The sequence below is a fragment of the Pristiophorus japonicus genome, chromosome 23 (genome assembly GCF_044704955.1).
Source record: "Pristiophorus japonicus isolate sPriJap1 chromosome 23, sPriJap1.hap1, whole genome shotgun sequence".
In the NCBI taxonomy this organism is placed as follows: Eukaryota; Metazoa; Chordata; class Chondrichthyes; family Pristiophoridae; genus Pristiophorus; species Pristiophorus japonicus.
In genome coordinates, this window is record NC_091999.1 from 39,296,935 (window position 1) to 39,360,732 (window position 63,798).

At 43.9% G+C, this 63,798-nt stretch overlaps 20 non-coding genes across 20 annotated transcripts; all 20 read right to left on the reverse strand.

Moving 5' to 3' along the window:
* Positions 1-3,936: 3,936 nt before the first annotated feature.
* trnal-uaa (transfer RNA leucine (anticodon UAA)) lies at positions 3,937-4,019 on the reverse strand. The gene has a single exon. It is a non-coding gene; the product is annotated as a tRNA-Leu (tRNA).
* Positions 4,020-10,965: 6,946 nt separating this feature from the next.
* trnal-uaa (transfer RNA leucine (anticodon UAA)) lies at positions 10,966-11,048 on the reverse strand. Its single transcript has one exon. It is a non-coding gene; the product is annotated as a tRNA-Leu (tRNA).
* A 6,862-nt stretch (positions 11,049-17,910) lies between these two features.
* On the reverse strand, positions 17,911-17,982 carry trnad-guc (transfer RNA aspartic acid (anticodon GUC)). Its single transcript has one exon. It is a non-coding gene; the product is annotated as a tRNA-Asp (tRNA).
* A 1,584-nt stretch (positions 17,983-19,566) lies between these two features.
* On the reverse strand, positions 19,567-19,647 carry trnas-aga (transfer RNA serine (anticodon AGA)). The gene has a single exon. It is a non-coding gene; the product is annotated as a tRNA-Ser (tRNA).
* A 3,825-nt stretch (positions 19,648-23,472) lies between these two features.
* trnay-aua (transfer RNA tyrosine (anticodon AUA)) lies at positions 23,473-23,553 on the reverse strand. The gene has a single exon. It is a non-coding gene; the product is annotated as a tRNA-Tyr (tRNA).
* Positions 23,554-23,772: 219 nt separating this feature from the next.
* On the reverse strand, positions 23,773-23,844 carry trnad-guc (transfer RNA aspartic acid (anticodon GUC)). The gene has a single exon. It is a non-coding gene; the product is annotated as a tRNA-Asp (tRNA).
* Positions 23,845-28,313: 4,469 nt separating this feature from the next.
* Positions 28,314-28,396, reverse strand: trnal-uaa (transfer RNA leucine (anticodon UAA)). Its single transcript has one exon. It is a non-coding gene; the product is annotated as a tRNA-Leu (tRNA).
* Positions 28,397-31,601: 3,205 nt separating this feature from the next.
* On the reverse strand, positions 31,602-31,684 carry trnal-uaa (transfer RNA leucine (anticodon UAA)). The gene has a single exon. It is a non-coding gene; the product is annotated as a tRNA-Leu (tRNA).
* Positions 31,685-41,123: 9,439 nt separating this feature from the next.
* On the reverse strand, positions 41,124-41,204 carry trnas-aga (transfer RNA serine (anticodon AGA)). Its single transcript has one exon. It is a non-coding gene; the product is annotated as a tRNA-Ser (tRNA).
* Positions 41,205-43,075: 1,871 nt separating this feature from the next.
* On the reverse strand, positions 43,076-43,156 carry trnas-aga (transfer RNA serine (anticodon AGA)). The gene has a single exon. It is a non-coding gene; the product is annotated as a tRNA-Ser (tRNA).
* A 1,869-nt stretch (positions 43,157-45,025) lies between these two features.
* On the reverse strand, positions 45,026-45,106 carry trnas-aga (transfer RNA serine (anticodon AGA)). Its single transcript has one exon. It is a non-coding gene; the product is annotated as a tRNA-Ser (tRNA).
* A 217-nt stretch (positions 45,107-45,323) lies between these two features.
* Positions 45,324-45,395, reverse strand: trnad-guc (transfer RNA aspartic acid (anticodon GUC)). The gene has a single exon. It is a non-coding gene; the product is annotated as a tRNA-Asp (tRNA).
* Positions 45,396-46,975: 1,580 nt separating this feature from the next.
* Positions 46,976-47,056, reverse strand: trnas-aga (transfer RNA serine (anticodon AGA)). The gene has a single exon. It is a non-coding gene; the product is annotated as a tRNA-Ser (tRNA).
* A 219-nt stretch (positions 47,057-47,275) lies between these two features.
* Positions 47,276-47,347, reverse strand: trnad-guc (transfer RNA aspartic acid (anticodon GUC)). Its single transcript has one exon. It is a non-coding gene; the product is annotated as a tRNA-Asp (tRNA).
* Positions 47,348-48,927: 1,580 nt separating this feature from the next.
* Positions 48,928-49,008, reverse strand: trnas-aga (transfer RNA serine (anticodon AGA)). The gene has a single exon. It is a non-coding gene; the product is annotated as a tRNA-Ser (tRNA).
* Positions 49,009-52,820: 3,812 nt separating this feature from the next.
* Positions 52,821-52,901, reverse strand: trnas-aga (transfer RNA serine (anticodon AGA)). The gene has a single exon. It is a non-coding gene; the product is annotated as a tRNA-Ser (tRNA).
* Positions 52,902-53,118: 217 nt separating this feature from the next.
* On the reverse strand, positions 53,119-53,190 carry trnad-guc (transfer RNA aspartic acid (anticodon GUC)). Its single transcript has one exon. It is a non-coding gene; the product is annotated as a tRNA-Asp (tRNA).
* Positions 53,191-56,711: 3,521 nt separating this feature from the next.
* Positions 56,712-56,792, reverse strand: trnas-aga (transfer RNA serine (anticodon AGA)). Its single transcript has one exon. It is a non-coding gene; the product is annotated as a tRNA-Ser (tRNA).
* A 217-nt stretch (positions 56,793-57,009) lies between these two features.
* trnad-guc (transfer RNA aspartic acid (anticodon GUC)) lies at positions 57,010-57,081 on the reverse strand. The gene has a single exon. It is a non-coding gene; the product is annotated as a tRNA-Asp (tRNA).
* Positions 57,082-58,661: 1,580 nt separating this feature from the next.
* trnas-aga (transfer RNA serine (anticodon AGA)) lies at positions 58,662-58,742 on the reverse strand. The gene has a single exon. It is a non-coding gene; the product is annotated as a tRNA-Ser (tRNA).
* Positions 58,743-63,798: the final 5,056 nt, after the last annotated feature.

Here is a 63,798-nt window from a genome sequence, read left to right on the forward strand (position 1 = left end):
CAGGAGCAAGGGTGTAACACAAGAAGCTGAGACACAAAGAAGGAAGACAGAGGAGATTTACAGCGAATGATGTATTAACTTTACATGGACATCTCTAGTAGATGTACCAGATATACAGGCGATCCAGGCAGGTGTAGATAGTTTGAGGGGAACAACGGAGGTACTTATCAGGAAACATCCCAGAATTGGGATAGAATCTTCAGAGTTAGATCTAAAACATCCAAAAAAATACATTTGAGATAACGAGCAAAATAAGCAGGAATTGAGAGGACGATGCCGAGGACAGGAAATGAGACACATGTCATGCCTATGGGAGATGGATGATTGGTCAGGTGAGACACAATATGGATCAGATACAAACCGGGCGAGTTACAGGTTCAATAAATAGTACCCAGTTGAAAGAAATGGCACAGCACATTGGGCCATTAGATGCATGCACCCTGAAAAATAGAAACGTAGAAACATAGAAAAAGGTTGCAGGAATAGGCTATTCGCCCCTTCAAGCCTGCACCAACTTTCAATAAGATCATGGCTGATCATTCACCTCAGTACCCTTTTCCTGCTTTCGCTCAATACCCCTTGATCCCTTTACCTTAAGGGCCATATCCAACTCCCTCTTGAATATATCTGATGAACTGGCATCAACAACGTTCTGCGGAAGAGAATTCCACAGGTTAACAACTCTCTGAGTGAAGACGTTTCTCCTCATCTTGGTCCTAAATGGCTTATTCCTTGTCCTTAGACTATAACCACTGGTTCTGGACTTCCCCAACATCGGGAACATTCTTCCTGCATCTAACTTGCCCAGTCCCGTCAGAATGTTTCTGAGGTCCCCTCTCATTCTTCTAAACTCCAGTGAATACAGGCCCAGATGATCCTATCTCTCCTCATATGTCAGTCCTGCCATCCCGGAAATCAGTCTGGTGAACCTTCGCTGCACTCCCTCAATAGAAAGAACGTCCTTCCTCAGATTAGAACAAAACTGAACACAGTATTGCAGATGAGGCCTCACCAGGGCCCTGTACAGCTGCAGCAAGACCGCCCTGCTGCTATATTCAAATCCCCAAGATATGGGAACAACATGCTATTTGCCTTCTTTCTGTCTGCTGCACCTGCATGCCAACCTTCAATGACTGATGTACCATGACACCCGGATCTCGTTGCACTTCCCCTTTGCCTAATCTGCCGCCATTCAGATAATATTCTGCCTTCGTGTTTTTGCCACCAAAGTGCATAACCTCACATTTATCGTTATTACACGACATCTGCCACGCAATTGCCCACTCACCTGACCTGTCCACGTCACCCTGCAGCCTCTTAGCATTCTCCTCACATATCACACCGCCATCCAGCAAAATGTCACCTGCAAAATTGGAGATATTATACAGAACTCCTTCATCTAAGTCATTGATGTATATTGTAAATTGCTGGGGTCCCAGCACTGAGCCCTGCGGCACCCAACTAGTCACTGCCTGCCATTGTGAAAAGGATCCGTTTATCCCGACTCTGTCAACCAGTTCTCTATCCACATCAATATATTACCTCCAATGCCATGTGCTTTAATTTTGCACACCAACCTCTTGTGTGGGACCTTGTCAAAAGTCTTTTGAAAGTCCCACTACACCACATCCATTGGTTCTCCCTTGTCCACTCTACTAGTTACATCCTCACAAAATTTTCAAAGATTTGTCAAGCATGATTTCCTTTTCATAAATCCATGCTGATTTGGACCGATCCTGCTAGTGCTTTCCAAATGTGCTGCTATATCATCTTTAATAATTGATTCCAACATTTTCCCCACCACTGATGTCAGGCTAACTGGTCTGTAATTACCTGTTTTCTCTCTCCCTCATTTTTCAAAATGTGGTGTTACATTCGCTACCTTCCAGTCCATACGAACTGATCTAGAGTCGATGGACTGTTAGAAAATGATAACTAATGCATCCACTATTTCTAGGGCCACTTCCTTAAGTAGTCTGGGATGCAGACCATCAGGCCCCGGGGATTGATCGGCCTTTAGTCCCATCAATTTCCCTAACACAATTTCCCACAAATAAGGATTTCCTTCAGTTCCTCCTTCTCACTAGCCCCTCGGTCACATACTATTTCCAGAAGGTTATGCATGTCTCCCTTCGTGAATGCAGAGCCAACGTATTTGTTCAACTGGTCTACCATTTCTTTGTTCCCCATTATAACTTCACCTGTTTCTGACTGCAAGGGACCTACGTTTGCCTTCACTAATCTTTTTCTCTTCACATATCTATAGAAGTTTTTATGTGCCCAGCAAGCTTCCTCTCATACTCTATTTTCACCCTCCGAATTAAACCCTTTATCCTCCCCTGCTGAATTCTAAATTTCTCCCCGTCCTCGGGTTGATGCTTTTTCTGACCAATTTATATGCCTCTTCCTTGGATTTAACGCTATTCTTAATTTCCCTTGTTAGTCACGGTTGAGCCACCTTTCCCGTTTTATTTTTACTCCAGACAGGGATGTCCAATTGTTGAAGTTCATCCATGTGATTTTAAATGTTTTCCATTGCCTATCTGCCGTCAACCAATTAAGTATAATTTCCCAGTCCATTCTAGCCAATTCATGTCTCATACCATCGAAGTTACCTTTCCTTAAGTTCAGGACCCCAGTCTCAGAAATAATTGTTTCACTCCCACCTTAATAAAGAATTCAACCTTATTGTGGTTACTCTTCCCCAAGTGGGCCTCGCACAACAAGAATGCTAATTAGTCTTATCTCATTACACATCAACCAGTCTAGGATGGCCAGCCCTCCAGATGGTTCCTCGACATATTGGTCGAGTAAACCATCCCGAATACACTCCAGCAAATCCTCCTCCACCGTATTGCTACCAGTTTGGTTAGCCCAATCTATAAGTAGATTAAAGTCTCCCATGATAACTTCTGTACCTATGTTGCACACATCCCTACTTTCTTGTTTGATGCTGTCCCCAAACTCACTACGATTGTTTGGTGATACACAACTCCCACTAGCGTTTTCTTCCCTTTGATATTCCGCAGCTCCACCCACACAGATTCCACGCGAATGTCCTTCCTTACTATTGAGTTAATTTCCTCTTCCATCAGCAATGCCAGCCCACCTCCTTTTCCTTTCTGTCTATCCTTCCTGAATGGTGAATCTCCCTGGATGTTGCGTTCCCAGCCTTCGTCACCCAGGAGCCATTTCTCCGTGATGCCAATTACATCATATTCATTAATTGCTGCCTGTGCAGTTAATTTGTCCACCTTATTACGAATATTCCTCGCATTGAGGCAATGTGCCTTCAGGCTTGTTATCTTAACACACCTTGTCCCTTTAGAATTTGGCTGCAATATGGCCCTTTTTGGTTTTTGCCTTGGGTTTCTCTGCCCTCCACCTTTACTTTTCAGCCCCCATTTTACTTCCCTCTGTCTCCCTGCATAGTTTCCCATCCCACTGCCATATTAGTTTAACCCCTCCCCAACAACACGAGCAAACTCTCCCCTGTGGACATTGGTTCTCCACCGGTGGAAAGCGTCCAGTTTGCACTGGTCCCAGCTCCCCCAGAACCGGTTCCAATGTCCCAGGAAATTGAATCACTCCGTTCTGCACCACACATTCATCTGAGCTATCCTGCGATTCCTACTCTGACTCGCAGGTGGTATTGGGCGCTATCATGAAATTGCTACCTTTGAGGTCATATTTGTTAATTTACCTCCCAGCTCCCTAAATTCAGCTTGAAATTGCTCAGACAGAGTAAGTCAGACTCAAACACAAACACATAAAGAGCTCTCTTAAGACAGAGGTTGAGAGGCACAGAAACATTGCATAATCCCATTTCTTTGTCAGTTGAGAACGTTATAAAGTTATCGACATGTGCAGATTCAACAGAATATATTCAAGTATAACTGAGCAGGATGGGAGGAAACCGGTTTGAATTTAAAGATTTACGAGGAGTGGGGTTCGAACCCACGCAGCTATACACCCATTGGATTTTACGTCCAACGCCTAAACCACTCGGCCATCCTGGTTTTGTCAGCATTCGGATTTTATCTCTGTGAGAATCTGGGCTGCAGATCCACTCTCACAGACACAGGTTTTCAATGAGCATTTTCCAAAATTTATCCTAATATTGACACAGGGGCAACTCTGCTATTATTTTTCGAGTAATGCTCTGGAAACTTTCACATACACCCGAGGGTGCAGACGGAACTTGAATTTAACATTTCATCCGAAAGTCAACAGCTTCAACAATGCAAAATTTCCCAAGTTCTGCATTTGAGTGTCAGCCAAGATTCTCTGCTCAAGTCTCAGGAGTCGGACTTACACATACAGCCTCCTGATTCAGTCGAGAATGCTGCCAATGAACCAAAGCCGATACCAAAGCTCACATCCGTATTACTTTCCCCAAGTCTTTTTATAACGTTCCAGGACATATCGAAGTAATATTCAACATTTTGAAAAAGCTCCACCCTCGTCAGGGAATTAAACCCCGACCTCGCGCATGACAGGGAGGGATACTAACTCCTACACGAACGAGGAACTGACGGGTATTTGTTTTGTCAGAGCAGGAATCGAGCTGTGAACAGAACTGGACACCATGAGAAGTCGAAAGGCACTTTGAGAGACAGAGACAAACCGACAAACAGGGAGAGACAGACAGCGAGATAGATTCAACGTGAGACAGAAAGTATGAGACTGAGAAGGAGAGGCAGACTGAGTGAGAAAAAGACTCAAACACACACATATACAGAGATGTGTTTGTGTGTGCTCTATAAAGAGAGTGAGGGAAAGAGTGAGAGAAAGACAGTGACAAATACAGTGACAAAGAGAGAGACCGAGAAAGAGTAGCGACAGATAGAGAGATAGACAGAGATATAAACAGAAAATGATGGAAATACTCAGCAGGTTAGAGAAAGGAACTAACAGAGACAGGCAAAGAGAGAGACAGGTAGAGACATGGACAGACAGAGATGATGGGAATGAGAAAGACAGTCGGACAGAGAGACTGAGAGAATCCCATTGGAACAGAACTGGACATCGTGAGAAAGAGACAGATAAGTTGAGAGACAGGGAGAGTCAGATAGCGAGATAGATACAAAGAGAGACAGAAACTTTGAGCCTGAGAGGGAGGGTCAGACTGAATGACAGAAAGACTCAAACTCATACATACACAGAGATGTGTTTGTGTGCTCCATAAAGAGAGGGAGGCAAATAGTGATAGAATGATAGAGACAAAGACAGGGACAAAGAGAGAGACAAAGAGGGAGACAGATAGAGAGAAAGACAGATATAGAGAGAGATAGAGACAATAATTCGGTTCTGTCTTTACAAAGGAAGATACAAAAAAACTTCCAAATGTACTAGGGGACTGTGAGTCTAGTGAGAATGAGGAACTGAAAGATATCCTTATTGGCGGGAAATTGTGTTAGGGAAATTGATGGGATTAAATGCCGAAAAATTCCTGGGTCCTGATAGTCTGCATCCCAGAGTACTTAAGGAAGTGGCCCTAGAATAGTGGATGCATTGGTGATCATTTTCCAACAATCTATCAACTCTGGATCAGTTCCTATGGACTGGAGGGTAGCTAATGTGACGGCACTTTTAAAAAAATGAGGGAGAGAGATAGCGGGTAATTTAACACCGGTTAGCCTGACATCAGTAGTGCGGAAAATGTTGGAATCAATCATTAAGGATGAAATCGCAGCCCATTTGGAAAGCAGTGACAGGATCGGATGAGTCAGCATAGATTTATGAAATGGAAATCAGGCTTGACGAATCTTTTGGAATTTTTTGTGGATGGAACGAGTAGAGTGGACAAGGGAAAACCAGTGGATGTGGTGTATTTGGACTTTCAGTAGGCTTTTGACAAGGTCCCGCTCAAGAGATTGGTGCACAAAGTCCAAGCGCATGGTATTGGGATTAATGTACTGACATGGATAGAGAACTGGTTGGCAGACAGGAAGCAGAGAATCGGGATAAACAGGTCCTTTTCAGAATGGCAGGCAGTTACTAGTGGTGTGCCGCAGGGCTCAGTGCTGGGACCCCAGCTCTTTACAATATACATTAACGATTTGGTTGAAGGAACAGAGTGTAATTTCTCCAAGTTTGCGGATGGCACTAAACTGGGTGGCGGTGCGAGCTGTGAGGAGGATGCTAAGAGGCTGCAGGGTGACTTGGACAGATTAGGTGAGTGGGCAAATATATGGCAGATGCAGTATAATGTGGATAAATGTGAGGTTATCCATTTTGGGGGCAAAAACACGAAGGCAGAATATTATATGAATTGCGGCAGACTAGAAAAAGGGGAGGTGCAACGAGACCTGGGTGTCATGGTTTATCAGTCACTGAAAGTGGGCATGCAGGTACAGCAGGCGGTAAAGAAGGCAAATGGTATGCTGGCCTTCATAGCTAGGTGATTTGAATATAGGAGCAGGGAGACCATACAGCAGTTGTACAAGGCCTTAGTGAGGCCAGACCTGGTATATTGTGTTCAGTTTTGGTCTCCTAGTCTGAGGAAGGACGTTCTTGCCATTGAGGGAGTGCAGCAAACCAGTTGCCAAACAGTTCTCTATTCACGTCTGTACATTAATCCCAATATCATGCGCTTGGAATTTGTGCACCAATCTCTTGTGCGGGACCTTGTCAAAAGCCTATTGAAAGTGCACATACACCACATCCACTGGTTCTCCAATGTCCACTCTACTCGTTACATCCTCAAAAAATTCCAGAAGATTCATCAAGCATGATTTCCCTTTCATAAATCCATGCTGACTCGGTCCGATATTGTCAACAGACTGATTCCAGGGATGGCAGGATTGTCATATGAGGAGAGATAGGATCAACTGGGCCTTTATTCACTGCCGTTTAGAATGATAAGAGGGGATCTCATAGAAATATAACAGATTCTGACGGGACTGTACATGTTAGATGCAGGAAGAATGTTCTCGATGTTGGTGAAGTCCAGAACAAGGGGATATAGTCTTAGGATAAGGGATAGGCCATTTATCACTGAGATGAGGAGAAACTTTTTCACTCACATAGTTGTTGACCTGTGGAATTCCCTGCCGCAGAGAGTTGTTGATGCCAGTTCATTGGATATATTCAAGAGGGAGTTAGATATGGCCCTTACGGAGAAGGGGGTGAAGGGGTATGGAGAGAAAGCAGGAAAGGGGAACTGAAGGAATGATCAGCCATGAACATATTGAATGGTGGCGCAGGCTCGAAGGGCCTAATGGCCTACTCCTGCAGCTATTTTCTATGTTTCTATGTTTCTAAAACAGAAAATGATGAAAATACTCATCAGGTTAGAGACAGGGACAAAGTGAGACAGGCAAAGACATGGGCAGAGATGATGGGAAAGAGAATGACAGTCAGACAAAGAGTCTGAGAGAATCCCATTGGAACAGACGTGGGCACCGTGAGAAAGAGACAGATTGAGAGACAGAGACAAACAGAGAAAAAGGCACAAACAGAGTGAATCAGAGAGAGGCAGACTCAGACTCAAGCACACAGACACATGCACAGCTCTCTAAAGACAGAAAGGCAGAGACTGAGATACAGAGATACATTTCACTTTTCATTTCATGATCGGCTCAGAGTGTCACAGAGTTACAGAAAATTGTTGATTCAACAGATCAAAATTGGGTATCACTGATCAGCATGGGAGAAAATCAATGATAAATTAAAGAGATTCGAGGAGTGGGGTACGAACCCTCGTGGGAAAATCCCATTGAATTTTAAGGCCAACGCCTTAACCACTCGGCCACCCTGGTCCTTCCAGTGTTTCGATTCTGTATCTGTGAGAATCTGGGCTTCAACTCCACCCGACAGACACACACATACACATAGGGTTTCAGTGAGCACTTAGGAGCATTTTTATTAATATTGACACGGCGGCAACTCTCCTATTCTTTTTCGAGTAATGCTGTGATCCACCCGAGGGTGCAGACGGAGCTTTAATTTAACATTTCTTCCGAAAGTCAACAGCTTCAACAATGCAAAATTCCCCAAGTACTGCACTTGAGTGTCAGCCAAAATTATGGGTTCAAGTCTCAGGAGCGGGACTTAAACACACAAACTCCTGATTCAGTCGAGAATACCGCCACTGAACCAAAGCCGATACCAAAGTTCACATCCGTATTATTTTCCCCAAGTTTTTTAAAAAGTTCCAGGATGTACCAAATTCATGGTAATGATTTCCACAGACAGCTGCACATACACAGAGACAAACATACAGATAGACATACACAGACACACACACACATAAAATAACCAAAAATATACACGCATCAACATAGAAACATAGAAATTAGGTGCAGATATATGCCATTCGGCCCTTAGAGCCTGCACCACCATTCAATAACATCATGGCTTATCATTCAACCTCAGTACCCCTTTCCTGCTTTCTCTCCATACCCCTTCATCCCTTTAGCCGTAAGGGCAATATCTAACTCCCTTTTGAATATATCTAACGAACTAGCCTCAACGACTTTCTGCAATAGAAAATTTCACAGGTTAACCACTCTCTGAGTGAAAACGTTTCTCCTCATCTCATTTCTAATTGGTTTACCCCTTACTCAAAGACTGTGATCCTTGGTCCCGAACTCCCCAGCAGCGAGAACATTCTTCCAGCCTCTAAGCTGTCCAATCTCGTCAGAATTTTATATGTTTCTTTGAAATCTCCTCTCATTCTTCTAAACTCCAGTGGATACCAGCCCAGTTGATCCAGTCTCTCCTCATATGTCAGTCCTGCCATCCCGGCAATCAAGCTGGTGATCCTTCGCTGTACTCCCTCAATAGCAAGGACGTCCTTCCTCAGATTCGGAGACCAAAACTGAACACAATGTTCCAGGTGTGGCCTCACGGAAGCCCTGTACAACTGCAGTAAGACCTCCCTGCTCCTATACTCAAATCCCCTAGCTGTGAAGGGGAACATGCCATTTGCCTTCTTCACCGCCTGCTGCACCTGCATACCAAAAATCAATGACTGATGTATCATGACACCCAGATCAAGATATACAAAGAATGCCTTAGACAAATAGATGGATAGACAGGCAGGGTCACTGTTGCAACTTTGGCTGTCTTTTGCGTTTTTCAGTCGAGGATACTGCCGCTGAACCAAAGCTGATACTAAAGTTCACAAGCGTATTATTTTCCCCAAGTCTTTTTAAAAAGTTCCAGCACATACCAAATTCATGGTGATGACTTGCACATACAGTTGCACATACGCAGAGACATATATACAGATAGACAGACTCAGAGACACACACACCCACACACATAACCAAAAATATACATGCACCAACAGACATGCCTTAGACATATAGAGGGATAGACAGGCTGAATCACGATCGCTACTTTGGCTGATTATTGCGTTTTTCTATCCATATGTATCATCAATATTGCAGATTAATAAAAATGAGAAATAGATGTCAGTGATGAAATGTGTGGGACGTTATTCCGCCTATCTCAGGATCAGTTTTGCAAAAACCTGGTTAAATTGTAAAATGTAATGAAAAATGCTTTGAATTGTCGTCGGCATGATTCGAACCTACGCGCAGAAAACCCACAGAATTTCTAAACCATCGCTTTAACCACTCGGCACCAACTACTGCCGCTCTGGCACTTTAAATGTTACACAGAAAAAACTCAGTCATCCATCTGTGCGCAGCAGACGGCCACAGAATCCTGAAAAAGTCTCCGTTGCAAAAAGTCTGGAAGAGGCAATCTCCTCTCGCTGCATTTTTATTGTTCTATATTGCTCTGGAACTTTTTAACATGAATCTATACCAAGAAACAGAAGTAAAATTCGACATTTTGAAAAAGCTGCTTTTTCGTCGGGGAATTGAACCCGGTTCTCCCGCGTAAAAGGGGGGCATAATTATCACTATACGGACAAGGGAACGTGTTGCGTCAGAGCAGTAAACAAGCTGTGAACAGAAGTCGACAGACTCATTGATAGACAGACACAAACCGACAAACAGGGATAGACAGAATGCGAGAGAGACACAACGAGAGACAGAAAGGGTGAGACTGAAAAGTCAGTCAGAACAGCGAGAAAAAGACTCAAACACCTACATATACAGAGATGTGTAAGTGTGATCTATAAAAAGAGAGGGAAAGAGTGAGAGAAAGACAGTGATAAAGAAAGTGACAAGGTGAGAGACAGATAGAGAGAGAGCGACAGATAGAGAGAGAGACAAAGATTTCAACAGAAAATGATGGAAATACTCAGCAGGTTAGAGACAGGAACTATCAGCGACAGGCAAAGAGAGACAGACAGGCAGAAACGTAGACAGACAGAGATGATGGGAAAGAGTGAGACAGTCAGACAGAGAGACTGAGAGAATCCCATTCGAACAGAACTGGACACGGTGAGAAAGAGACAGACACATTGAGAACCAGAGACAAACAGGGAAACAGGGAGAGACAGACAGTGAGATAGAGACAAAGAGAGACATAAAGTTTGAGTCTGAAAGGGAGGATCAGAATGAATGAGAAAAAGACTCAAACACATACATACACAGAGATGTATTTGCGTGCTCCATAAAGAGAGGGAGGCAAATTGCGATGGAATGACAGAGAAAAGGACAGGGACAAAGAGAGAGACAAAGAGGGCGACAGATAGAGAGAAAGACAGATAGAGAGAGAGAGACATAGAGACAAAAACAGCAAATAATGGAAATATTATCAGGTTAGAGTCAGGGACTAACAGAGACAGGCAAAGACATGGACAGACAAAGATCATGGGACAGAGAGAGGCAGACTGAGAGAGACAAAGACTCAAACACACATACACAAACACAGCTCTCGAAAGGGAGAGAGCGGCAGAGACCGAGCGACACAGATACATTTCGCAATTTCATTTCATTATCGGCTCAGAGTGTCATATCGTTGCAGAAAATTGGAGATTCAGCAGATGAGAATCGGGTATCACTGAGCAGGATGGGAAATATCGACGTTTAATTAAGGAATTACCAGGACTGGGGTTCAAACCCACGCGGGTATAAACCCATTACATCTTAAATCCAACGCCTTTACCACTCGGCCATCCTGGTCCTGATCCTGTCAATGGTTGGTCTCTGCCTCTGTGAGAATCTAGGCTTCAGCCCCACCCCCACAGCGACACACAGACACACAGGATTTCAGGCAGCATTTACGAACATTTTTCTTAATATTGACACGGGCGCAACTCTCCTATTCTTTTTCGACTAAGGCTCTGGGAACTTTCACATCCACCCGAGGTTGCAGATGGAGTTTCAATTTAAAATTTCAGCCGATGGTCAACAGCTTCAACAATGCAACATTACCCAAGTACTGCATTTGAGTGTCAGCCAAGATGATGTGTTCAAGTCTCAGGGTTAGGACTTACACACACAACCTCCTGATTCAGTCGAGAATGGAGCCACTGAACCAAAATCGATCTCAAAGATCACAACCGTATTATTTTCCCCAAGTTTTTTTAAAAGTTCCAGGACGTACCAAATTCATGGTGATGATTTCCACAGAGAGTTGCACATACACAGAGACATACATACAGATAGACATACACAGACACACGTACACACAATAACCAAAGATATACACGCATCAACATAGAAACATAGAAACATAGAAATTTGGTGCAGGAATATGCCATTCGGCCCTTCGAGCCTGCACCACCATTCAATAAGATCATGGCTCATCATTCAACCTCAGTACCCCATTCCTGCTTTCTCTCCATACCCTTTGATCGCTTTAGCCGTAAGGGCCCTTTTGAATATATCTAACCAACTGGCCTCAATTACATTCTGCGGTAGAAAATTTCACACGTTAACCACTCTCTGAGTGAAGAAGTTTCTCCTCATCTCGGTCCTAAATGGCTTACACCTTATTCTTAGACTATGATCCTTGGTCTCGAACACCCCATCAACGGTAACATTCTTCCAGCCTCTAAGCTGTCCAATCTCGTCAGAATTTTATATGTTTCTATGAGATCCCTTCTCATTCTTCTAAACTCCAGTAGATACCAGCCCAGTTGATCCAGTCTCTCCTCATACGTCAGTCCTGCCATTGCGGGAATTATGCTGGTGACCTTCGCTGTGCTCCCTCAATAGCAAGGACGTCCTTCCTCAGATTTGGAGACCAAAACTGAACATAATATTCCAGGTGTGGCCTCACCAAGGCCCTGTACAACTGCAGTAAGACCTCCCTGCTCCTATACTCAAATCCCCTCAATATGAAGGCGAACATGCCATTTGCCTTCTTTACCGCCTTCTGCACCTGCATACCAACAATCAATGACTGATGTACCATGACACCCAGATTAAGATATAGACAGGTTGCCTTCGACAAATAGATGGATAGACAGGCAGGGTCACTGTCGCTACTTTGTCTTGCTTTTGCGTTTTTCAGTCGAGGATGCTGCCACTGAACCAAAGCCGATACCAAAGTTCACAATCGTATTATTTTCCCCAACACTTTTTAATAAGTTCCAGGACATACCAAATTCATGGAGATGATTTCCGCAGACAGTTGCACATACACAGAGACATATATAGATATAGACAGACACAGAGACACACGCACACACAAATAACCAAAAATATACATGCACCAACGGACATGCACATATGCCTTATACATATCGAAGGATAGACAGGCTGAATCACTGTCTCTACTTTGACTGATTTTTGCGTTTTTCTATCCGTATGTATCTTGAATATTGCAGATATTGAGATATTGCATAAAAATGAGAAATAGATGTCAGTGTTGAAAGGTGTGGGACGTTCTTCCGCCTTTCTCAGGATCAGTTTTGCAAAAACCTGGTTAAATTGTAAAATGGAATGAAAAATGCTGAGAATCGTAGCCGGCAAAATTCGTTCATGCGCGGGGAAAACCCAAAGGATTGCTCGACCATCGCGTTAACCACTCGGCCACAACTGCTGCGTCTCTGGCACTTTAAATGTTACTCAGAAAAAACTCAGTCATCCATCTCCGTTTGCAAAAAATCTGGAAGAGGCAATCTCCTCTTGCTGTATCTTTACTGTTCTATATTGCTCTGAAACTTTTTAATATGAATCTATACCAAGAAACAGAAGTAAAATTCGACATTTTGAAAAAGCTGCGTTTCCGTTGGGGATTTGAACCCGGTTCTCCAATGTAACAAGCAGGGATACTCACCACTACACGGGCTGCGTCAGAGCAGTTATCGAGCTGTGAACAGAAGTCGACAGACACATTGAGAGACAGAGACAAACAGGGAGAGACAGATAGCGAGAGAGAGAGACAACGAGAGACAGAAAGGGTGAGACTGAAAAGTCAGGCAGACTCTGAGAAAAAGACTCAAACACCTCCATATACAGAGATGTGTGTGTGTGATCAATAACGAGAGAGAGGGAAAGAGTGAAAGAAAGACAGTGATAAAGACAATGACAAGGAGAGAGACAGATAGAGAGAGAGCGACAGATCGAGAGAGAGGCAAAGATATAAACAGAAAATGATGGAAATACTCAGCAGGTTAGAGACAGGAATTACCAGCGACAGGCAAAGAGAGACAGATAGGCAGAAACATAGACAGACAGAGATGATGGGAAAGAGTGAGACAGTCAGACAGAGAGACTGAGAGAATCCCATTCGAACAGCACTGGACACCGTGAGAAAGTGACAGACACATTGAGAACCAGAGAAAAGGACAGGGACAAAGTGAGAGACAAAGAGGGAGACAGATAGAGAGAAAGACAGATAGAGAGAGAGACATAGAGACAAAAACAGAAAATAATGGAAATACTTATCAGGTTAGAGACAGCGACTAACAGAGACAGGCAAAGACATGGACAGACAGAGATAATGGGACAGAGAGAGACAGTCAGACAGAGAGTCTGAGAGAATCCCATTGCAACAGGACTGGACACCGTGAGAAAGAGACAGATTGAGAGACAGAGACAAACAGTGAAACAGGGACAGACAGAGTGGGTCAGACTGAGAGATACAAAGACTCAAACACACAAACACATACACAGCTCTCTAAAGAGAGAGAGGGACACAGATACATTTCACAATTTCATTTCATTATCGGCTCAGAGTGTCACATAGTTACAGAAAATTGGAGATTCAGCAGATGAAAATCAGGTATCACTGAGCAGGATGGGAAAAATCTCTGTTTAATGAAGGAATTACCAGGAGTGGGGTTTGCAGCCCCGCGGGTATAAATCCATTACATTTTACGTCCAACGCCTGTACCACTCGGCCATCCTGATCCTGATTCTGTCAGTGGTTGGACTCTGCCTCTGTGAGAATCTGGGCTTCAGCTCCACCCCCACAGCGATACACAGAGACATTGGATTTCAGTGAGCATTTACGAACATTTTTCGTAATATTGACACGGGCGCAGCTCTCCTATTATTTTTCGACTAAGACTCTGGGAACTTTCACATCCACCCGAGGGTGCAGATGGAGCTTCAACAATGCAACATTCCCCAAATAGTGCATTTGAGTGTCATCCAAGATGATGTGTTCAAGTCTCAGGAGTGGGACTTACACACACAACCTCCTGATTCAGTCGAGAATGGAGCCACTGTCCCAAAACCGATACCAAAGTTCACAAACGTATTATTTTCCCGAAGCTTTTTTTAAAGTTCCAGGACGTACCAAATTCATGGTGATGATTTCCACAGACAGTTGCAGCTACACAGAGACATTCATACAGATAGACATACACAGACACACGCACACACAATAACCAAAACTTTGCACGCATCAACATAGAAACATAGAGACATAGAAATTAGGTGCAGGAATATGCCATTCGGCCCTTCGATCATGGCTCATCATTCAACCTCAGTACCCCTTTCCTGCTTTCTCTCCATACCCCTTGATCGCTTTAGCCGTAAGGGCCATATCTAACTCCCTTTTGAATATATCTAACGAACTGGCCTCAACGACTTTCTGCGGTAGAAAATGTCACAGGTTAACCACTCTCTGAGTGAAGCAGTTTCTCCTCATCTCGGTCCTAGATGGCTTACTCCTTACTCTTAGACTGTAATCCTTCGTCTCATACTCCCTAGCAACGAGAACATTCTTTCAGCGTCTAAGCTGTCCAATCTCGTCAGAATGTTATATGTTTCTGTATGATCCCCTCTCATTCTTCTAAACTCCAGTGGATACCAGCCCAGTTGATCCAGTCTCTCCTCATATGTAAATCCTGCCATCCCGGGAATCATGCTGGTGAACCTTCGCTGTGCTCCCTCAATAGCAAGGACTTCCTTGCTCAGATTCGGGGACCAAAACTGAACACAATATTCCAGGTGTGGCCGCACCAAGGCCCTGTACAACTGCAGTAAGACCTCCCTGCTCCTATACTCAAATCTCCTAGCTATGAAGGCGAACATGCCATTTGCCTTCTTCACCACCTGCTGCACCTGCATGCAACTTTCAATGACTGATGTACCATGACACCCAGATCAAGATATACACAGGTTGCCTTCGAAAAATAGATGGATAGACAGGCAGTGTCACTGTCGCTACTGTGGCTGCCTTTTGCGTTTTTCTATCCGTATGTATCGTGAATACTGCAAATTAATGAAAGAAAGAAAACAGCGGCTGCGTCGAAAGATGTGGGACGTTGCTCCATCTATCTCAGAATCAGTTTTGCAGTAACGTGGTTAAATTGTGAAACAGAATGAAATATGCTGTGAAACATAGTCGGCAGGATTCAAACCTGCTCAGAGAAACCCCGATAGATTTTTTGTCCATTGTCTAACCCACTCGGCCACGACTACTGGCTCGCTGCATCATTAAATGTTACTCAGATAACTCAGTCATCCATCTCTGTGCAGCAGACGGCCACAGAATCCGGAAAAAGACTCCGTTTGCTAAAAATCTGGAAGAGGCAATCTCCTCTACCTGTATTTGTACTGTTCTATATTGCTCTGGAACTTTTTAAGATGAATCAACAACAATAAACAGAAGTAAAATTCTGCATTTTGTAAATGCTGCCACCGCGTCGGGAAGCAGAACCACGGTCTCCGGCGGAACAGGCGGGGATACTCACCACTATACTAACGATCATGAGTTCTATCAGAGGAGGAATCGAGCTGTGAACAGAACTGGACACCATGAGAAGTCGACAGACACATTGAGAGACAGAGACAATCCGACAAACAGGGAGAGACAGACAGCGAGATAGAAACAACGAGAGACAGAAAGTGTAAGACTGAGAAGGAGAGGCAGACTGAGTGACAAAAAAGAAACAAACACACACATATACAGAGATGTGTGTATGTGTGATCTATTAAGAGAGAGAGGTAAGAGTGAGAGAAAAACAATGATACAGTCAGTGACATGGAGATAAACAGGCAGAGAAAGAGAGCGATAGAGACGAAAACAGAAAATGATGGAAATACTTCTCAGCTTACAGGCAGGGACTAACAGAGGCAGGCAAATACATGGACAGACCGAAATGATGGGAAAGAAAGAGCCAGTCAGACAAAGAGTCTGAGGGAATCCCATTGGAACAGACGTGGGCAACGTGAGAAAGAGACAGATTGAGAGACAGAGACAAACAGAGAAACAGGAACAGACAGAGTGAGTCAGACTGAGAGAGACAAAGACTCAAACATACAAACACATACACAGCTCCCTGAAGAGAGAGAGAGAGGCAGAGACCGAGCGACACAGATACATTTCACAATTTCATTTCATCATCGGTTGAGAGTGTCACAAAATTGCTGATTCAACCGATGAAAATCCGGTCTCACTGATCAGAATGGGAGGAAATCCGTGTTAAATTAAAGAGACACAGGAGTGGGGTACGAACCCACGGGGAAAAAAACCATTGAATTTTACGGCCAACGCCTTAACCACTCGGCTATCCTTGTCCGGTGGGACCCTACATTCTGTCTCTGTGAGCATCTGGGCTTCAACGCCAACGCCACATACAAACACAGACACATCGGCTTTCAGTGAGCATTTACGAACATTTTTCGCAATATTGACACGGGGGCAACTATCCGATTCTTTTTCGAGTAATGACCTGGGAAATTTCATATCCACCCGAGGGTGCAGACGGAGCTTCAATTTAACATTTCATCCGAAAGTCAACAGCTTCAACATTGCAAAATTCCCCAAGTGCTGCACTTGAGTGTTAGCCAAGATGATATGCTCAAGTCTCAGGAGTGCGACTTGAACACACAAACTCCTGATGCAGTCGAGAATGCTGCCACTGAACCAAAGCCGATACAAAAGTTCACAACCGTATTATTTTCCCCAAGTCTTTTTTATAAGTTCCAGGACATACCAAATTCATAGTGATGATTTCCAGTGACAGTTGCACACACACAGAGACATATAAATAGATAGACAGACACAGAGACCCACACACACATATCCAAAAATTTACACGCACCCACGGGCATGCACAGATGCCTCAGACATCTCGAGGGATAGACAGGCTGAATCACTGTCGCAACTTTGACTGATGTTTGCGATTTTTGAAACGGATGTATCGTGAATATTGCAGATTAATAAAAATGAGAAAAAAATGTCAAAGTTGAAAGGTGTGGGACGTTATTCCATCTATCTCAGCATCAGTTTGGCAGAGAACCGGTTAAATTGTGAAATGGAATGAAAAATGCTGAGAATCGTAGTCGGCAGGATTCGAACCTGTGCGGAATAACCCAATGGATTTCTAGCCCATCGCCTTAACCACTCGGCCACGACTACTATGTCGCTGCCTTTTTAAACTTTACTCAGAAAAAACTCAGTCATCCATCACTGTGTAGCAGACGGCAAAAGACTCCTGAAAAATTCTCCGTTTGCTCAAAATCTGGACGAGGCAATCTCATCGACCTGTATTTTTACAGTTCCATATTGCTCTGGAACTTTTTAATATGCATCTCTTCCAAGAAACAGAAGTAAAATTCTACATCTTGAAACAACTGCCTCCCCGTCGGGGAATTGAACCCCGGTCTCCCGCGTGACAGGCAGGGATACTCACCACTATACTAACGAGGAACTGACGGTTACCAGCTCTGTCAGAGCAGGAATCGAGTCACTGTGAACAGAACTGGACACCAGGAGAAGTCGACAGACACATTGAGAGACAGAGACAAACCGACAAACAGGGAGAGACAGACAGCGAGATAGAGACAACGAGAGACAGAAAGTGTGAGACTGAGAAGGAGAGGCAGACTGAGTGAGAAAAAGACTCAAATATATACAGATACAGAGATGTGTGTGTGTGTAATCTATTAAGAGAGAGAGGGAAAGAGTGAGAGAAAGACAGTGATAAACACAGTGACAAGGAGAGAGACAGATAGCGAGAGAGCGATAGAGACTAAAACAGAAAATGATGTAAATACTTCTCAGCTTACAGGCAGGGACTAACAGAGACAAGCAAAGACATGGACAGACCGAAATGATGGGAAAGAGAGAGCCAGTCAGACAAAGAGTCTGACAGTATCCCATTGGACCAGACGTGGCACCGTGAGAAAGAGACAGATTGAGAGACAAAGACAAACAGAGAAACAGGGACAGACAGAGTGAGTCAGACTGAGAGAGACAAAGACTCAAACATACAAAACACTCTGAAGAGAGAGAGAGAGGCAGAAACCGAGCGACACAGATACATTTCACAATTTCATTTCATTATCGGTTCAGAGTGTCACATTGTTACAGAAAATTGCTGATTCAACCGATGAAAATCCGGTCTCACTGATCAGAATGGGAGGAAATCCGTGTTAAATTAAAGAGACACCAGGAGTGGGGGACGAACCCACGCGGCACAAACCCATTGAGTTTTAAGGCCAACGCCTCAACCACTCGGCTATTCTGGCCCTGTGAGAACCTGGATTCTGTCTCTGTGAGAATCTGGGCTTCAACCCCAACCCCACATACAAACACATGCACATCGGCTTTCAGTGAGCATTTACGAACATTTTTAGTAATATTGACACGGGGGCAACTCTCCTATTCTTTTTCGAGTAATGCACTGGAAACTTTCATATCCACCCGAGGGTGCAGATGGTGCTTCAATTCAACATTTCATCCGAAAGTCAACAGCTTCAACATTGCAAAATTCCCCAAGTGCTGCACTTGAGTGTTAGCCAAGATGATATGCTCAAGTCTCAGGAGTGAGAATTGAACAGAGAAACTCCCGATTCAGTCGAGAATGCGGCCACTGAACCAAAGCCGATACAAAAGTTCACAACCGTATTATTTTCCCCAAGTCGTTTTTATAAGTTCCAGGACATACCAAAATCATGGTGATGATATCCAGTGACAGTTGCACATACACAGAGACATATAAATAGATAGACAGACACAGAGACCCACACACACAGAACCAAAAATTTACATGCACCAACGGGCATGCACAGATGGCTCAGACATCTCGAGGGATAGACAGGCTGAATCTCTGTCGCAACTTTGACTGATGTTTGCGATTTTTGAAACGGATGTATCGTGAATATTGCAGATTAATAAAAATGAGGAAAAAATGTCAAAGTTGAAAGGTGTGGGACGTTATTCCATCTATCTCAGGATCAGTTTGGCAGAGAATCGGTTAAATTGTGAAATGGAATGAAAAATGCTGAGAATCGTAGTCGGCAGGATTCGAACCTGCGTGGGATAAACCAATGGATTTCTAGTCCATCGCCTTAACCACTCGGCCACGACTACTGTGTCGCTACCTTTTTAAACTTTACTCAGAATAAACTCAGTCATCCATCTCTGTGTAGCAGACGGCCAAAGACTCCTGAAAAATTCTCCGTTTGCTAAAAATCTGGACGAGGCAATCTCATCTTCCTGTATTTTTACAGTTCCATATTGCTCTGGAACTTTTTAATATGCATCTCTTCCAAGAAACAGAAGTAAAATTCGACATCTTGAAACAACTGCCTCCCGGTCGGGGAATTGAACCCCGGTCTCCAGCGTGACAGTGGGGATACTCACCACTATACTAACGAGGAACTGACGTGTACCAATTCTGTCAGAGCCGGAATCGAGTCACTGTGAACAGCACTGGACACCAGGAGAAGTCGACAGACACATTGAGAGACAGAGACAAACCGACAAACAGGGAGAGACAGACAGCGAGACAGAGACAACGAGAGACAGAAAGTGTGAGACTGAGAAGGAGAGGCAGACTGAGTGAGAAAAAGACTCAAATATATACATATACAGAGATGTGTGTGTGTGTGATCTATTAAGAGAGAGAGGGAAAGAGTGAGAGAAAGACAGTGATAAACACAGTGACAAGGAGAGAGACAGATAGAGAGAGAGCGATGGAGACTAAAACAGAAAATGATGGAAATACTTCTCAGCTTCCAGGCAGTGACTAAAAGAGACAAGCAAAGACATGGACAGACCGAAATGATGGGAAAGAGAGAGCCAGTCAGACAAAGAGTCTGACAGAATCCCATTGGACCAGACGTGGCACCGTGAGAAAGAGACAGATTGAGAGACAAAGACAAACAGAGAAACAGGGACAGAGAGAGTGAGTCAGACTGAGAGAGACAAAGACTCAAACATACAAAACTCTCTGAAGAGAGAGAGGCAGAAACCGAGCGACACAGATACATTTCACAATTTCATTTCATTATCGGTTCAGAGTGTCACATTGTTACAGAAAATTGCTGATTCAACCGATGAAAATCCGGTCTCACTGATCAGAATGCGAGGAAATCCGTGTTAAATTAAAGAGATACCAGGAGCGGGGGACGAACCCACGCGGGACAAACCCATTGAGTTTTAAGGCCAACGCCTCAACCACTCGGCTATTCTGGTCCTGTGAGAACCTGGATTCTGTCTCTGTGAGAATCTGGGCTTCAACCCCAACCCCACATACAAACACATGCACATCGGCTTTCAGTGAGCATTTACGAACATTTTTAGTAATATTGACACGGGGGCAACTCTACTATTCTTTTTCGAGTAATGCACTGAGAACTTTCATATCCACCCGAGGGTGCAGACGGAGCTTCAATTTAACATTTCATCCGAAAGTCAACAGCTTCAACATTGCAAAATTCCCCAAGTGCTGCACTTGAGTGTTAGCCAAGATGATATTCTCAAGGCTCAGGAGTGAGACTTGAACAGACAAACTCCCGATTCAGTCGAGAATGAAACCACTGAACCAAAGCCGATACAAATTTTCACAAACGTATTATTTTCCTCAAGTCGTTTTTATAAGTTCCAGGACATACCAAATTCATAGTGATGATTTCCAGTGACAGTTGCACATACACAGAGACATATAAATAGATAGACAGACACAGAGACCCACACACACATAACCAAAAATTTGCACGCACCAACGGGCATGCACAGATGCCTCAGACATCTCGAGGGATAGACAGGCTGAATCACTATCGCAACTTTGACTGATGTTTGCGATTTTTGAAACGGATGTATCGTGAATATTGCAGATTAATAAAAATGAGAAAAAAATGTCAAAGTTGAAAGGTGTGGGACGTTATTCCATCTATCTCAGCATCAGTTTGGCAGAGAACCGGTTAAATTGTGAAATGGAATGAAAAATGCTGAGAATCGTAGTCGGCAGGATTCGAACCTGTGCGGAATAACCCAATGGATTTCTAGCCCATCGCCTTAACCACTCGGCCACGACTACTGTGTCGCTGCCTTTCTAAACTTTACTCAGAAAAAACTCAGTCATCCATCTCTGTGTAGCAGACGGCCAAAGACTCCTGAAAAATTCTCCGTTTGCTAAAAATCTGGACGAGGCAATCTCATCTTCCTGTATTTTTAAAGTTCCATATTGCTCTGGAACTTTTTAATATGCATCTCTTCCAAGAAACAGAAGTAAAATTCGACATCTTGAAACAACTGCCTCCCGGTCGGGGAATTGAACCCCGATCTCCCGCGTGACAGTGGGGATACTCACCACTATACTAACGAGGAACTGACGTGTACCAGTTCTGTCAGAGCCGGAATCGAGTCACTGTGAACAGCACTGGACACCAGGAGAAGTCGACAGACACATTGAGAGACAGAGACAAACCGACAAACAGGGAGAGACAGACAGCGAGACAGAGACAACGAGAGACAGAAAGTGTGAGACTGAGAAGGAGAAGCAGACTGAGTGAGAAAAAGACTCAAATATATACATATACAGAGAAGTGTGTGTGTGTGATCTATTAAGAGAGAGAGGGAAAGAGTGAGAGAAAGACAATGATAAAGACAGTGACAAGGAGAGAGACAGATAGAGAGAGAGCGATAGAGACTAAAACAGAAAATTATGGAAATACTTCTCAGCTTACAGGCAGGGACTAACAGAGACAAGCAAAGACATGGACAGACCGAAATGATGGGAAAATGAGAGCAAGTCAGACAAAGAGTCTGACAGAATCCCATTGGACCAGACGTGGCACCGTGAGAAAGAGACAGATTGAGAGACAAAGACACACAGAGAAACAGGGACAGACAGAGTGAGTTAGACTGAGAGAGACAAAGACTCAAACATACAAAACTCTCTGAAGAGAGAGAGAGAGGCAAAAACCGAGCGACACAGATGCATTTCACAATTTCATTTCATTATCGGTTCAGAGTGTCACATTGTTACAGAAAATTGCAGATTCAACCGATGAAAATCCGGTCTCACTGATCAGAATGGGAGGAAATCCGTGTTAAATTAAAGAGACACCAGGAGTGGGGGACGAACCCACGCGGGACAAACCCATTGAGTTTTAAGGCCAATGCTTCAACCACTCGGCTATTCGGGTCCTGTGCGAACCTGGATTCTGTCTCTGTGAGAATCTGGGCTTCAACCCCAACCCCACATACAAACACATGCACATCGGCTTTCAGTGAGCATTTACGAACATTTTTAGTAATTTTGACACGGGGGCAACTCTCCTATTCTTTTTCGAGTAATGCACTGGGAACTTTCATATCCACCCGAGGGTGCAGACGGTGCTTCAATTTAACATTTCATCCGAAAGTCAACAGCTTCAACATTGCAAAATTCCCCAAATGCTGCACTTGAGTGTTCGCCAAGATGATATGCTCAAGTCTCAGGAGTGAGACTTGAACAGACAACCTCCCGATTCAGTCGAGAATGCGGCCACTGAACCAAAGCCGATACAAAAGTTCACAACCGTATTATTTTCCCCAAGTCGTTTTTATAAGTTCCAGCACATACCAAATTCATGGTGATGATTTCCAGTGACAGTTGCACATACACAGAGACATATAAATAGATAGACAGACACAGAGACCCACACACACATAACCAAAAATTTGCACGCACCAACGGGCATGCACAGATGCCTCAGACATCTCGTGGGATAGACAGGCTGAATCACTGTCGCAACTTTGACTGATGTTTGCGATTTTTGAAACGGATGTATCGTGAATATTGCAGATTAATAAAAATGAGAAAAAAATGTCAAAGTTGAAAGGTGTGGGACGTTATTCCATCTATCTCAGGATCAGTTTGGCAGAGAACCGGTTAAATTGTGAAATGGAATGAAAAATGCTGAGAATCGTAGTCGGCAGGATTCGAACCTGCGCGGGGTAACCCAATGGATTTATAGTCCATCGCCTTAACCACTCGGCCACGACTACTGTGTCGCTACCTTTTTAAACTTTACTCAGAAAAAACTCAGTCATCCATCTCTGTGTAGCAGACGGCCAAAGACTCCTGAAAAATTCTCCGTTTGCTAAAAATCTGGACGAGGCAATCTTATCCACCTGTATTTTTACAGTTCCATATTGCTCTGGAACTTTTTAATATGCATCTCTTCCAAGAAACAGAAGTAAAATTCGACATCTTGAAACAACTGCCTCCCCGTCGGGGAATTGAACCCCGGTCTCCGGCGTGACAGGCGGGGATACTCACCACTATACTAACGAGGAACTGACGGGTACCAGTTCTGTCAGAGCAGGAATCGAGTCACTGTGAATAGAATTGGACACCAGGAGAAGTCGACAGACACATTGAGAGACAGAGACAAACCGACAAACAGGGAGAGACAGACAACGAGTTGGAGACAACGAGAGACAGAAAGTGTGAGACTGAGAAGGAGAGGCAGACTGAGTGAGAAAAAGACTCAAATATATACATATACAGAGATATGTGTGTGTGCTCTATAAAGAGAGAGAGGGATGAGTGAGACAAAGACAGTGTTAATGACAGTGACAAGGAGAGAGACAGATCGAGAGAGAGCGACAGATAGAGAGAGGGACAAAGATATAAACAGACAATGATAGAAATACTCAGCAGGTTGGAGACAGGAATTAACAGCGACAGGCAAAGAGATACAGACAGGCAGAGGCATAGACAGACAGAGATGATGGAAAAGAGAGAGACATTCACCCAGAGAGATTGAGAGAATCCCATTCGAACAGAACTGGACACCGTGAGAAAGAGACAGACACATTGAGAGACAGAGACAAACAGTTAAAAAGGGAGAGACAGACAGTGAGATAGAGACAGAGAGAGACAGAAAGTTTTAGACTGAGAGGGAGGGTCAGACTGAGTGAGACAAAGACTCAAATACTTACATACACAGAGATGTGTTTGCGTGCTCCATAAAGAGAGCTCGGCAAATAGTGATGGAATGACAAGAAAAAGACAGAGACAAAAAGTGAGACAGATGGAGAGAAAGACAGATGGAGAGAGAGAGATATAGTAACAAAAACAGAAAATGATGGAATGACTCATCAGGTTAGAGACAGGGACCAACACAGACAGATAAAGACATGGACAGAGATGATGGGAAAGAGAGAGATGGTCAGACAGAATCCCTTTGGAACAGAACTGAACACAGTGAGAAAAAGACAGAAGCAGACTTCGAGAGACAAAGACTCAAACACACACAAAGCTCTCTCAAGAGAGAGAGAGAGAAGCAGAGACTGAGCGACACAGATACCTTTCATTATCTGCTTCGAATGTCACCGAAACATGCAAATGCAACAGATGTAAATCGGGTATCACTGAGCAGCATGGGAAGTAGTCTCTGTTTAATTAAGCAATTACCAGTTGTGGGGGTCGAACCCGCCCAGTTATAACTCCATTGGATCTAAGTACAACATTTTAACCACTCGGCCATCCTGGTCCTGGCAGAAACTGGTTTTGTCTCTGTCAAAATTTGGGCTTCAGCTCCACCCCCACAGACACACACACACACAGAGGGTTTCAGGGAGCATTTCTGAACATTTTTCGTGATATTGATACGGGGGCAACTCTCCTATTCTTTTTCGAGTAATGCTCTGGGACCTTTCACATCCACCCGAGGGTGCAGGCGGAGCTTCAATTTCACATTTCATCCGATGGTCAACAGCTTCAACAATGCAAAATTCCCTTAGTACTGCATTTGAGTGTCAGCCAAGATGATGCGCTCAAGTCTCAGGAGAGGGACTTACACACACGAGTTTCTGAATGGAGCCACTGAAAAAAGCCGATACCAAAGATCACAACCGTATTATTTTCCCCAAGTTTTTAAAAAAAGTTCCAGGACATACCAAATTCTTGGTGATGATTTCCACAGACAGTTGCACATACACAGAGACATACATACAGATAGACATACACAGACACACACACACATAAAATAACCAAAAATATACACGCATCAACATAGAAACATAGAAATTAGTTGCAGGAGTAGGCCGTTCGGCCCTTCGAGCCTGCTACCACCATTCAATAAGATCATGGCTGATCATTCAACCTCAGTACCCATATCCTGCTTTCTCTCCATAACCCCTTGATTCCTTGAGCCGTAAGGGCCATATCTCACTCCATCTTGAATATATCTAACGAACTGGCTTCAACAACTTTCTGCGGTAGAGAATTCCACAGGTTAACCACTCTCTGAGTGAAGACGTTTCTCCTCATCTCGGTCCTAAATGGCTTACCCCTTATTCTTAGACTGTGACCCTGGTTCTCCAACTCCCCAGCAACAGAAACATTCTTCCAGCCTCTCACTTGTCCAATCTCGTCAGAATTTTATATGTTTCTATGAGATCCCCTCTCATTCTTCTAATCTCCAGTGGATACCAGCAGAGTTGATCCAGTCTCTCATCATATGTCAGTCCTGCCATCCCTGGAATCAAGCTGGTGAACCCTCGCTGTGCTCCTTCAATAGCAAGAACGTCCTTCCTCAGATTTGGAGATCAAAACTAACAAAATATTTAACGTGTGGCTTCACCAAGGCCCTGTACAACTGCAGGAAGACCTCCCTGCTACTATATTCAAAGCCCCTAGCTATGAAGGCGAACATGCCATTTGCCTTCTTCACCGCCTGCTGCACCTGCATGCCCACTTTCAATGACAGATGTACCATGACACCCAGATCAAGATATACACAGAGTGCCTTCGACAAATAGACGGATAGACAGGCAGGGTCACTGTCGCTACTTTGGCTGGCTTTTGCGTTTTTCCGTCGAGAGTGCTGCCACTGAACCAAAGCCGATACAAAAGTTCACAACCATATTGTTTTCCCCAAGTCATTTGAAAAAGTTGCAGGACATACCAAATTCATGGTGATGATTTCCACAGACAGTTGCACATACACAGAGACATATATACAGAGAGACAGTCACAGAGACACACACACACATAACCAGAAATATACATGCACCAACGGACACACACAGATACCTGAGACATATCGAGGGATGGACAGGCTGAGTCACTACTTTGGGTGATTTTTGCATTTTTCTATCCGTATGTACCGTGAATATTGCAGACTAATAAAAATGTGAAAAAAATATCAGTGTTGAAAGGTGTGCGACGTTATTCCATCTATCTCAGGATCAGTTTTGCCAAAACCTGGTTAAATTGTAAAATGGAATGAAAAATGCTGAGAATCGTAGTCGTCAGGATTCTAACCTACCGCAGAAAATCCAAAGTGTTTCTAGTCCATCGCTTTAACCACTCGGCCATAATTACTGCGTCTCTGGCATTTTAAATGTTACTCAGAAAAAACTCAGTCGTCCATCTCTATGCAGCAGACGGCCACAGAATCCTGAAAAAGTCACCGTTTGCAAAAAATCTGGAAGAGGCAATCTCATCTTGCTGTATTTTTACTGTTCTATATTGCTCTGGAACTTTTTAATAAAATCTATACCAAGAAACAGAAGTAAAATTCGACATTTTGAAAAAACTGCTGTGCCGTCAGGGAATTCAACGCGGTTCTCCCGCATAACAAGCGGGGATAATCACCACTTTCCGGACGAGGTTGCCTTTGAGCAGTAATCGAGCTGTCAACAGAAGTCGACAGACACAGTGATCGATAGAGACAAACCGACAAACGGGGATAGACAGCCAGCGAGAGAGAGAGACAACGAGAGACAGAAAGGGTGAGACTGAAAAGTGAGGCAGACTCAGTGAGAATAAGACTCAAACACCTACATATACAGAGATGTGTGTGTGTGATCTATAAAGAGAGAGAGGGAAAAAGTGAGAGAAATACAGTGATAAAGACAGTGACAAGGAGAGAGGCAGATAGAGAGAGAGCGACAGATAGAGAGAGAGACAAATATATAAACAGAAAATGATGGAAATACTCAGCAGGTTAGAGGTTGGAACTACCAGCGACAGGCAAAGAGAGACAGATCGGCAGAAACATAGACAGACAGAGATGATGGGAAAGAGTGAGACAGTCAGACAGAGAGACTGAGTGAATCCCATTCGAACAGAACTGGACACCGTGAGAAAGACACAGACACATTCAGAACCAGAGACAAACAGGGAAACAGGGAGAGACAGACAGCGAGATAGAGACAAAGAGAGACAGAAAGTTTGAGACTGAAAGGGAGGATCAGACTGAATGAGAAAAAGACTCAAACACATACATAGACAGAGATGTGTTTGCGTGCTCCATAAAGAGAGGGGGAAAAATAGTGATGGAATGACAGAGGAAAGAACAGGGACAAAGAGAGAGAAAAAGAGGGAGACAGATAGAGAAAAAGACAGATAGAGAGAGCGACAGAGAGACAAAAACAGAAAATAATGGAAATACTCATCAGGTTAGAGACAGAGACTAACAGAGACAGGCAAGGACATGGACAGACAGAGATAATGGGACAGAGAGAGGCAGTCAGACAGAGAGTCTGAGGGAATACCATTGCAAGAGAACTAGACACCGTGAGAAAGAGACTGATTGAGAGACAGCGACAAACAGAGAAGCAGGGACAGACAGAGAGGGTTAGAGAGAGCCAAAGACTCAAATACATACACAGCTCTCCAAAGAGAGAGAGCGGCAGAGACATTTCATTATCGGCGCAGAGTGTCACATAGTTACAGAAAATTGGAGATTTTGCAGATGAAATTTGGGTATCACTGAGCAGGGTGGGAAAAAATCTCTGTTTAATTAAGGAATTACCAGGAGTGGGGCTAGAACCCACGCGGGTACAAACCCATTAGATCTTAAGTTCAATGCCTTCACCACTCGGCCATCCTGGTCCTGATCCTGTCAGTGGTTGGACTCTGCCTCTCTGAGAATCTGGGCTTCAGCTCCACCCCCACAGACACACAGACACATCGGATTTCAGGGAGCATTTACGAACATTTTTCTCAATATTGACACGGGCGCAACTCTCCTATTCTTTTTCGAGTGATGCTCTGGCTACTTTCACATCCACCCGAGGGTGCAGATGGAGCTTCAATTTAAAATTTCAGCCCATGGTCAACAGCTTCAACAATGCAAAATTCCCCAAATACTGCATTTGAGTGTCAGCCAAGATGATGGGTTCAAGACTCAGGAGTGGGACTTACACACACAACCTCCTGATTCAGTCGAGAATGGAGCCACTGAACCAAAACCGATACCAAAGTTCACATCTGTATTATTTTCCCCAAGTTTTTTAAAAAGTTCCAGGACGTACCAAATTCATGGTGATGATTTCCACAGACAGTTGCACATACACAGAGACATCCATACAGGTAGACATACACAGACACACACACACATAAAATAACCAAAAATATACACGCATCAACATAGAAACATAGAAATTAGGTGCAGATATATGCCATTCGGCCCTTAGAGCCTGCACCACCATTCAATAACATCATGGCTGATCATTCAACCTCAGTACCCCTTTCCTGCTTGCTCTCCATACCCCTTCATCCCTTTCGCTGTAAGGGCAATAACTAACTCCCTTTTGAATATATCTAACGAACTGGCCTCAACGACTTTCTGCAGTTGAAAATTTCACAGGTTAACCACTCTCTGAGTGAAAACGTTTCTCCTCAGCTCGTTTCTAAATGGTTTACCCCTTACTCAAAGACTGTGATCCTTGGTCCCGAACTCCCCAGCAGCGAGAACATTCTTCCAGCCTCTAAGCTGTCCAATCTCGTCAGAATTTTGTATGTTTCTTTGAAATCTCCTCTCATTCTTCTAAACTCCAGTGGATACCAGCCCAGTTGATCCAGTCTCTCCTTATATGTCAGTCCTGCCATCCCGGGAATCAAGCTGGTGATCCTTCGCTGCACTCCCTCAATAGCAAGGATGTTCTTCCTCAGTTTCGGAGACCAAAACTGAACACAATGTTCCAGGTGTGGCCTCACGGAGGCCCTGTACAACTGCAGTAAGACCTCCCTGCTCCTATACTCAAATCCCCTACCTATGAAGGGGAACATGCCATTTGCCTTCTTCACCGCCTGCTGCACCTGCATACCAACAATCAATGACTGATGTATCATGAAACCCAGATCAAGATATACAAAGATTGCCTTCGACAAATAGATGGATAGACAGGCAGGGTCACTGTTGCAACATTGGCTGTCTTTTGCGTTTTTCAGTCGACGATACTGCCACTGAACCAAAGCCGATACCAAAGTTCAAAACCGTATTATTTTCCCCAAGTCTTTTTAAAAAGTTCCAGCACATACCAAATTCATGGTGATGATTTGCACAGACAGTTGCACATACAGAGAGACATATATACAGATAGACCTACTCAGAGACACACACTTAACCAAAAATATACATGCACCAACAGACATGCCTTTGACATATAGAGGGATAGACAGGCTGAATCACTGTCGCTACTTTGGATGATTATTGCGTTTTTCTATCCGTATGTAACATGAATATTGCAGTTTAATAAAAATGAGAAATAGATGTCAGTGTTGAAATGTGTGGGACGTTATTCCGCCTATCTCAGGATCAGTTTTGCAAAAACCTGGTTAAATTGTAAAATGTAATGAAAAATGCTTTGAATTGTAGTCGGCAGGATTCGAACCTACGCGCAGAAAACCCATCGATTTCTAAACCATCGCTTCAACCACTCGGCAACAACTACTGCCTCTCTGGCACTTTAAATGTTACTCAGAAAAAACTCAGTCATCCATCTGTGTGCAGCAGACGGCCACAGAATCCTGAAAAAGTCTCCGTTGCAAAAAGTCTGGAAGAGGCAATCTCCTCTTGCTGTATTTTTATTGTTCTATATTGCTCTGGAACTTTTTAATATGAATCTATGCCAAGAAACTTAAGAAAAATTCGACATTTTGAAAAAGCTGCTTTGCTATCGGGGAATTGAATCCAGTTCTCCCGCGTAACAGGGGGGCATAATCACCGCTATCCGGACGAAGGAACGTGTTACGTCAGAGCAGTAATCAAGCTGCGAACAGAAGTCGACAGACACATTGATAGACAGACACAAACCGACAAACAGGGATAGACAGACAATGAGAGAGAGACAACGAGAGACAGAAAGGGTGAGACTGAAAAGTCAGTCAGAGACAGCGAGAAAAAGACTCAAACACCTACATATACAGAGATGTGTAAGTGTGATCTATAAAAAGAGAGGGGAAGAGTGAGAGAAAGACAGTGATAAAGACAGTGACAAGGTGAGAGACAGATAGAGAGAGCGACAGATAGAGAGAGAGACAAAGATTTCAACAGAAAATGATGGAAATACTCAGCAGGTTAGAGACAGGAACTACCAGCGACAAGCAAAGAGAGACAGACAGGCAGAAACGAAGAAAGACAGAGATGATGGGAACGAGTGAGACAGTCAGACAGAGAGATTGTGAGAATCCCATTCGAACAGAACTGGACACCGTGAGCAATAGACAGACACATTGAGAACCAGAGGCAAACAGGGAAACAGGGAGAGACAGACAGTGAGATAGAGAGAAAGAGAGACATAAAGTTTGAGTCTGAAAGGGATGATCAGACTGAATGAGAAAAAGACTCAAACACATACATACACAGAGATGTATTTGCGTGCGCCATAAAGAGAGGGAGGCAAATAGCGATGGAATGACAGAGAAAAGGACAGGGACAAAGAGAGAGACAAAGAGGGCGACAGATAGAGAGAAAGACAGATAGAGAGAGAGAAACATAGAGACAAAAACAGCAAATAATGGAAATACTTATCAGGTTAGAGTCAGGGACTAACAGAGACAGGCAAAGACATGGACAGACAGAGATAATGGGAAAGAGAGAGACAGTCAGACAGAGAGTGTCAGAATGAAAGAGACAAAGACTCAAACACACAAAGAGAGAGAGCGGCAGAGACCGAGCGACACAGATACATTTCGCAATTTCATTTCATTATCGGCTGAGAGTGTCATATCGTTACAGAAAATTGCAGATTCAGCAGATGAGAATCGGGTATCACTGAGCAGGATGGGAAATATCTACGTTTAATTAAGGAATTACCAGGACTGGGGTTCAAACCCACGCGGGTATAAACCCATTACATTTTAAATCCAACGCCTTTACCACTCGGCCATCCTGGTCCTGATCCTGTCAGAGGTTGGACTCTGCCTGTGAGAATCTAGGCTTCAGCTCCACCCCCACAGCGACACACAGACAGACAGGATTGCAGGCAGCATTTACGAACATGTTTCTTAATATTGACACGGGCGCAACTCTCCTATTCTTTTTCAACTAAGGCTCTGGGAACGTTCACATCCACCCGAGGGTGCAGATGGAACTTCAAATTAAAATTTCAACCGATGGTCAACGGCTTCAACAATGCAACATTCCCCAAGTACTGCATTTGAGTGTCAGCCAAGATGATGTGTTCTAGTCTCAGGAGTGGGACTTACACACACAACCTCCTGATTCAGTCGAGAATGGAGCCAATGAACCAAAACCGATCTCAAAGATCACAACCGTATTATTTTCCCCAAGTTTTTTTAAAAGTTCCAGGACGTACCAAATTCATGGTGATGATTTCCACAGACAGTTGCACATACACAGAGACATACATACAGATAGACATACACAGACACACGCACACACAATAACCAAAGATATACACGCATCAACATAGAAACATAGAAACATAGAAATTTGATGCAGGAATATGCCATTCGGCCCTTCGAGCCTGCACCACCATTCAATAAGATCATGGCTCATCATTCAACCTCAGTACCCCTTTCCTGCTTTCTCTCCATACCCCTTGATCCATTTAGCCGGAAGGGTCCTTTTGAATATATCTAACGAACTGGCCTCAACGACATTCTGCGGTAGAAATTTTCACAGGTTAACCACTCCCTGAGTGAAGAAGTTTCTCCTCATCTCGGTCCTAAATGGTTTACACCTTATTCTTAGACTATGATCCTTGGTCTCGAATACCCCATCAAGGGGAACATTCTTCCAGCCTCTAAGCTGTCCAATCTCGTCAGAATTTTATATGTTTCTATGAGATCCCCTCTCATTCTTCTAAACTCCAGTGGATACCAGCCCAGTTGATCCAGTCTCTCCTCATATGTCAGTCCTGCCATTCCGGGAATCATGCTGGTGAACCTTAGCTGTACTCCCTCAATAGCAAGGACGTCCTTCCTCAGATTTGGAGACCAAAACTGAACACAATATTCCAGGTGTGGCCTCACCAAGGCCCTGTACAACTGCAGTAAGACCTCCCTGCTCCGATACTCAAATCCCCTCACTATGAAGGCGAACATGCCATTTGCCTTCTTTACCGCCTTCTGCACCTGCATACCAACAATCAATGATTGATGTACCATGGCACCCAGATTAAGATATATACCGGTTGCCTTCGACAAATAGATGGATAGACAGGCAGGGTCACTGTCGCTACTTTGGCTTGCTTTTTCGTTTTTCAGTCGAGGATGCTGCCACTGAACCAAAGCCGATACCAAAGTTCACAATCGTATTATTTTCCACAACACTTTTTTAAAAGTTCCAGGACGTACCAAATTCATGGTGATGATTTCCGCAGACAGTTGCACATACACAGAGACATATATACAGATAGACAGACACAGACACACACACACACACACACACACATAACTAAAAATATACATGCACCAAGGGACATGCACAGATGCCTTATACATCTAGAGGGATAGACAGGCTGAATCACTGTCGCTACTTTGGCTGATTTTTGCGATTTTCTCTCCGTATATATCTTGAATATTGCAGATATTGAGATATTGCATAAAAATGAGAAATAGATGTCAGTGTTGAAAGGTGTGCGACGTTCTTCCGCCTTTCTCAGGATCAGTTTTGCAAAAACCTGGTTCAATTGTAAAATGGAATGAAAAATGCTGAGAATCGTAGCCGGCAGGATTCTTCATTCGCAGGGAAAACGCAAAGGATTGCTAGACCATCGCGTTCACCACTCGGCCACAACTACTGCGTCTCTGGCACTTTAAATGTTACTCAGAAAAAACTCAGTCATCCATCTCTGTGCAGCAGACGGCCACAGAATCCTGAAAAAGTCTCCGTTTGCAAAAAATCTGGAAGAGGCAATCTCCTCTTGCTGTACCTTTACTGTTCGAAATTGCTCTGAAACTTTTTAATATGAATCTATACCAAGAAACAGAAGTAAAATTCAAAATTTTGAAAAAGCTGCTTTTCCGTTGGGGAATTGAACCCGGTTCTCCAATGTAACAGGCAGTGATACTCACCACTATACGGACGAGGGTACGGGTTGCATCAGAGCAGTTATCGAGCTGTGATCAGAAGTCGACAGACACATTGAGAGACAGAGACAAACAGTAGAGACAGATAGCGAGAGAGAGAGACAACGAGAGACAGAAAGGGTGAGACTGAAAAGTCAGGCAGACTCTGAGAAAAAGACTCAAACACCTCCATATACAGAGATGTGTGTGTGTGATCAATAAAGAGAGAGAGGGAAAGAGTGAAAGAAAGACAGTGATAAAGACAGTGACAAGGAGAGAGACAGATAGAGAGAGAACGACAGATCGAGAGAGAGGCAAAGATATAAACAGAAAATGATGGAAATAATCAGCAGGTTAGAGACAGGAATTACCAGCGACAGGCAAAGAGAGACAGATAGGCAGAAACATAGACAGACAGAGATGATGGGAAAGAGTGAGACAGTCAGACAGAGAGACTGAGAGAATCCCATTCGAACAGCACTGGACACCGTGAGAAAGTGACAGACACATTGAGAACCAGAGAAAAGGACAGGGACAAAGTGAGAGACAAAGAGGGAGACAGATAGAGAGAAAGACAGATAGAGAGAGAGACATAGAGACAAAAACAGAAAATAATGGAAATACTTATCAGGTTAGAGACAGCGACTAACAGAGACAGGCAAAGACACGGACAGACAGAGATAATGGGACAGAGAGAGACAGTCAGACAGAGAGTCTGAGAGAATCCCATTGCAACAGGACTGGACACCGTGAGAAAGAGACAGATTGAGAGACAGAGACAAACAGTGAAACAGGGACAGACAGAGTGGGTCAGACTGAGAGAGACAAAGACTCAAACACACAAACGCATACACAGCTCTCTGAAGAGAGAGAGCGACACAGATACATTTCACAATTTCATTTCATTATCGGCTCAGAGTGTCACATAGTTACAGAAAATTGGAGATTCAGCTGATGAAAATCAGGTATCACTGAGCAGGATGGGAAAAATCTCTGTTTAATGAAGGAATTACCAGGAGTGGGGTTTGCAGCCCCGCGGGTATAAATCCATTACATTTTACGTCCAACGCCTGCACCACTCGGCCATCCTGATCCTGATTCTGTCAGTGGTTGGACTCTGCCTCTGTGAGAATCTGGGCTTCAGCTCCACCCCCACAGCGACACACAGAGACATTGGATTTCAGTGAGCATTTACGAACATTTTTCGTAATATTGACACGGGCGCAGCTCTCCTATTATTTTTCGACTAAGACTCTGGTAACTTTCACATCCACCCGAGGGTGCAGATGGAGCTTCAATTTAAAATTTCAGCCGATGGTCAACAGCTTCAACAATGCAACATTCCCCAAATAGTGCATTTGAGTGTCATCCAAGATGATGTGTTCAAGTCTCAGGAGTGAGACTTACACACACAACCTCCTGATTCAGTCGAGAATGGAACCACTGAACCAAAACCGATACCAAAGTTCACAACCGTATTATTTTCCCGAAGTTTTTTTTAAAGTTCCAGGACGTACCAAATTCATGGTGATGATTTCCACAGACAGTTGCACATACACAGAGACATACATACAGATAAACATACACAGACACACGCACACACAATAACCAAAACTTTGCACGCATCAACATAGAAACATAGAGACATAGAAATTAGGTGCAGGAATATGCCATTCGGCCCTTCGATCATGGCTCATCATTCAACCTCAGTACCCCTTTCCTGCTTTCTCTCCATACCCCTTGATCGCTTTAGCCATAAGGGCCATATCTAACTCCCTTTTGAATATATCTAACGAACTGGCCGCAACGACTTTCTGCGGTAGAAAATGTCACAGGTTAACCACTCTCTGAGTGAAGAAGTTTCTCCTCATCTCGGTCCTAGATGGCTTACTCCTTACTCTTAGACTGTAATCCTTCGTCTCATACTCACAAGCAACGAGAACATTCTTTCAGCGTCTAAGCTGTCCAATCTCGTCAGAATTTTATATGTTTCTGTGTGATCCCCTCTCATTCTTCTAAACTCCAGTGGATACCAGCCCAGTTGATCCAGTCTCTCCTCATATGTAAATCCTGCCATCCCGGGAATCATGCTGGTGAACCTTCGCTGTGCTCCCTCAATAGCAAAGACTTCCTTGCTCAGATTCGGGGATCAAAACTGAACACAATATTCCAGGTGTGGCCTCACCAAGGCCCTGTACAACTGCAGTAAGACCTCCCTGCTCCTATACTCACATCCCCTAGCTATGAAGGCGAACATGCCATTTGCCTTCTTCACCACCTGCTGCACCTGCATGCAACTTTCAATGACTGATGTATCATGACACCCAGATCAAGATAAACACAGGTTGCCTTCGAAAAATAGATGGATAGACAGGCAGTGTCACTGTCGCTACTGTGGCTGCCTTTTGCGTTTTTCTATCCGTATGTATCGTGAATACTGCAAATTAATGAAAGAAAGAAAAAAGCGGCTGCGTCGAAATATGTGGGACGTTGCTCCATCTATCTCAGAATCAATTTTGCAGTAACGTGGTTAAATTGTGAAACAGAATGAAATATGCTGAGAAACATAGTCGGCAGGATTCAAACCTGCTCAGAGAAACCCCGATAGATTTGTTGTCCATTGTCTAACCCACTCGGCCACGACTACTGGCTCGCTGCATCATTAAATGTTACTCAGATAACTCAGCATCCATCTCTGTGCAGCAGACGGCCACAGAATCAGGAAAAAGTCTCCGTTTGCTAAAAATCTGGAAGAGGCAATCTCCTCTACCTGTATTTGTACTGTTCTATATTGCTCTGGAACTTTTTAATATGAATCAACACCAAGAAACACGTAAAATTCTGCATTTTGTAAATGCTGCCACCGCGTCGGGAAGCAGAACCACGGTCTCCGGCGGAACAGGCGGGGATACTCACCACTATACTAACGAGCATGAGTTCTATCAGAGGAGGAATCGAGCTGTGAACAGAACTGGACACCATGAGAAGACGACAGGCAAATTGCGAGACAGAGACAAACCGACAAACAGGGAGAGACAGACAGCGAGATAGAAACAACGAGAGACAGATAGTGTAAGACTGAGAAGGAGAGGCAGACTGAGTGACAAAAAAGACACAAACACACCCATATACAGAGATGTGTGTATGTGTGATCTATTAAGATAGAGAGGTAAGAGTGAGAGAAACACAATGATACAGTCAGTGACAAGGAGAAAAACAGGCAGAGAAAGAGAGCGATAGAGACTAAAACAGAAAATGATGGAAATACTTCTCAGCTTACAGGCAGGGACTAACAGAGGCAGGCAAAGACATGGACAGACCGAAATGATGGGAAAGAGAGAGCCAGTCAGACAAAGAGTCTGAGAGAATCCCATTGGAACAGACGTGGGCAATGTGAGAAAGTGACAGATTGAGAGACAGAGACAAACAGAGAAACAGGAACAGACAGAGTGAGTCAGACTGAGAGAGACAAAGACTCAAACATACAAACACATACACAGCTCTCTGAAGAGAGAGAGAGAGGCAGAAACCGAGCGACACAGATACATTTCACAATTTCATTTCATTATCGGTTGAGAGTGTCACATATTTACATAAAATTGCTGATTCAACCGATGAAAATTCGGTATCACTGATTGGAAAGGGAGGAAATCCGTGTTAAATTAAAGAGGTACCAGGAGTGGGGTACCAACCCACGGGGAAAAAAAAACATTGAATTTTACGGCCAACGCCTTAACCACTCGGCTATCCTGGTCCGGTGGGACCCTACATTCTGTCTCTGTGAGCATCTGGGCTTCAAACCCAACGCCACACACAAACACATGCACATCGGCTTTCAGTGAGAATTTACGAACATTTTTCGCAATATTGACACGGGGGCAACTATCCGATTCTTTTTCGAGTAATGACCTGGGAACTTTCATATCCACCCGAGGGTGCAGACGGAGCTTCAATTTAACATTTCATCCGAATGTCAACAGCTTCAACATTGCAAAATTCCCCAAGTGCTGCACTTGAGTGTTAGCCAAGATGATATGATTACGTCTCAGGAGTGCGACTTGAGCATACAAGCTCCCAATTCAGTCGCTAATGCTGCCACTGAACCAAAGCCGATACAAAAGTTCGCAACCGTATTATTTTCCCCAAGTCTTTCTTATAAGTTCCAGGACGTACCAAATTCATGGTGATGATTTCCACAGACAATTGCACATACACAGAGACATATATAGAGATAGACAGACACAGAGACACACACACACATAACCAAAAATGTGCACGCACCAACGGACATGCACAGATTCCTTAGATATCTCGAGGGATAGACAGGCTGAATCACTGTCGCAGCTTTGACTGATTGTTGCGATTTTTTAAATGGATGTATCGTAAATATTGCAGATTAATAAAAATGAGAAAAAAATGCCAGTGGTGAAAGGTGTGGGACGATATTCCATCTATCTCAGGATCAGTTTGGCAGAGACCTGGTGAAATTGAATGGAAAATGCTGAGAATCGCAGTCGGCAGGATTCGAACCTGCGTCGGAAAATCCCAATGGATTTCTACTCCATCGCCTTTATGGGAGGAAATCTGTGTTAAAATAAATAGAAACCAGGAGTAGGAAGAAACCATGGTGGAAAAAGCCTTTGAAGTTTAAGGCCACATAGAAACACATGCACATCGTCTTTTAGTGAGCATTTACGAACATTTTTGGAATATTGACACGGGGGAAACTTTCCTACTCTGTTTCGAGTAATGCACTGGGAACTTTCATATCCACCCGAGGGTGCAGACGGAGCTTCAATTTAACATTTCATCCGAAAGTCAACAGCTTCAACATTGCAAAATTCCCCAAGTGCTGCACTTGACTGTTAGCCAAGATGATAATGCTCAAGTCTCAGGAGTGCGACTTGAGCACACAAACTCCCGATTCAGTCGAGAATGCTGCCACTGAACCAAAGCCGATACAAAAGTTCACAACCGTATTATTTTCCCCAAGTCTTTTTTATAAGTTCCAGGATATACCAAATTCATGGTGATGATTTCCACAGACAGTTGCACATACACAGAGATAGACAGACACAGAGACACACACACATATCCAAAAATTTACACGCACCAACGGGCAGGCAGAGATGCCTTAGACATCTCGAGGGATAGACAGGCTGAATCACTGTCGCAAATTTGACTGATGTTTGCGATTTTTTAAACGGATGTATCGTGAATATTGCAGGTTCATAAAAATGAGAAACAAATGTCAGTGTTGAAAGGTGTGGGTCGTTATTCCATTTATCTCAGGATCAGTTTGGCAGAGAACCGGTTAAATTGTGAAATGGAATGAAAAATGATGAGAATCGGAGGCGGCAGGATTTGAACCTGCGCGGGATAACCCAATGGAATTCTAGTCCATCGCCTTAACCACTCGGCCACGACTACTGTGTTGCTGCCTTTTTAAACGTTGCTCAGAAAAAACTCAGTCATCCATCTCTGTGCAGCAGACGGCCAAAGACTCCTGAAAAATTCTCCGTTTGATAAAAATCAGGACGAGGCAATCTCCTCCACCTGTATTTTTACAGTTCGATATTGCTCTGGAACTTTTTAATATGAATCACTTCCAAGAAACAGAAGTAAAATTCGACATCTTGAAACAACTGCCTTCCCGTCGGGGAATTGAACCCCGGTCTCCAGCGTGACAGGCGGGGATACTCACCACTATACTAACGAGGAACTAACAGGTACCAGTTCGGTCAGAGCAGGAATCGTGTCACTGTGAACAGAACTGGACACTAGGAGAAGTCGACAGACACATTGAGAGACAGAGACAAACCGACAAACAGGGAGAGAAAGACAGCGAGATAGAGACAACGAGAGACAGAAAGTGTGAGACTGAGAAGGAGAGGCAGACTGAGTGAGAAAAAGACTCAAATATATACATATACAGAGATGTGTGTGAGTGATCTATTCAGAGAGAGAGGGAAAGAGTGAGAGAAAGACAACGATAAAGACAGTGACAAGGAGAGAGACAGATGGAGAGAGAGCGATAGAGACTAAAACAGAAAATGATGGAAATACTTCTCAGCTTACAGGCAGGGACTAACAGAGACAGGCAAAGACATGGACAGACCGAAATGATGGGAAAGAGAGAGCCAGTCAGATAAAAAGTCAGAGAGAATCCCATTGGAACAGACGTGGCACCGTGAGAAAGAGACAGATTGAGAGACAAAGACAAACAGAGAAACAGAGACAGACAGAGTGAGTCTGACTGAGAGAGACAGACTCAAACATACAAAACTCTCTTAAGAGAGAGAGAGAGGCAGAAACCGAGCGACACAGATACATTTCACAATTTCATTTCATTATCGGTTCAGAGTGTCACATTGTTACAGAAAATTGCTGATTCAACCGATGAAAATCCGGTCTCACTGATCAGAATGGGAGGAAATCCGTGTTAAATTAAAGAGATACCAGGAGTGGGGGACAAACCCACGCGGGACAAACCCATGGAGTTTTAAGGCCAACGCCTCAACCACTCGGCTATTCTGGTGCTGTGAGAACCTGGATTCTGTCTCTGTGAGAATCTGGGCTTCAACCCCAACCCCACATACAAACACATGCACATCGGCTTTCAGTGAGCATTTACGAACATTTTTAGTAATATTGACACGGGGGCAACTCTACTATTCTTTTTCGAATAATGCACTGGGAACTTTCATATCCACCCGAGGGTGCAGACGGAGCTTCAATTTAACATTTCATCCGAAAGTCAACAGCTTCAACATTGCAAAATTCCCCAAGTGCTGCACTTGAGTGTTAGCCAAGATGATATGCTCAAGTCTCAGGAGTGCGACTTGAACAGACAAACTCCCGATTCAGTCGAGAATGCGGCCACTGAACCAAAGCCGATACAAAAGTTCACAACCGTATTATTTTCCCCAAGTCGTTTTCATAAGTTCCAGGACATACCAAATTCATGGTGATGATTTCCAGTGACAGTTGCACATACACAGAGACATATAAATAGATAGACAGACACAGAGACCCACACACACATAATCAAAATTTGCACGCACCAACGGGCATGCACAGATGCCTCAGATATCTCGAGGGATAGACAGGCTGAATCACTGTCGCAACTTTGACTGATGTTTGCGATTTTTGAAACGGATGTATCGTGAATATTGCAGATTAATAAAAATGAGAAAAAAATGTCAAAGTTGAAAGGTGTGGGACGTTATACCATCTATCTCAGGATCAGTTTGGCAGAGAACCGGTTAAATTGTGAAATGGAATGAAAAATGCTGAGAATCGTAGTCGGCAGGATTCGAACCTGCGCGAGATAACCCAATGGATTTCTAGTCCATCGCCTTAACCACTCGGCCACGACTACTGTGTCGCTGCCTTTTTAAACTTTACTCAGAAAAATCTCAGTCATCCATCTCTGTGTAGCAGACGGCCAAAGACTCCTGAAAAATTCTCCGTTTGCTAAAATTCTGGACGAGGCAATCTCATCTACCTGTATTTTTACAGTTCCATATTGCTCTGGAACTTTTTAATATGCATCTCTTCCAAGAAACAGAAGTAAAATTCGACATCTTGAATTAACTGCCTCCCCGTCGGGGAATTGAACCCCGGTCACCAGCGTGACAGGCGGGGAGACTCACCACTATACTAACGAGGAACTGACGGGTACCAGTTCTGTCAGAGCAGGAATCGAGTCACTGTGAACAGAACTGGACACCAGGAGAAGTCGATAGACACATTGAGAGACAGAGACAAACCGACAAACAGGGAGAGACAGACAGCGAGATAGAGACAACGAGAGACAGAAAGTGTGAGACTGAGAAGGAGAGGCAGACTGAGTGAGAAAAAGACTCAAATATATACATATACAGAGATGTGTGTGTGATCTATTAAGAGAGAGAGGGAAAGAGTGAGAGAAAGACAATGATAAAGACAGTGACAAGGAGAGAGACAGATAGAGATAGAGCGATAGAGACTAAAACAGAAAATGATGGAAATACTTCTCAGCTTACAGGCAGGGACTAACAGAGACAGGCAAAGACATGGACAGACCGAAATGATGGGAAAGAGAGAGCCAGTCAGACAAACAGTCAGAGAGAATCCCATTGGACCAGACGTGGCACCGTGAGAAAGAGACAGATTGAGAGACAGAGACAAACAGAGAAACAGGGACAGACAGAGTGAGTCAGACTGAGAGAGACAAAGACTCAAACATACAAAACTCTCTGAAGAGAGAGAGAGAGGCAGAAACCGAGCGACACAGATACATTTCACAATTTCATTTCATTATCGGTTCAGAGTGTCACATTGTTACAGAAAATTGCTGATTCAACCGATGAAAATCCGGTCTCACTGATCAGAATGGGAGAATATCCGTGTTAGATTAAAGAGATACCAGAAGTGGGGGACAAACCCACGCGGGACAAACCCATTGAGTTTTAAGGCCAACGCCTCAACCACTCGGCTATTCTGGTCCTGTGAGAACCTGGATTCTGTCTCTGTGAGAATCTGGGCTTCAACCCCAACCCCACATACAAACAGATGCACATCGGCTTTCAGTGAGCATTTACGAACATTTTTAGTAATATTGACACGGGGGCAACTCTCCTATTCTTTTTCGAGTAATGCACTGGGAACTTTCATATCCACCCGAGGGTGCAGTCGGAGCTTCAATTTAACATTTCATCCGAAAGTCAACAGCTTCAACATTACAAAATTCCCCAAGTGCTGCACTTGAGTGTTAGCCAAGATGATATGCTCAAGTCTCAGGAGTGCGACTTGAACAGACAAACTCCCGATTCAGTCGAGAATGCGGCCACTGAACCAAAGCCGATACAAAAGTTCACAACCGTATTATTTTCCCCAAGTCGTTTTTATAAGTTCCAGGACATACCAAATTCATGGTGATGATTTCCAGTGACAGTTGCACATACACAGAGACATATAAATAGATAGACAGACACAGAGACCCACACACACATAACCAAAAATTTGCACGCACCAACGGGCATGCACAGATGCCTCAGATATCTCGAGGGAAAGATAGGCTGAATCACTGTCGCAACTTTGACTGATGTTTGCGATTTTTGAAACGGATGTATCGTGAATATTGCAGATTAATAAAAATGAGAAAAAAATGTCAAAGTTGAAAGGTGTGGGACGTTATTCCATCGATCTCAGGATCAGTTTGGCAAAGAACCGGTTAAATTGTGAAATGGAATGAAAAAAGCTGAGAGTCGTAGTCGGCAGGATTCGAACCTGCGCGGGATAACCCAATGGATTTCTAGTCCATCGCCTTAACCACTCGGCCACGACTACTGTGTCGCTGCCTTTTTAAACTTTACTCAGAAAACTCAGTCATCCATCTCTGTGTAGCAGACGGCCAAAGACTCCTGAAAAATTCTCCGTTTGCTAAAAATCTGGACGAGGCAATCTCATCTACCTGTATTTTTATAGTTCCATATTGCTCTGGAACTTTTTAATATGCATCTCTTCCAAGAAACAGAAGTAAAATTCGACATCTTGAAACAACTGCCTCCCCGTCGGGGAATTGAACGCCGGTCTCCCGCGTGACAGGCGGGGATACTCACCACTATACTAACGACGAACTGACGGTTACCAGCTCTGTCAGAGCAGGAATCGAGTCACTGTGAACAGCACTGGAGAACAGGAGAAGTCGACAGACACATTGAGAGACAGAGACAAACCGACAAACAGGGAGAGACAGACAGCGAGATAGAGACAACGAGAGACAGAAAGTGTGAGACTGAGAAGGAGAGGCAGACTGAGTGAGAAAAAGACTCATATATATACATATACAGAGATGTGTGTGTGATCTATTAAGAGAGAGACGGAAAGAGTGAGAGAAAGACAATGATAAAGACAGTGATAAGGAGAGAGACAGATAGAGAGAGAGCGATAGAGACTAAAACAGCAAATGATGGAAATACTTCTCAGCTTACAGGCAGGGACTAACAGAGACAGGCAAAGACATGGACAGACCGAAATGATGGGAAAGAGAGAGCCAGTCAGACAAACAGTCAGTGAGAATCCCATTGGACCAGACGTGGCACCGTGAGAAAGAGACAGATTGAGAGACAGAGACAAACAGAGAAACAGGGACAGACAGAGTGAGTCAGACTGAGAGAGACAAAGACTCAAACATACAAAACTCTCTGAAGAGAGAGAGAGAGGCAGAAACCGAGCGACACAGATACATTTCACAATTTCATTTCATTATCGGTTCAGAGTGTCACATTGTTACAGAAAATTGCTGATTCAACCGATGAAAATCCGGTCTCACTGATCAGAATGGGAGAATATCCGTGTTAAATTAAAGAGATACCAGGAGTGGGGGACAAACCCACGCGGGACAAACCCATTGAGTTTTAAGGCCAACGCCTCAACCACTCGGCTATTCTGGTCCTGTGAGAACCTGGATTCTGTCTCTGTGAGAATCTGGGCTTCAACCCCAACCCCACATACAAACAGATGCACATCGGCTTTCAGTGAGCATTTACGAACATTTTTAGTAATATTGACACGGGGGCAACTCTCCTATTCTTTTTCGAGTAATGCACTGGGAACTTTCATATCCACCCGAGGGTGCAGACGGAGCTTCAATTTAACATTTCATCCGAAAGTCAACAGCTTCAACATTACAAAATTCCCCAAGTGCTGCACTTGATTGTTAGCCAAGATGATATGCTCAAGTCTCAGGAGTGCGACTTGAACAGACAAACTCCCGATTCAGTCGAGAATGCGGCCACTGAACCAAAGCCGATACAAAAGTTCACAACCGTATTATTTTCCCCAAGTCGTTTTTATAAGTTCCAGGACATACCAAATTCATGGTGATGATTTCCAGTGGCAGTTGCACATACACAGAGACATATAAATAGATAGACAGACACAGAGACCCACACACACGTAACCAAAAATTTGCACACACCAACGGGCATGCACAGATGCCTCAGACATCTCGAGGGATAGACAGGCTGAATCACTGTCGCAACTTTGACTGATGTTTGCGATTTTTGAAACGGATGTATCGTGAATATTGCAGATTAATAAAAATGAGAAAAAAATGTCAAAGTTGAAAGGTGTGGGACGTTATTCCATCTGTCTCAGGATCAGTTTGGCAGAGAACCGGTTAAATTGTGAAATGGAATGAAAAATGCTGAGAGTCGTAGTCGGCAGGATTCGAACCTGCGCGGGATAACCCAATGGATTTCTAGTCCATCGCCTTAACCACTCGGCCACGACTACTGTGTCGCTGCTTTTTTATACTTTACTCAGAAAACTCAGTCATCCATCTCTGTGTAGCAGACGGCCAAAGACTCCTGAAAAATTCTCCGTTTGCTAAAAATCTGGACGAGGCAATCTCATCCACCTGTATTTTTATAGTTCCATATTGCTCTGGAACTTTTTAATATGCATCTCTTCCAAGAAACAGAAGTAAAATTCGACAACTTGAAACAACTGCCTCCCCGTCGGCGAATTGAACGCCGGTCTCCCGCGTGACAGGCGGGGATACTCACCACTATACTAACGAGGAACTGACGGGTACCAGCTCTGTCAGATTAGGAATCGAGTCACTGTGAACAGCACTGGAGAACAGGAGAAGTCGACAGACACATTGAGAGACAGAGACAAACCGACAAACAGGGAGAGACAGACAGCGAGATAGAGACAACGAGAGACAGAAAGTGTGAGACTGAGAAGGAGAGGCAGACTGAGTGAGAAAAAGACTCATATATATACATATACAGAGATGTGTGTGTGATCTATTAAGAGAGAGACGGAAAGAGTGAGAGAAAGTCAATGATAAAGACAGTGATAAGGAGAGAGACAGATAGAGAGAGAGCGATAGAGACTAAAACAGAAAATGATGGAAATACTTCTCAGCTTACAGGCAGGGACTAACAGAGACAGGCAAAGACATGGACAGACCGAAATGATGGGAAAGAGAGAGCCAGTCAGACAAACAGTCAGAGAGAATCCCATTGGACCAGACGTGGCACCGTGAGAAAGAGACAGATTGAGAGACAGAGACAAACAGAGAAACAGGGACAGACAGAGTGAGTCAGACTGAGAGAGACAAAGACTCAAACATACAAAACTCTCTGAAGAGAGAGAGAGAGGCAGAAACCGAGCGACACAGATACATTTCACAATTTCATTTCATTATCGGTTCAGAGTGTCACATTGTTACAGAAAATTGCTGATTCAACCGATGAAAATCCGGTCTCACTGATCAGAATGGGAGAATATCCGTGTTAAATTAAAGAGATACCAGGAGTTTGGGACAAACCCACGCGGGACAAACCCATTGAGTTTTAAGGCCAACGCCTCAACCACTCGGCTATTCTGGTCCTGTGAGAACCTGGATTCTGTCTCTGTGAGAATCTGGGCTTCAACCCCAACCCCACATACAAACAGATGCACATCGGCTTTCAGTGAGCTTTTACGAACATTTTTAGTAATATTGACACGGGGGCAACTCTCCTATTCTTTTTCGAGTAATGCACTGGGAACTTTCATATCCACCCGAGGGTGCAGACGGAGCTTCAATTTAACATTTCATCCGAAAGTCAACAGCTTCAACATTACAAAATTCCCCAAGTGCTGCACTTGAGTGTTAGCCAAGATGATATGCTCAAGTCTCAGGAGTGCGACTTGAACAGACAAACTCCCGATTCAGTCGAGAATGCGGCCACTGAACCAAAGCCGATACAAAAGTTCACAACCGTATTATTTTCCCCAAGTCGTTTTTATAAGTTCCAGGACATACCAAATTCATGGTGATGATTTCCAGTGACAGTTGCACATACACAGAGACATATAAATAGATAGACAGACACAGAGACCCACACACACATAACCAAAAATTTGCACGCACCAACGGGCATGCACAGATGCCTCAGACATCTCGAGGGAAAGATAGGCTGAATCACTGTCGCAACTTTGACTGATGTTTGCGATTTTTGAAACGGATGTATCGTGAATATTGCAGATTAATAAAAATGAGAAAAAAATGTCAAAGTTGAAAGGTGTGGGACGTTATTCCATCGATCTCAGGATCAGTTTGGCAGAGAACCGGTTAAATTGTGAAATGGAATGAAAAATGCTGAGAATCGTAGTCGGCAGGATTCGAACCTGCGCGGGATAACCCAATGGATTTCTAGTCCATCGCCTTAACCACTCGGCCACGACTACTGTGTCGCTGCCTTTTTAAACTTTACTCAGAAAAAACTCAGTCATCCCTCTCTGTGTCGCAGACGGCCAAAGACTCCTGAAAAATTCTCCGTTTGCTAAAAATCTGGACGAGGCAATCTCATCCACCTGTATTTTTATAGTTCCATATTGCTCTGGAACTTTTTAATATGCATCTCTTCCAAGAAACAGAAGTAAAATTCGACAACTTGAAACAACTGCCTCCCCGTCGGCGAATTGAACGCCGGTCTCCCGCGTGACAGGCGGGGATACTCACCACTATACTAACGAGGAACTGACGGGTACCAGCTCTGTCAGATTAGGAATCGAGTCACTGTGAACAGCACTGGAGAACAGGAGAAGTCGACAGACACATTGAGAGACAGAGACAAACCGACAAACAGGGAGAGACAGACAGCGAGATAGAGACAACGAGAGACAGAAAGTGTGAGACTGAGAAGGAGAGGCAGACTGAGTGAGAAAAAGACTCATATATATACATATACAGAGATGTGTGTGTGATCTATTAAGAGAGAGACGGAAAGAGTGAGAGAAAGTCAATGATAAAGACAGTGATAAGGAGAGAGACAGATAGAGAGAGAGCGATAGAGACTAAAACAGAAAATGATGGAAATACTTCTCAGCTTACAGGCAGGGACTAACAGAGACAGGCAAAGACATGGACAGACCGAAATGATGGGAAAGAGAGAGCCAGTCAGACAAACAGTCAGAGAGAATCCCATTGGACCAGACGTGGCACCGTGAGAAAGAGACAGATTGAGAGACAGAGACAAACAGAGAAACAGGGACAGACAGAGTGAGTCAGACTGAGAGAGACAAAGACTCAAACATACAAAACTCTCTGAAGAGAGAGAGAGAGGCAGAAACCGAGCGACACAGATACATTTCACAATTTCATTTCATTATCGGTTCAGAGTGTCACATTGTTACAGAAAATTGCTGATTCAACCGATGAAAATCCGGTCTCACTGATCAGAATGGGAGAATATCCGTGTTAAATTAAAGAGATACCAGGAGTGTGGGACAAACCCACGCGGGACAAACCCATTGAGTTTTAAGGCCAACGCCTCAACCACTCGGCTATTCTGGTCCTGTGAGAACCTGGATTCTGTCTCTGTGAGAATCTGGGCTTCAACCCCAACCCCACATACAAACAGATGCACATCGGCTTTCAGTGAGCATTTACGAACATTTTTAGTAATATTGACACGGGGGCAACTCTCCTATTCTTTTTCGAGTAATGCACTGGGAACTTTCATATCCACCCGAGGGTGCAGACGGAGCTTCAATTTAACATTTCATCCGAAAGTCAACAGCTTCAACATTACAAAATTCCCCAAGTGCTGCACTTGAGTGTTAGCCAAGATGATATGCTCAAGTCTCAGGAGTGCGACTTGAACAGACAAACTCCCGATTCAGTCGAGAATGCGGCCACTGAACCAAAGCCGATACAAAAGTTCACAACCGTATTATTTTCCCCAAGTCGTTTTTATAAGTTCCAGGACATACCAAATTCATGGTGATGATTTCCAGTGACAGTTGCACATACACAGAGACATATAAATAGATAGACAGACACAGAGACCCACACACACATAACCAAAAATTTGCACGCACCAACGGGCATGCACAGATGCCTCAGACATCTCGAGGGAAAGATAGGCTGAATCACTGTCGCAACTTTGACTGATGTTTGCGATTTTTGAAACGGATGTATCGTGAATATTGCAGATTAATAAAAATGAGAAAAAAATGTCAAAGTTGAAAGGTGTGGGACGTTATTCCATCGATCTCAGGATCAGTTTGGCAGAGAACCGGTTAAATTGTGAAATGGAATGAAAAATGCTGAGAATCGTAGTCGGCAGGATTCGAACCTGCGCGGGATAACCCAATGGATTTCTAGTCCATCGCCTTAACCACTCGGCCACGACTACTGTGTCGCTGCCTTTTTAAACTTTACTCAGAAAAAACTCAGTCATCCCTCTCTGTGTCGCAGACGGCCAAAGACACCTGAAAAATTCTCCGTTTGCTAAAAATCTGGACGAGGCAATCTCATCCACCTGTATTTTTATAGTTCCATATTGCTCTAAAACTTTTTAATATGCATCTCTTCCAAAAAACAGAAGTAAAATTCGTCATCTTGAAACAACTGCCTCCCCGTCGGGGAATTGAACCCCGGTCTCCAGCGTGACAGGCATGTTTACTCACCACTATACTAACGAGGAACTGACGGGTGCCAGCTCTGTCAGAGCAGGAATCGAGTCACTGTGAACAGCACTGGACAACAGGAGAAGTCGACAGACACATTGAGAGACAGAGACAAACCGACAAACAGGGAGAGACAAACAGGGAGAGACAGACAGCGAGAGACAGAAAGTGTGAGACTGAGAAGGAGAGGCAGACTGAGTGAGAAAAAGACTCAAATATATACATATACAGAGATGTGTGTGTGATCTATTAAGAGAGAGAGGGAAAGAGTGAGAGAAAGACAATGATAAAGACAGTGACAAGGAGAGAGACAGATAGAGAGAGAGCGATAGAGACTAAAACAGAAAATGATGGAAATACTGCTCAGCTTACAGGCAGGGACTAACAGAGACAGGCAAAGACATGGACAGACCGAAATGATGGGAAAGAGAGAGCCAGTCAGACAAACAGTCAGAGAGAATCCCATTGGAACAGACGTGGCACCGTGAGAAAGAGACAGATTGAGAGACAGAGACAAACAGAGAAACAGGGACAGACAGAGTGAGTCAGACTGAGAGAGACAAAGACTCAAACATACAAAACTCTCTGAAGAGACAGAGAGAGGCAGAAACCGAGCGACACAGATACATTTCACAATTTCATTTCATTATCGGTTCAGAGTGTCACATTGTTACAGAAAATTGCTGATTCAACCGATGAAAATCCGGTCTCACTGATCAGAATGGGAGAATATCCGTGTTAAATTAAAGAGATACCAGGAGTGGGGGACAAACCCACGCGGGACAAACCCATTGAGTTTTAAGGCCAACGCCTCAACCACTCGGCTATTCTGGTCCTGTGAGAACCTGGATTCTGTCTCTGTGAGAATCTGGGCTTCAACCCCAACCCCACATACAAACAGATGCACATCGGCTTTCAGTGAGCATTTACGAACATTTTTAGTAATATTGACACGGGGGCAACTCTCCTATTCTTTTTCGAATAATGCACTGGGAACTTTCATATCCACCCGAGGGTGCAGACGGAGCTTCAACTTAAAATGTCATCCGAATGTCAACAGCTTCAACATTGCAAAATTCCCCAAGTGCTGCACTTGAGTGTTAGCCAAGATGATATGCTCAAGTCTCAGGAGTGCGACTTGAACAGACAAACTCCCGATTCAGTCGAGAATGCGGCCACTGAACCAAAGCCGATACAAAAGTTCACAACCGTATTATTTTCCCCAAGTCGTTTTTATAAGTTCCAGGACATACCAAATTCATGGTGATGATTTCCAGTGACAGTTGCACATACACAGAGACATATAAATAGATAGACAGACACAGAGACCCACACACACATAACCAAAAATTTGCACGCACCAACAGGCATGCACAGATGCCTCAGACATCTCGAGGGAGAGATAGGCTGAATCAGTGTCGCAACTTTGACTGATGTTTGCGATTTTTGAAACGGATGTATCGTGAATATTGCAGATTAATAAAAATGTCAAAGTTGAAAGGTGTGGGACGTTATTCCATCTATCTCAGGATCAGTTTGGCAGAGAACCGGTTAAATTGTGAAATGGAATGAAAAATGCTGAGAATCGTCGTCGGCAGGATTCGAACCTACGCGGGATAACCCAATGGATTTCTAGTCCATCGCCTTAACCACTCGGTCACGACTACTGTGTCGCTAGCTTTTTAAACTTTACTCAGAAAAAACTCAGTCATCCATCTCTGTGCAGCAGACGGCCAACAACTCCTGAAAATTTCTCCGTTTGCTAAAAATCTGGACGAGGCAATCTCATGTACCAGTATTTTTACAGTTCCATATTGCTCTGGAACTTTTTAATATGCATCTCTTCCAAGAAACAGAAGTAAAATTCGACATCTTGAAACAACTGCCTCCCCGTTGGGGAATTGAACCCCGGTGTCCCGCGTGACAGGCAGGGAAACTCACCACTACACTAACGAGGAACTGACGGGAACCAGTTCTGTCAGAGCAGGAATCGAGTCACTGTGAACAGAACTGGACACCAGGAGTAGTCGACAGACACATTGAGAGACAGAGACAAACCGACAAACAGGGAGATACAGACAACGAGATAGAGACAACGAAAGACAGAAAGTGTGAGACTGAGAAGGAGAGGCAGACTGAGTGAGAAAAAGACCCAAATATATACATATACAGAGATGTGTGTGTGATCTATTAAGAGAGAGACGGAAAGAGTGAGAGAAAGACAATGATAAAGACAGTGATAAGGAGAGAGACAGATAGAGAGAGAGCGATAGAGACTAACACAGAAAATGATGGAAATATTTCTCAGCTTACAGGCAGGGACTAACAGAGACAGGCAAAGACATGGACAGACCGAAATGATGGGAAAGAGAGAGCCAGTCAGACAAACAGTCAGTGAGAATCCCATTGGACCAGACGTGGCACCGTGAGAAAGAGACAGATTGAGAGACAGAGACAAACAGAGAAACAGGGACAGACAGAGTGAGTCAGACTGAGAGAGACAAAGACTCAAACATACAAAACTCTCTGAAGAGAGAGAGAGAGGCAGAAACCGAGCGACACAGATACATTTCACAATTTCATTTCATTATCGGTTCAGAGTGTCACATTGTTACAGAAAATTGCTGATTCAACCGATGAAAATCCGGTCTCACTGATCAGAATGGGAGAATATCCGTGTTAAATTAAAGAGATACCAGGAGTGGGGGACAAACCCACGCGGGACAAACCCATTGAGTTTTAAGGCCAACGCCTCAACCACTCGGCTATTCTGGTCCTGTGAGAACCTGGATTCTGTCTCTGTGAGAATCTGGGCTTCAACCCCAACCCCACATACAAACAGATGCACATCGGCTTTCAGTGAGCATTTACGAACATTTTTAGTAATATTGACACGGGGGCAACTCTCCTATTCTTTTTCGAGTAATGCACTGGGAACTTTCATATCCACCCGAGGGTGCAGACGGAGCTTCAATTTAACATTTCATCCGAAAGTCAACAGCTTCAACATTACAAAATTCCCCAAGTGCTGCACTTGATTGTTAGCCAAGATGATATGCTCAAGTCTCAGGAGTGCGACTTGAACAGACAAACTCCCGATTCAGTCGAGAATGCGGCCACTGAACCAAAGCCGATACAAAAGTTCACAACCGTATTATTTTCCCCAAGTCGTTTTTATAAGTTCCAGGACATACCAAATTCATGGTGATGATTTCCAGTGACAGTTGCACATACACAGAGACATATAAATAGATAGACAGACACAGAGACCCACACACACGTAACCAAAAATTTGCACACACCAACGGGCATGCACAGATGCGTCAGACATCTCGAGGGATAGACAGGCTGAATCACTGTCGCAACTTTGACTGATGTTTGCGATTTTTGAAACGGATGTATCGTGAATATTGCAGATTAATAAAAATGAGAAAAAAATGTCAAAGTTGAAAGGTGTGGGACGTTATTCCATCTGTCTCAGGATCAGTTTGGCAGAGAACCGGTTAAATTGTGAAATGGAATGAAACATGCTGAGAGTCGTAGTCGGCAGGATTCGAACCTGCGCGGGATAACCCAATGGATTTCTAGTCCATCGCCTTAACCACTCGGCCACGACTACTGTGTCGCTGCCTTTTTATACTTTACTCAGAAAACTCAGTCATCCATCTCTGTGTAGCAGACGGCCAAAGACTCCTGAAAAATTCTCCGTTTGCTAAAAATCTGGACGAGGCAATCTCATCCACCTGTATTTTTATAGTTCCATATTGCTCTGGAACTTTTTAATATGCATCTCTTCCAAGAAACAGAAGTAAAATTCGACAACTTGAAACAACTGCCTCCCCGTCGGCGAATTGAACGCCGGTCTCCCGCGTGACAGGCGGGGATACTCACCACTATACTAACGAGGAACTGACGGGTACCAGCTCTGTCAGATTAGGAATCGAGTCACTGTGAACAGCACTGGAGAACAGGAGAAGTCGACAGACACATTGAGAGACAGAGACAAACCGACAAACAGGGAGAGACAGACAGCGAGATAGAGACAACGAGAGACAGAAAGTGTGAGACTGAGAAGGAGAGGCAGACTGAGTGAGAAAAAGACTCATATATATACATATACAGAGATGTGTGTGTGATCTATTAAGAGAGAGACGGAAAGAGTGAGAGAAAGACAATGATAAAGACAGTGATAAGGAGAGAGACAGATAGAGAGAGAGCGATAGAGACTAAAACAGAAAATGATGGAAATACTTCTCAGCTTACAGGCAGGGACTAACAGAGACAGGCAAAGACATGGACAGACCGAAATGATGGGAAAGAGAGAGCCAGTCAGACAAACAGTCAGAGAGAATCCCATTGGACCAGACGTGGCACCGTGAGAAAGAGACAGATTGAGAGACAGAGACAAACAGAGAAACAGGGACAGACAGAGTGAGTCAGACTGAGAGAGACAAAGACTCAAACATACAAAACTCTCTGAAGAGAGAGAGAGAGGCAGAAACCGAGCGACACAGATACATTTCACAATTTCATTTCATTATCGGTTCAGAGTGTCACATTGTTACAGAAAATTGCTGATTCAACCGATGAAAATCCGGTCTCACTGATCAGAATGGGAGAATATCCGTGTTAAATTAAAGAGATACCAGGAGTGTGGGACAAACCCACGCGGGACAAACCCATTGAGTTTTAAGGCCAACGCCTCAACCACTCGGCTATTCTGGTCCTGTGAGAACCTGGATTCTGTCTCTGTGAGAATCTGGGCTTCAACCCCAACCCCACATACAAACAGATGCACATCGGCTTTCAGTGAGCATTTACGAACATTTTTAGTAATATTGACACGGGGGCAACTCTCCTATTCTTTTTCGAATAATGCACTGGGAACTTTCATATCCACCCGAGGGTGCAGACGGAGCTTCAACTTAAAATTTCATCCGAATGTCAACAGCTTCAACATTGCAAAATTCCCCAAGTGCTGCACTTGAGTGTTAGCCAAGATGATATGCTCAAGTCTCAGGAGTGCGACTTGAACAGACAAACTCCCGATTCAGTCGAGAATGCGGCCACTGAACCAAAGCCGATACAAAAGTTCACAACCGTATTATTTTCCCCAAGTCATTTTTATAAGTTCCAGGACATACCAAATTCATGGTGATGATTTCCAGTGACAGTTGCATATTCACAAAGACATATAAATAGATAGACAGACACAGAGACCCACACACACATAACCAAAAATTTGCACGCACCAACAGGCATGCACAGATGCCTCAGACATCTCGAGGGAGAGATAGGCTGAATCAGTGTCGCAACTTTGACTGATGTTTGCGATTTTTGAAACGGATGTATCGTGAATATTGCAGATTAATAAAAATGTCAAAGTTGAAAGGTGTGGGACGTTATTCCATCTATCTCAGGATCAGTTTGGCAGAGAACCGGTTAAATTGTGAAATGGAATGAAAAATGCTGAGAATCGTCGTCGGCAGGATTCGAACCTACGCGGGATAACCCAATGGATTTCTAGTCCATCGCCTTAACCACTCGGTCACGACTACTGTGTCGCTAGCTTTTTAAACTTTACTCAGAAAAAACTCAGTCATCCATCTCTGTGCAGCAGACGGCCAACAACTCCTGAAAATTTCTCCGTTTGCTAAAAATCTGGACGAGGCAATCTCATGTACCAGTATTTTTACAGTTCCATATTGCTCTGGAACTTTTTAATATGCATCTCTTCCAAGAAACAGAAGTAAAATTCGACATCTTGAAACAACTGCCTCCCCGTTGGGGAATTGAACCCCGGTGTCCCGCGTGACAGGCGGGGAAACTCACCACTACACTAACGAGGAACTGACGGGAACCAGTTCTGTCAGAGCAGGAATCGAGTCACTGTGAACAGAACTGGACACCAGGAGTAGTCGACAGACACATTGAGAGACAGAGACAAACCGACAAACAGGGAGATACAGACAACGAGATAGAGACAACGAAAGACAGAAAGTGTGAGACTGAGGAGGAGAGGCAGACTGAGTGAGAAAAAGACCCAAATATATACATATACAGAGATGTGTGTGTGATCTATTAAGAGAGAGACGGAAAGAGTGAGAGAAAGACAATGATAAAGACAGTGATAAGGAGAGAGACAGATAGAGAGAGAGCGATAGAGACTAAAACAGAAAATGATGGAAATACTTCTCAGCTTACAGGCAGGGACTAACAGAGACAGGCAAAGACATGGACAGACCGAAATGATGGGAAAGAGAGAGCCAGTCAGACAAACAGTCAGTGAGAATCCCATTGGACCAGACGTGGCACCGTGAGAAAGAGACAGATTGAGAGACAGAGACAAACAGAGAAACAGGGACAGACAGAGTGAGTCAGACTGAGAGGGACAAAGACTCAAACATACAAAACTCTCTGAAGAGAGAGAGAGAGGCAGAAACCGAGCGACACAGATACATTTCACAATTTCATTTCATTATCGGTTCAGAGTGTCACATTGTTACAGAAAATTGCTGATTCAACCGATGAAAATCCGGTCTCACTGATCAGAATGGGAGAATATCCGTGTTAAATTAAAGAGATACCAGGAGTGGGGGACAAACCCACGCGGGACAAACCCATTGAGTTTTAAGGCCAACGCCTCAACCACTCGGCTATTCTGGTCCTGTGAGAACCTGGATTCTGTCTCTGTGAGAATCTGGGCTTCAACCCCAACCCCACATACAAACAGATGCACATCGGCTTTCAGTGAGCATTTACGAACATTTTTAGTAATATTGACACGGGGGCAACTCTCCTATTCTTTTTCGAGTAATGCACTGGGAACTTTCATATCCACCCGAGGGTGCAGACGGAGCTTCAATTTAACATTTCATCCGAAAGTCAACAGCTTCAACATTACAAAATTCCCCAAGTGCTGCACTTGATTGTTAGCCAAGATGATATGCTCAAGTCTCAGGAGTGCGACTTGAACAGACAAACTCCCGATTCAGTCGAGAATGCGGCCACTGAACCAAAGCCGATACAAAAGTTCACAACCGTATTATTTTCCCCAAGTCGTTTTTATAAGTTCCAGGACATACCAAATTCATGGTGATGATTTCCAGTGACAGTTGCACATACACAGAGACATATAAATAGATAGACAGACACAGAGACCCACACACACATAACCAAAAATTTGCACACACCAACGGGCATGCACAGATGCCTCAGACATCTCGAGGGATAGACAGGCTGAATCACTGTCGCAACTTTGACTGATGTTTGCGATTTTTGAAACGGATGTATCGTGAATATTGCAGATTAATAAAAATGAGAAAAAAATGTCAAAGTTGAAAGGTGTGGGACGTTATTCCATCTGTCTCAGGATCAGTTTGGCAGAGAACCGGTTAAATTATGAAATGGAATGAAAAATGCTGAGAGTCGTAGTCGGCAGGATTCGAACCTGCGCGGGATAACCCAATGGATTTCTAGTCCATCGCCTTAACCACTCGGCCACGACTACTGTGTCGCTGCCTTTTTATACTTTACTCAGAAAACTCAGTCATCCATCTCTGTGTAGCAGACGGCCAAAGACTCCTGAAAAATTCTCCGTTTGCTAAAAATCTGGACGAGGCAATCTCATCCACCTGTATTTTTATAGTTCCATATTGCTCTGGAACTTTTTAATATGCATCTCTTCCAAGAAACAGAAGTAAAATTCGACAACTTGAAACAACTGCCTCCCCGTCGGCGAATTGAACGCCGGTCTCCCGCGTGACAGGCGGGGATACTCACCACTATACTAACGAGGAACTGACGGGTACCAGCTCTGTCAGATTAGGAATCGAGTCACTGTGAACAGCACTGGAGAACAGGAGAAGTCGACAGACACATTGAGAGACAGAGACAAACCGACAAACAGGGAGAGACAGACAGCGAGATAGAGACAACGAGAGACAGAAAGTGTGAGACTGAGAAGGAGAGGCAGACTGAGTGAGAAAAAGACTCATATATATACATATACAGAGATGTGTGTGTGATCTATTAAGAGAGAGACGGAAAGAGTGAGAGAAAGACAATGATAAAGACAGTGATAAGGAGAGAGACAGATAGAGAGAGAGCGATAGAGACTAAAACAGAAAATGATGGAAATACTTCTCAGCTTACAGGCAGGGACTAACAGAGACAGGCAAAGACATGGACAGACCGAAATGATGGGAAAGAGAGAGCCAGTCAGACAAACAGTCAGAGAGAATCCCATTGGACCAGACGTGGCACCGTGAGAAAGAGACAGATTGAGAGACAGAGACAAACAGAGAAACAGGGACAGACAGAGTGAGTCAGACTGAGAGAGACAAAGACTCAAACATACAAAACTCTCTGAAGAGAGAGAGAGAGGCAGAAACCGAGCGACACAGATACATTTCACAATTTCATTTCATTATCGGTTCAGAGTGTCACATTGTTACAGAAAATTGCTGATTCAACCGATGAAAATCCGGTCTCACTGATCAGAATGGGAGAATATCCGTGTTAAATTAAAGAGATACCAGGAGTGGGGGACAAACCCACGCGGGACAAACCCATTGAGTTTTAAGGCCAACGCCTCAACCACTCGGCTATTCTGGTCCTGTGAGAACCTGGATTCTGTCTCTGTGAGAATCTGGGCTTCAACCCCAACCCCACATACAAACAGATGCACATCGGCTTTCAGTGAGCATTTACGAACATTTTTAGTAATATTGACACGGGGGCAACTCTCCTATTCTTTTTCGAGTAATGCACTGGGAACTTTCATATCCACCCGAGGGTGCAGACGGAGCTTCAATTTAACATTTCATCCGAAAGTCAACAGCTTCAACATTACAAAATTCCCCAAGTGCTGCACTTGAGTGTTAGCCAAGATGATATGCTCAAGTCTCAGGAGTGCGACTTGAACAGACAAACTCCCGATTCAGTCGAGAATGCGGCCACTGAACCAAAGCCGATACAAAAGTTCACAACCGTATTATTTTCCCCAAGTCGTTTTTATAAGTTCCAGGACATACCAAATTTATGGTGATGATTTCCAGTGACAGTTGCACATACACAGAGACATATAAATAGATAGACAGACACAGAGACCCACACACACATAACCAAAAATTTGCACGCACCAACGGGCATGCACAGATGCCTCAGACATCTCGAGGGAAAGATAGGCTGAATCACTGTCGCAACTTTGACTGATGTTTGCGATTTTTGAAACGGATGTATCGTGAATATTGCAGATTAATAAAAATGAGAAAAAAATGTCAAAGTTGAAAGGTGTGGGACGTTATTCCATCGATCTCAGGATCAGTTTGGCAGAGAACCGGTTAAATTATGAAATGGAATGAAAAATGCTGAGAATCGTAGTCGGCAGGATTCGAACCTGCGCGGGATAACTCAATGGATTTCTAGTCCATCGCCTTAACCACTCGGCCACGACTACTGTGTCGCTGCCTTTTTAAACTTTACTCAGAAAAAACTCAGTCATCCCTCTCTGTGTCGCAGACGGCCAAAGACTCCTGAAAAATTCTCCGTTTGCTAAAAATCTGGACGAGGCAATCTCATCCACCTGTATTTTTATAGTTCCATATTGCTCTAAAACTTTTTAATATGCATCTCTTCCAAAAAACAGAAGTAAAATTCGTCATCTTGAAACAACTGCCTCCCCGTCGGGGAATTGAACCCCGGTCTCCCGCGTGACAGGCATGTTTACTCACCACTATACTAACGAGGAACTGACGGGTGCCAGCTCTGTCAGAGCAGGAATCGAGTCACTGTGAACAGCACTGGACAACAGGAGAAGTCGACAGACACATTGAGAGACAGAGACAAACCGACAAACAGGGAGAGACAAACAGGGAGAGACAGACAGCGAGAGACAGAAAGTGTGAGACTGAGAAGGAGAGGCAGACTGAGTGAGAAAAAGACTCAAATATATACATATACAGAGATGTGTGTGTGATCTATTAAGAGAGAGAGGGAAAGAGTGAGAGAAAGACAATGATAAAGACAGTGACAAGGAGAGAGACAGATAGAGAGAGAGCGATAGAGACTAAAACAGAAAATGATGGAAATACTGCTCAGCTTACAGGCAGGGACTAACAGAGACAGGCAAAGACATGGACAGACCGAAATGATGGGAAAGAGAGAGCCAGTCAGACAAACAGTCAGAGAGAATCCCATTGGAACAGACGTGGCACCGTGAGAAAGAGACAGATTGAGAGACAGAGACAAACAGAGAAACAGGGACAGACAGAGTGAGTCAGACTGAGAGAGACAAAGACTCAAACATACAAAACTCTCTGAAGAGACAGAGAGAGGCAGAAACCGAGCGACACAGATACATTTCACAATTTCATTTCATTATCGGTTCAGAGTGTCACATTGTTACAGAAAATTGCTGATTCAACCGATGAAAATCCGGTCTCACTGATCAGAATGGGAGAATATCCGTGTTAAATTAAAGAGATACCAGGAGTGGGGGACAAACCCACGCGGGACAAACCCATTGAGTTTTAAGGCCAACGCCTCAACCACTCGGCTATTCTGGTCCTGTGAGAACCTGGATTCTGTCTCTGTGAGAATCTGGGCTTCAACCCCAACCCCACATACAAACAGATGCACATCGGCTTTCAGTGAGCATTTACGAACATTTTTAGTAATATTGACACGGGGGAAACTCTCCTATTCTTTTTCGAATAATGCACTGGGAACTTTCATATCCACCCGAGGGTGCAGACGGAGCTTCAACTTAACATTTCATCCGAATGTCACCAGCTTCAACATTGCAAAATTCCCCAAGTGCTGCACTTGAGTGTTAGCCAAGATGATATGCTCAAGTCTCAGGAGTGCGACTTGAACAGACAAACTCCCGATTCAGTCGAGAATGCGGCCACTGAACCAAAGCCGATACAAAAGTTCACAACCGTATTATTTTCCCCAAGTCATTTTTATAAGTTCCAGGACATACCAAATTCATGGTGATGATTTCCAGTGACAGTTGCATATTCACAAAGACATATAAATAGATAGACAGACACAGAGACCCACACACACATAACCAAAAATTTGCACGCACCAACAGGCATGCACAGATGCCTCAGACATCTCGAGGGAGAGATAGGCTGAATCAATGTCGCAACTTTGACTGATGTTTGCGATTTTTGAAACGGATGTATCGTGAATATTGCAGATTAATAAAAATGTCAAAGTTGAAAGGTGTGGGACGTTATTCCATCTATCTCAGGATCAGTTTGGCAGAGAACCGGTTAAATTGTGAAATGGAATGAAAAATGCTGAGAATCGTCGTCGGCAGGATTCGAACCTACGCGGGATAACCCAATGGATTTCTAGTCCATCGCCTTAACCACTCGGTCACGACTACTGTGTCGCTAGCTTTTTAAACTTTACTCAGAAAAAACTCAGTCATCCATCTCTGTGCAGCAGACGGCCAACAACTCCTGAAAATTTCTCCGTTTGCTAAAAATCTGGACGAGGCAATCTCATGTACCAGTATTTTTACAGTTCCATATTGCTCTGGAACTTTTTAATATGCATCTCTTCCAAGAAACAGAAGTAAAATTCGACATCTTGAAACAACTGCCTCCCCGTTGGGGAATTGAACCGCGTGACAGGCGGGGAAACTCACCACTACACTAACGAGGAACTGACGGGAACCAGTTTTGTCAGAGCAGGAATCGAGTCACTGTAAACAGAACTGGACACCAGGAGTAGTCGACAGACACATTGAGGGACAGAGACAAACCGACAAACAGGGAGATACAGACAACGAGATAGAGACAACGAAAGACAGAAAGTGTGAGACTGAGAAGGAGAGGCAGACTGAGTGAGAAAAAGACCCAAATATATACATATACAGAGATGTGTGTGTGATCTATTAAGAGAGAGAGGGAAAGAGTGAGAGAAAGACAATGATAAAGACAGTGACGCGGAGAGAGACAGATAGAGAGAGAGCGATAGAGACTAAAACAGAAAATGATGGAAATATTTCTCAGCTTACAGGCAGGGACTAACAGAGACAGGCAAAGACATGGACAGACCGAAATGATGGGAAAGAGAGAGCCAGTCAGACAAGCAGTCAGAGAGAATCCCATTGGAACAGACGTGGCACCGTGAGAAAGAGACAGATTGAGAGACAGAGACAAACAGAGAAACAGGGACAGACAGAGTGAGTCAGACTGAGAGAGACAAAGACTCAAACATACAAAACTCTCTGAAGAGACAGAGAGAGGCAGAAACCGAGCGACACAGATACATTTCACAATTTCATTTCATTATCGGTTCAGAGTGTCACATTGTTACAGAAAATTGCTGATTCAACCGATGAAAATCCGGTCTCACTGATCAGAATGGGAGAATATCCGTGTTAAATTAAAGAGATACCAGGAGTGGGGGACAAACCCACGCGGGACAAACCCATTGAATTTTAAGGCCAACGCCTCAACCACTCGGCTATTCTGGTCCTGTGAGAACCTGGATTCTGTCTCTGTGAGAATCTGGGCTTCAACCCCAACCCCACATACAAACAGATGCACATCGGCTTTCAGTGAGCATTTACGAACATTTTTAGTAATATTGACACGGGGGCAACTCTCCTATGCTTTTTCGAATAATGCACTGGGAACTTTCATATCCACCCGAGGGTGCAGACGGAGCTTCAACTTAACATTTCATCCGAATGTCAACAGCTTCAACATTGCAAAATTCCACAAGTGCTGCACTTGAATGTTAGCCAAGATGATATGCTCAAGTCTCAGGAGTGCGACTTGAACAGACAAACTCCCGATTCAGTCGAGAATGCGGCCACTGAACCAAAGCCGATACAAAAGTTCACAACCGTATTATTTTCCCCAAGTCATTTTTATAAGTTCCAGGACATACCAAATTCATGGTGATGATTTCCAGTGACAGTTGCATATTCACAAAGACATATAAATAGATAGACAGACACAGAGACCCACACACACATAACCAAAAATTTGCACGCACCAACAGGCATGCACAGATGCCTCAGACATCTCGAGGGATAGACAGGCTGAATCACTGTCGCAACTTTGACTGATGTTTGCGATTTTTGAAACGGATGTATCGTGAATATTGCAGATTAATAAAAATGAGAAAAAAATGTCAAAGTTGAAAGGTGTGGGACGTTATTCCATCGATCTCAGGATCAGTTTGGCAGAGAACCGGTTAAATTATGAAATGGAATGAAAAATGCTGAGAATCGTAGTCGGCAGCATTCGAACCTGCGCGGGATAACTCAATGGATTTCTAGTCCATCGCCTTAACCACTCGGCCACGACTACTGTGTCGCTGCCTTTTTAAACTTTACTCAGAAAAATTTCAGTCATCCCTCTCTGTGTAGCAGACGGCCAAAGACTCCTGAAAAATTCTCCGTTTGCTAAAAATCTGGAGGAGGCAATCTCATCTACCTGTATTTTTATAGTTCCATATTGCTCTAAAACTTTTTAATATGCATCTCTTCCAAAAAACAGAAGTAAAATTCGTCATCTTGAAACAACTGCCTCCCCGTCGGGGAATTGAACCCCGGTCACCCGCGTGACAGGCATGTTTACTCACCACTATACTAACGAGGAACTGACGGGTGCCAGCTCTGTCAGAGCAGGAATCGAGTCACTGTGAACAGCACTGGACAACAGGAGAAGTCGACAGACACATTGAGAGACAGAGACAAACCGACAAACAGGGAGAGACAAACAGGGAGAGACAGACAGCGAGAGACAGAAAGTGTGAGACTGAGAAGGAGAGGCAGACTGAGTGAGAAAAAGACTCAAATATATACATATACAGAGATGTGTGTGTGATCTATTAAGAGAGAGAGGGAAAGAGTGAGAGAAAGACAATGATAAAGACAGTGACAAGGAGAGAGACAGATAGAGAGAGAGCGATAGAGACTAAAACAGAAAATGATGGAAATACTGCTCAGCTTACAGGCAGGGACTAACAGAGACAGGCAAAGACATGGACAGACCGAAATGATGGGAAAGAGAGAGCCAGTCAGACAAACAGTCAGAGAGAATCCCATTGGAACAGACGTGGCACCGTGAGAAAGAGACAGATTGAGAGACAGAGACAAACAGAGAAACAGGGACAGACAGAGTGAGTCAGACTGAGAGAGACAAAGACTCAAACATACAAAACTCTCTGAAGAGAGAGAGAGAGGCAGAAACCGAGCGACACAGATACATTTCACAATTTCATTTCATTATCGGTTCAGAGTGTCACATTGTTACAGAAAATTGCTGATTCAACCGATTAAAATCCGGTCTCACTGATCAGAATGGGAGAATATCCGTGTTAAATTAAAGAGATATCAGGAGTGGGGGACAAACCCACGCGGGACAAACCCATTGAGTTTTAAGGCCAACGCCTCAACCACTCGGCTATTCTGGTCCTGTGAGAACCTGGATTCTGTCTCTGTGAGAATCTGGGCTTCAACCCCAACCCCACATACAAAC